At 41.2% G+C, this 72,089-nt stretch overlaps 2 protein-coding genes across 2 annotated transcripts; both read left to right on the forward strand.

The window, feature by feature from the left end:
• Positions 1-10,135: 10,135 nt before the first annotated feature.
• LOC131630667 (uncharacterized) lies at positions 10,136-33,005 on the forward strand. The gene is made up of 4 exons (XM_058901427.1): positions 10,136-10,490; positions 10,524-11,000; positions 11,106-11,778; positions 32,855-33,005. The coding sequence occupies exons 1-4, from the start codon at positions 10,136-10,138 to the stop codon at positions 33,003-33,005; spliced, it is 1,656 nt and encodes a 551-aa protein (XP_058757410.1).
• Positions 33,006-40,409: 7,404 nt separating this feature from the next.
• Positions 40,410-54,456, forward strand: LOC131630668 (uncharacterized). The gene is made up of 4 exons (XM_058901428.1): positions 40,410-40,593; positions 40,738-41,232; positions 41,326-41,754; positions 54,311-54,456. Exons 1-4 carry the CDS (start codon positions 40,410-40,412, stop codon positions 54,454-54,456), a joined length of 1,254 nt encoding a protein of 417 aa, XP_058757411.1.
• The last annotated feature ends 17,633 nt before the right edge of the window (positions 54,457-72,089 follow it).

The following is a 72,089-nucleotide window of genomic DNA, read 5'->3' on the forward strand; positions in this document are numbered from 1 at the left end:
AGCTAAAGTGAGAAGACACCGCGACTAAGGAGAATTGAAGCTTTATGGGGTAGCCTTAAACCTAAACAACATTAACCTCTTTTTTATTTTTGGTGATTATGAGTGTCGCTACCGCGAAAATTAACAGAGTCGCCACTAACATATTTATCCTGAAAAGGAAGGGAATGCTAGCAAACCACAAAACAAAACAACGGTCTCACGACCAGAGAAAAAAGGGTAAGGGAGTCGGTTACGCGAGGGGAAGGTACTAGCACCCCTCACGCCCATCGTACTCGATGGTATCCACGCCTGGGTCTAAAACTATGGGTGTGTAACAAATCTACGCTAATCTGGACTAAAATGAATGCAGATTGTAGGGAAAAGAAAAGATTGTGCTCGCACGGGCCCTACCCCGCTGCCTACGTATCTGTTTTGCAGAATCAGAGCTACCGTAGCTCGGCTAACTAATTTCTGTTTGTTTTGTGTTTTTTAGGTGAACGAGTTACATTCATACTCCGCTGCTCGGCCTTTGGAGACTTATGCTTGGGAATGGAGCGGAAATAACAAGCTCTTAAGAAAAGAAAATCAAAGAGTGTGGTTTGTGTTTTAAAGAATGGATGAGGAAAGCCTAAGCTAAGGGGGAAAGCTCGCTACCTAATGTTATCATACAAAGGGTACAAGTCTAAGCTAAGTTATCAACCTACGAGGGAAAAGGGAAACAAACAATAATATCACACAAACGAGCATCCGCTCGTAAAGCAAACAAACCAACGGTACGGACCGAGTGGTAGAAAGGCGGTCCCGCCATAGCCAAGGGGAGCAACTCAACCCAAGTCAACCAAGCATTAGACCTTGCGAAAATGATCGGGCCATAGACAAGAGGGCGGACCCCTCTCAGCCACCAAGCCGTCACGGATCGTAAAGGAAAACGGTGCGTGCGTACACCGAGCATCAACGTAGAGCGATGTGAGCTATAGGAAAGGCGGGGGTCCGGCTACATGAACCCTTTTCCTGACATACTCGATAACAAGATCTTGTGCAGGTTCAGAAGAGAGCAACGCGTAGCGTGCCCATACTGAACAGACTCGATGAGACTAGGCGGGGGTTGATTGCTAACCCTTTCCGCATGCCTTCCATGAGGACTTAACGGAGTGCCGTATAGGACTTATTACACCATGACTCCCTGCCGCAAAGCACAAATGTAAACACACCAACAAAAACAGAGCCTCTTTCGAGGGCTTGGCCAAATGAATGTCTAAGTCCTACTTCTCATGTTAAAGGATGATGCGAAAAGCGATAAAGTGCGAGAAAAGTAAAACGAAACAAAATCAATACCAAACGGATGATGATCCGTAAACTAAAGCGAAGAGAGCAAGGAAACTAGGATCCCGCGAGCGAGCTAGCAAAGCAAAAGCAAATGGTCAGCACACCGATTAGCCATGAAAGCACACAAAGGTCGACATGCGCGTCAAGCAAAATCACAATACACCTGCAAGAGGAACAAGCAAACCAAACAAGCAGATATAAAGTAATAGAGACGTGTCTCCAGGATGAGAACACGACATGAGTGAATGATGTACAGGTGAAAGATAACTTGACGGTTGAGACTTTACCTGTGAGGATTGAGGATCGAAGGCTGAAGCAATTGCGAGGCAAGGAAATAGCTTTGGTCAGAGTAGCTTGGGGAGGACCTGCTGAGGGAAATGTTACCTGGGAGCTAGAGAGTCAAATGAAGGATTCTTATCCAGAACTTTTTACCTGAGGTATGTTTTCGAGGACGAAAACTCTTTTAGTGGGGGAGAGTTGTAACACCCGTATAATTTTAATTTTTAATTTAATTTGAATATTAGATTAATAATTATTATTATTATGGATTTTATGAAAATAAGAGGAAAATGATGGTTGATGGCATTTGGGCCATGTGTGAGATTAGTAAGAAGAGGGGGTGTGGTGCAATAAAGCCCTTACTAATTTAATAGTATTTTTCATAAAATAATTAGAATTGGAGAATTGGGAAAGAAAGAACGCGAGAGAACAGAAGTTGGAACAAGGAACGTGAAGGAGAACCGTAGAGGGAGAGACCAAGAACCAAGATTCTCTCTGAGGTAAGGGGAGACTCTCCGTTTAATCTCTTTTATCGTATTATAGGTGATAGTATGGATTAGGAGTATGATTTGATCCATTGATTCTATATTCTGAATATTCATCTGTGTTCATCATTAAAATTGGACTGTTAATCCCTAATAACTGATAGATTTAGGGTATGATGAATAGAATTGGTAGGGGATCATATACTATGGTTATGGATGAATTCGTATGTTGTTTAGATGTGCTTTTCTCTGGTTTTTGGACTCAAAATCGTGGACTGGTATGAGTAAAAACGAATGGGTTTTGGACTGTTATGAATTCTGCAGGTTCTGGGCATTTTCTGGTGTTTCGCGTATGAAACAGTGCCATACGCGTATGGGATGAGGTCATACGCGTATGGGGGACACTCCCAATGGGCTATACGCGTATGATACGCAGTTGCCCTGTCCTAAACACCATGTACTGGTGTTTTGCGTATGAGAGCGTATGAGGATGCTCATACGCGTATGGGAATTCGGAAAGAGGAAAATTATTTTGGTGATACGCGTATGGCTATACTGATACGCGTATGAGGTTGATTGTAGGCAGAATTTGGTTCTGTTGAGATGCGTATGATACGCGTATGAGGCAAGGGGATACGCGTATGGACGCGTATGGACCCTATGATACGCGTATGGCTTCCTGTATGTGAAATTTCTGTTTTGTGATTTTTCTGGAAAGTTCGATGATGTGTAACTTTCGATTTGTAGGCCTGTTTGTATGCTGTTTTAGACTGTGTAAACCTTGTGATGAGATTCTGTGGTTTACTGACGATTGATTGTATTGAATGATGTAATGTATATATGAACATGCTTAGTATTGATGATGATGATGAAATGAGTATAGATGATGCTACTCATAGAATGGTGATGATGAAAGTATGTTATATATATGTTGCATGCATTCATAAACATGGGCTGAATCCTATATGATGAGAGGATTCAGCGAGGGGCAGAATTCCCATTGTGTGGAATTTGTGCTGGCAGGGCCGTATCTGGATGATGATAGATCGGTCGGTGGATGATTTCCACTGGTGATGATTGGTACCACATGCATAGTGTCAGTTCATACATGTGCATGATTTGTTTATAGCATGATGATAGATGTTACATGTTGACTGTTTGTCTATCTGTGGATGTATGAATGATTGATTTGTTTGAGTATGAAACAATTGGGTGAATGATATAACTATGATATGTTATTATTTATGATGCAATAACATTGGTTAACTGTGATGAGACTCACCCTTACTTGTTGTCATTTTCAGATTGAGGATAGCGGCGTGACTTGGTGAGGATTAGCTCATAAGTCGGTTTTAGTATTGTGTCGGTGTCATGCTCTGGTAGATGTAACACTGGGAACGCTTTGTTTTGTTTTAGAGTTTTGTTTATAACTCTATTTAATTATGATGTTTGAAGTCTGATACATTGTTGATGAATGTTGACTTGATGAAGTAATTCCGCTGTGCAAAACATGACTTTGGTTAATGAGTTATAATTTCAGACGTTTCAGTGATTGCATGACATGTACCAATGTGATTTTCTTTACTTATGAATTGTGACACCTCTTGCATGCTTACTCTGATTTAATAATTGTTTAATTGCCGCGGGTTATTAGAGGGGTGTTACAATAGTGGTATCAGAGCATAGTCGGTCGTTGTGACCAGAGTCTTAGTGTCAGTCTTCTGTGTATGCGACTAATACGAGTTATTTGTCGATACTTTTGTTCTGACCGGATTGTTTGTGTTAAGCAGAACAATGGCTGGAAGAGGAGGAAGAAACGACGATGCTATCGCTGAGGCTCTGGGCATGATTGCTGGTGTGCTGGGAGGGAATGCCAATGGAGCTGCGATTGGTGCTGACAGACAACTGAACAGTTTCCAGAGGAACAATCCTCCATTGTTCAAGGGCACGCATGATCCTGAAGGTGCTCAGAAATGGCTTAAGGAGATCGAGAGGATTTTCAGAATCATTGACTGTGCTGAGGATCTCAAAGTGAGATATGGCACTCACATGTTGTCAGAGGAAGCTGATGATTGGTGGATGTCAACCAGAACTGAGCTGGATGCTAGTGGTACAACAATTACCAGGACTGTATTCAGGAGGGAATTTCTGAGGAGGTATTTTCCTGAAGATGTCAGGGGAAGAAAGGAAGTTGAATTTCTGGCGCTGGTTCAAGGTAATATGTCAGTACCGGAGTATGCTGCTAAGTTTGTGGAACTGGCAAGGTACTATGTGCATTACAATGATGATGAAGCCAGTGAGTTCTAAAAATGTGTCAAATTTGAGAATGGTCTTCGTGATGAGATCAAGCAGGGTATCAGGTACCAGAGAATCCGGAGGTTTGTTGATCTGGTAGATTGTAGCAGGATTTTTGAGGAAGATAACATCAAGCTGAGGTCATCTCACTCTCGCGAGTTTGTTGACAGAAAAGGCAAGAAACATTGTCATACCCCAAATTTGTCCTACCCCTTTACTTCTAACTGGCTTAGGCTTTGTATTCATGTACATACATCACTTAGGTCATAATCCATACTCATGCATTCATATCATGGGCGCTATTCAAAGGCTAGCAAGAAGAAGCTCTATTGCAAAGAATTCTGATCAGGGAATAAGGAGACTGAGGTATAATCATGTGGTCCTATGTTCAGGGAAATCCTCCTGGATTGGGGTTTCTCTTTGTCTCAAGTCAAGACATTGTTTGAAGGATACTGGCTCGCAAATCATCCGGTTCTTTGAATCAGGGTTTCTTTGACTAAAGTCAACCAGTTGACTTTCTGGTCAACATTTAATCAGGAATGGTTTCTATGTGTGAAAAGCTTCTCACACTGGCTATGTGGATATGTTCGTTTGACTGGATTTGACTGAAAGAGATTTAATCAGGGAATTTCATCAATAGTCGGAAAAATCAGAACAGTTGACTTTTGGGTCAAAATCAGAAGAATTATTCGAATATGGACTTTTGTTGGAAAAATCGGCCAAGAAAAGTCAATGAGGTGAAATAAAGGCAAGAAAACATCAAGATTACCAAAAATGGCAAGGTGGTTGAAATGTGAAAGTTTCCATAAAAGGCAAGTTCTAACACTTAGAAAATTCTTGAAGGGTTGAAAATTTGGTTGACTAGCTTACTTCATGCAAATAGTGCATGCATCTCAAGGCATTTTCGCAAGAAAGTCTCAACATGAAAGTTGCTCAAATCATGCCCCTCTACAATTCTCTAGTTGGAAGTTTTCTCACTTGAGGCCTGGTTAAGTAGATAGAAGACAAGAAAGGTGGAAGAATCACATGGAAACCATATTCCACACTTAGAAAAATTTAGAGGGTTTGAAACTTGCCAAGCAGCTGACTTAGAGCCCATTTTACACGTGTTTCTAAACCTCATTTCAAAACAAGGTCAACACCAAAAATGTTCATCTCATAGCCCTCTACAATGTTGTAGTTGGGAGTTTTTTCATATGACACATGGATTGAGAGTTATTAAAGAGAGAAGTTGGCAAAAATCTCATTGTATACGAGGCAAAGCTGGGCAAGTTTCCTGGGCAGCATGGTCATTTAATCAAGCACGTGGCGTGCCAACTTTGAGGTTGATTATAGAGACACACAAGGGTCTATAAAGTGTAAACTTGGTATCATTCTTCTCTCCTCCATGCCCTCTATCCATTGAAACAAGAATTGAACCGATTGAGTGAATATTGAATCAGTTACTAGTCTTCAAAGTCTGGCCCTCGCGAAGCTCGTATCACGCAACCAGTCAGGCCAAGATTCCAGGTCACGAGCGTCATTGTAACAAACACCTGGCGTGCCATTTTGGACATCAACTTTAAGACTCTACGAACCTTCATTGGGATTCATCTTAGTATCAAATTGCTTCTTCTCATGTGCTCTTTCCAACAAACCATAAATGGGGGCCATTGAACATGTGTAGACCAAGATACGGATCTTCAAAGTCGTGCTCTAGCCAAGTCATATTTTTGCTAAAGCCATGAGGCTGGACTAGGCCACACGCGGGCAGATGTAACATTGGCGCTCCTATAAGTTTCAAGCCACTTTCCTCACACCTCAAGCATCGATCCAAAAACCTTCCAATACCAAAGTCGCTCTATTCCATGTACTCTTTAAGTTGGCCCCAAGAATGAATCGTTTAAAAGCTTGGAGTTAGAGCTATTGGTGCACAAAGTGGATGCCATGGGTGATCTTATAATAGGCAACATGTGAACTATTGCAATACAATTATCCTACATAAAGCCATGTTGAGCTACTGAGGTCGAAAAAGTCAGTGTCATGTTTACTACAATTGCCCAAGACTTGTTCACTAAGCATAGAGAAAAAGATACACTACAAGTTCCACACCATAACCTACCTACACACTCACCATATAAAAACTAAAACTCTTCACAAATCACAACACGTTCATTTTTCACCACACTCTCATTCTTTTTACTCGCTCTCATTCTTCTCCTCACTCTTCCATTCTCTCTTCACACTCTCACTTTCATTTCTCAAAAATTCTCTCCTCTCTCTCTCTTTCAACCTTCAACAAAAGTTTGTTACAATCATAACAAACTCTCCATGAAACCATAACAAACTTCTTCACCTCAAAACCACCACCTCCATCATCTTCATCAAACTTCAACAACCGTAACAACCACCACTGCAACATTAACCTTCATCTTCTCCGCCGATTCTCAACCTCATCGACTGCAGTCATCACTAATTCCCTTCACTCTCGTTCCTCACATCATCATCCTCGCCGTCAACGTCATCATCACTTCTCAGTTTTCGTCCTCATCAAGATCCATCACTGCAAGCATAATCGTCATCATCATCGTCCAAGAATCGAGAGTGGATGCTAGCTTCGTGGATCTTTCTATTGCCTTGACTCAGGAACGCTCCAAGTAAGCCGTTACTATTATCACATGTAGCTCTAATTGTTAACAGCTTGTATGTATTTGTATGAGACTCGTAGTGATTGTTCATCTTAATTCATTTTCTCTTGCTGAATGCTTGTGATTTGGATGATTAAATCGAGAGCTGTATGTCCCTGTGAATGTTTTGACATGCTTAAGTTTAGCTTTAATGAAGAATGCTCATGTGAGGTTATGGCATTTCGCTTCGGTTCGTATGATAGAGTTAGTTTTAGAGGAAAACGAGTCTAGATCTGCGTGCTACGTAGAAAACGATCGAGATGACATGTCTTTTTTTGGAAATTTTCTTGAGATCCGGTGACACTCGCAGCCAGAGAAGACGACCGGAGGTGAACTCCAGCGTCTGAGTTTGTTTGTTTTTTCCTCATGGCCAGCCTACGTGGCGCGCATGTAATGGCCAATTTCCTCATTTGTTTTGTTTTTTTGTCTCTTGTGAAATGATTGGAGACGTGAGGTGGTGATGAATGGCTGGTAGATTTCCTTGCTTTGTCCTATTCATTTAAGCTCTTTGTTGACCTATTGATATGTGGTGCAGAACAAGTGTGTTACGTTCATGTGTGAAAATAGATATTGAATAGTGCCATGCTGATATGGAAAATGAGGGTTGTTAATAAAAACAAATAAGAGTGAAATAACATAAGAAATGGTGAGAAATGTGAGCATTGGGCCGCGAGATCTTGGGCCCTGTAACATGTTCAGAATCATACCCCTGCCCCGCTAATGCACCGTCTACCCATGGATTGGGCCTGAGTGCGCCCATGCTCTTCGCACACCCCTATCTTAGGCCCAGTTTGCTCTATAACATAATTTTAGTTCATTAGAAGACTGCTTCAACACCCCCACCTGTTTAGTTTTTCTTTTTTTAAAAATTTTGTTTTCTTTTAACTCTTGTTAACTCACAATTCCCTTTTTAATTCAAATAAGAAAGGCATAAAAAATGGTTTTAGATATTTTAGGTCGATTAAATAATTGTCATGATTTTTGTTAATTTTTTCTAATTGTTTTTTACCCTTTTAATAAATCTTTTTCTTCACAACATATTTGAATTTTCTTTGTTTTGACACTTCTTTGTAAATAAATGTTGTTAATAGACTTAGAAATAATTTTAGTCTCGATTTTCTTTCATAGATTCAATTGGTATATGTGTGTTTGTGAATAATAGTTTGTTTGATATAGCTCTCGATTTTATTTGTCGCATATTGATTTTCTTTTACCTATTCCATGTATAGTTTTTTTGTTGTTAATAAATTGTGTAGCTTTTATTATTTTGAATCCCTTGTATAGACAACTTAGATTAGAATTTAGGATTAGTTCCCTATTTCATTCTTTTTCTTTTCAACATTTAAAACATTAATAAAAGGAAGATGCGAATCATATTAAGAAAGTGATAGAGAAATGAGTGGGATTCATTCCCTAATCTGTTTCTCAATCACTTAGTGGCATAGAAACGAGTGGGATTTATTCCCTAATCTGTTTCTCGGTCACTACCTAATGGGAGAGAAATGAGTGGGATTCATTCCCTAATCTGTTTCTCAAACATTAATTAATGGGAGAGAAATGAGTGAGATTCATTCTCTAATCTGTTTCTCAAACATTACATAATGGGATGGAAGTGAGTGGGATTCATTCCCTAATCTGCTTCTCGATCATTATACATTTTATGTGATTCGAATCGCAAACAAATTCCCCTTAAAAAATACACAACCAAAAACACTTAAAACATCTAACAATGGTTCAGACTAAAGCAAAGTAGAGTAAGTGGTGAGTGGCCCGGTATTGGGTACTGTTCATCACTCATCTACCCTAAAAGATACAAACCAATTCTCTCTCTCTTCCCTCTTTTCTTAAGGGCAAGTTATCTCCGCTCCATTGCATCCTAGGCGATCCCTTATGCAAGAGCGCGAGCGTTAACGCCGCCCAATTAAAAAACACAAAAACAAACAGAAAATCTTTAGCCGAGCTACGGTAACTCTGATTCCTGAAAAGGATACGTAGGCAGCGGGGTAGGGCCCGTGCGAGTACAATTCTTTATTTTCCCTACATTTTGCATTCATTCGCGTTTAGACATAGGCATAGTTAGACACCCTTTAGATAGAAACAAACATAGGTGGATACCATCGAGTACGATGGGCGCGAGGGGTGCTAATACCTTCCCCTTGCGTAACCGACTCCCGTATCTTGATTCTCTGGTCGCAAGACCTTGTTCCTTCCTTTGTTAGGTTTTCTGATATTCCTTTCCCTTATGGGATAAATATATTGGTGGCGACTCTGTTCATTTTCGCGAGCGTGCGACAGCTGGCGACTCTGCTGGGGATGTTGCTAGACCTGTTGCTGGTCCATCCATAGCGAGTCGATCCTAGCCTGCGTTTGTTTGTTTATTTACTGGGTGTTTATTTGTTTTATGTCTATACCTTGTATATATGTTTGCATGTTTATTTTTCTGCTTGCATATCATGTTTATTTCTGTTTGCACATCATGCATATGGATTATATTCTGTGTTCCTTGGGGTCTTCTGTTCTGTTTTGCAGGTTGGGTGGGATGTTCTATGAGGTAAAAGGCCTAATACCCAGGCTATGAGTGCACTTTAGGTACCCTAGGATAGAGTGGGAGCATGGTTTGTCTCGAGGTGTACGTCTCGGGATGGATCATGTGACTACGAGCAAAGTAGTGGTTTCAAACGGAGGTATTATCGTCACCCGCATCCGCGCTGTGATGATGCTTACCTTCGGGCGGACCGTATACTGCGTTTCATGACCTTACCCTGACCTAGATTCACCTGTGAGTGGGGAGGGATATACATGACAGGTACCGTTGGTGACTATTCTGTTCTGTTGGTGACTATTGTTCTTATGGCTGTGTGGCACCTATGCCGAACCTTTGACCTTATGACTTGTGATGCTGCTCAGAGACGACACAACAACTCTCTCGTATTGGGAGAAACTCCATTGCATCATTCTCATCATGGCATATTTATTTTCAAAAAAAAAGAGAAAGAAAAGATGTAGAAAAAAAAAGAAGAAAGAAAAAAGAAAAGAAAAAATAGTATTATTTCTCATATGCATGCCATTTTTCAGGGTATCTGAGGTTATTACCTTTCATCCAAGATGGCTAACAACGTGACCGCTACAAAAGAGGCTACCAAGCGTACGTTCACCTGCAGTTTCTTTCGTGAGGATATGACACATCTGATTCAGTTGAGCACTTTAGTTACTGGGCATAACTTGGATGAGTTCAGGAAGACATATGGCCATATCTTACACATGTTAACTTCTCGGGTTGATGGATGGGCTCTATACACACTTCTTCAGTTCTACGATCCTGAGTTACGATGTTTCACCTTTCTTGATTACCAACTGGCACCAACCCTTGAAGAATATGCTGACATCCTCAAGATTAAGGTTCAACATAGGATCCCTTTTGTTTGTGTACCTGAGAACCCAAAAATGGACCGAATTGCTGGTGCTCTTTATTTGAGCATGAAAGATGTTACAGATAACTGGAAGCCTAATGGTGGAGCCCACGGATTCCATGTGAAATTTCTGATAAAGAAGGCCGACACCCTTGCTGTTGAGAAGAAATGGAAAGAATTCAACGCTCTCCTAGCCGTTATGATCTATGGTTTGGTGTTGTTCCCGAATATTCCAAATTTCGTCGATCTAACTGCTGTTTGTCTCTTCATGGATCAAAATCCTGTGCCCACTCTTTTAGCAGATACTTATTATACCATCCACTCCAGGTATGGGAAGAAAGGATCAGTTGGGAGTTGTTTACCGTTGCTATATGAGTGGTTCACTTCACATTTACCTAAAAGCGGGCCGTTTGTTACAACAAAAGACTCACAAAAATGGCCTCAAAGGATCATGGGGCTTACTGGAAACGACATTGTCTGGTGTCCTACCGGAATGGACGTTGAGGAAGTTATAACTAGTTGTGGTACTTTTGACAATGTTCCCCTCATAGGAACGAAAGGTGTTATCAATTACAATCCTAAGCTAGCGCTGCGTCAGTTGGGTTTTGCACTTGAAAACAAGCCTTTGGACAAAGAGATATTCGAATCCGTTTGCTTTGAGAAAGGAACCGATCCAAAGGGTCTAGAAAAGGTGAGGAGTGCCTGGAATAGCATCCATACAGATGATCAGACTTCTCTAGGTGAAAAGAATGCCGTTGCCAAACAAGCCTACACGGATTGGGTTGAGGATAGAGTTAAAGATCGTCTGTTGCCTTTCCCGAAGGTTAATCCATTGTACAAGCAACCACCTAAGGTTCCAATTGCCATTATGCCTGCTGAGAATTGCATCCCGATAAATATGGAAAGCACCCAATTGCACGAAAAGAAGTCAGATGCGCGACCAAAACATCATCTTGTGGACCAAATAGGGGTTGAGTTGACACATGAAGCCAAGGTGCTGAAAGAAGGATCTTTGAGAGTTCAAAAGAGGGCTAGAACGGAAAAAGGTGAAAGGGATACTACTGTTGTTGTTGAAGATCACCAGGAGATCATAAAAAGGGCCGTAAAAGAGGCAGAAGAGAGACTCAAACGAGAGTACAGAGAAGACTTGAAGGCTTATAAACTCAAGATAGAAAGGGAGGCCAGAGCTGAAGTGAGGAGTCTGAAAAAGAAACTGGAAGAAGAGACCACCCAAAGGATAGCGGTTGAGACTCAGCTGAAAGGAAGTCACCTCCGCACCGCCCGACTAACAGAAGAAAACGCCAAGCTCAGAGATCGAATGATGGGTATGGAGGACGTGTCTGAGAAGGATTATCTCCCAGAATGCAAAGAATGTGACGAACTCAGGGAGTGCTGCAAGAAGCTAGATGGGCATTTGTTTCGCAAAGATGAGGTGATTCAAAGCCTTCTTAAAGGAAGAGATCGAGAAGCAACCAACAAACTGTTTGATGAAACTAAGAAGTGGAGCGACGAGCACTTCAGACAAGGAGGACCTCTGTTTTATATTCAGATGGATTGATGTTTGAGTCTGTATGTTTCGACCACCACCAGACTTGTTGGATGGGGTCTTTTATTTCCCTTGTTGAACTATCCTGTTGATGTATGGCTTGCCCAAGTTTAAATTTCTGTTATGAATAAAAAAGAACTAGTTTCTCTTGATACTTATCTTTTGTCACATTGTTAGCTATTCTGGATCAATATTAAATCTTGGATACTCTGAAAATGGCACATCACGTCATACGCACACATGCACTCATACATTCACATTATCACATTGCATTTTTCAGGTTATTGTACAAGAAACTAATTGGGGTCCCTTTCAGCAACAGATTTCTCTTCCGACGACGAAGCTGACTTTCTTACATCCTTACCGTACCCGGAGCAACGAGAGACTCATGGATCAATTTGAGCAGAACCAAGCTGCCCTCCGTAGGGATATGGATGTTATGGGGGAGAGAATGACCCAACTTATGGAGACTCTCCATGTCGTTGTCCAAGGACAAGAAGAGCTCAGAAAGAGCGTTGCTGGATTGATCAAGGATACTCCCACCAATTCTGCTGAGGGAGGGGTGAAAACTAAGGAGATTCCTGCTGAGGGGATACCGAAGGTAGTGGATGACCACCACGAGGTTATTGACCTTGAACATGATCTTACTGCTGAGTTGACTGAGACCGCTAAGATGTACCAAGCTCTTGAAGAACGCCTTAAGGCCGTTGAGGTTGCTAAAACTTCGAGTTTTAACACTGCTGCTATGTGCTTGGTACCTGGGATTGTTATTCCCCCGAAGTTCAAGGTGCCAGATTTTGATAAGTACAAGGGAGTTACCTGCCCAGAGACTCACATTCGTTCCTACTGCCGTAAGATGGCCGCTCACGCTGAGAACGAACCTCTGCTTATGCACTTCTTCCAGGATAGTCTCACTGGAGCCCCGTTGGAGTGGTATATGAAACTCGAGAGGTCTAATGTCAGTACTTGGGGAGAACTCGTTGATGCCTTCTTGAAACAATACCACTACAATACTGCTATGGCTCCTAGCCGGGCACAGCTGCAAAATATGTCACAGAAATCTGAAGAGTCTTTTAAGGAATACGCCCAGAGGTGGCGTGAACTTGCTGCTCGAGTCCAACCTCCTTTATTGGACCGAGAGTTGATTGATCTGTTTATGGGGACTCTGAAAGGGCCGTATCTTCAGCACATGGTTAGTAATACTTCTCCTTCCTTTTCGGATGTGGTCATCATTGGTGAGAGGGTTGAGAACTGTGTCAAAGCTGGTACCATTCAAGGTGTTACTAATCCTAGCAATTCAAGTGGTAATGGTAAGAAGCCGTATTCTGGGTTTGTGAAGAAGAAGGAAGGTGAGACTAGCACCGCTTCTGTTGACCAAGGCCGAGCTCCTGCATATTCTGCTGTTCCACCTCCTTATTATCCGATGCCTTATGCTGTTCCTGGTCCGTATGTCCCTCAAGCATATGCTGCTGCTCTTCCACAACCATGGATGGCACCCCAACAGCCTTTCATACCACAACAACAAACTGCTGCTCCTCAGAATCGTCAACAGAACCCTAGGCCTCAAGGTCAAAGGGGCCCGCAAAGAACAAGATTCCAAGACAGGCGTATCGATCCGGTTCCGATGTCATATGCTCAGCTTCTCCCTCAGTTGCTTGCTGGTCAATTGGTACAACTCCGTGAACTTGGACCTCCACCTAGTCCTCTCCCTCCCGGTTATGATGTTAATGCTCGATGTGAATTTCATTCGGGGGCTCCAGGCCATACTATTGAAAAGTGTAGAGCATTCAAATTGAAGGTTCAGGATCTCCTTGACGACAAGCTTATCTCGTTCGCTCCTACTGGCCCTAATGTGCAGAATAATCCTATGCCTCCTCATGCTGGTACGACCAATGCTATTGAGTTATGTGATGATCAGATCCTGGTAAATGATGTTAATGAGGTTAGGATGCCGCTAGCAGTTATCAGAGAGTATCTTATGCAACAAAAGGTTTTGTGTGAACTACATGACTACTGTTTGCAATGTTCTTCTAATCCTGAGGAGTGCACTAGGTTGAGAGAAGAAATCCAGGAATTAATGGATGAAGGTGTTCTTAGAGTGGAAAGGGTCGTTCCTGTCGAAGATGTGGCTACTTTAGAGATCCCTTACTACCCTGCTGAGATATCAAAGACTCAGGACACTTCTTTGGTCATTCGTGCTCCGAGTACTCCTTTGGTCATTCAGGCTCCGAGGACTCCGTTGGTTATTCAGGTTCCAAATGTTCCTTCGACTCCTTCAACCTCGTCTCTTGTTCCCTCTCCTGTGAATGATTCTAAGGCTGTTCCTTGGAGTTATAATGCCGTGTATATTCGAGGGAAGAAGTTTGACTGTCCTCCAGTGGGTACTTCGAGCATCACAAATATTACTGGCACTAGTGGCATTACCCGTAGTGGTCGGATCTTTGCTGCCCCTCCTCCGCCTCCTAAAGAGACCAACAAAGAGACTAGTACACAAGCAAAAGGAAAGCAAGTTGCTGTTGATCCTCCTGTAACACGTAATGCCCAAGATGCCGAGCAACTCTTGAAAATCATTAAGAAAAGTGATTACAAAGTGATTGACCAACTCGATCAGACCCAAGCCAAGATCTCCATCTTGTCTCTCTTGGTACATTCTGAAGCTCATCGTGATGCTCTGATGAAAGTTCTGGCTTCCGCTCACGTGACTCAAGACATTACCGTGCCTCAGTTTGAAGGGGTTGTGACCAACATTGCTGCTGGTAATTGTTTGGGTTTTTCTGATGATGAACTTCCACCTGAGGGTAGAGCACACAACAAAGCATTGCATATCTCCATCAAGTGTCTGGATGCTATGTTGTCTCGAGTTCTGATTGATACAGGTTCTTCTCTTAATGTGATGCCCAAGGCTACTTTGTTTAAGCTGAGTATGGATGGGATTATGATGAGACCATGCACTATGAGTGTTAGAGCATTTGATGGTTCTAGAAGGTCCGTAGAAGGAGAAATTGATCTGCCTGTCTTGATTGGTCCTCACATGTTCTACATTGCCTTCTACGTTATGGATATAAACCCTTCATACACTTGCCTCTTGGGTCGTCCTTGGATTCATGCTGCTGGAGCTGTGACATCTACCCTCCATCAGTGTTTGAAATTTGTTGTGAATGACAAGATTGTTGTGATCACTGGTGAGGAAGATTTGATAGTCAATAATCTGGCATCATACCGTTATGTTGAAGTGGAGGGAGAGATACAAGAGACACCTTTTCAGGCCTTAGAGATTGTGTCAGTTGACAAACTCCCTGTGGTCGAGAATAAGAAGGAACTCGGAGCGCCCCTCTCGTCTTTAAATGATGCTAAGGCTTTCTTAGAAGCTGGTACTCCCCATAGTGCCTGGGGCAAGCTGATTGACGTTCATGAGAAGCGAGACAAGTATGGCCTTGGGTATCAGCCATCTTCCTCTACTCAGCTCAGCATAATTCCCGGAAAGAAGGTGATTCCCCCCATTTCTCAAGTGTTCGTCAGTGCAAGCACCAGTTCTGGAAGTCAAGTTCTCGCCGTGGATGATGATGATGAAGAAGATCTCTCCAGATTCATTTGCCATGCTGCGCCTGGACAGGAACTCAACAATTGGACTATCTTGGACATCCCTAGAGTCACTTTTATGGAGATGTAATTTTCTTGTTTCGATAAGTCATGTGCTTCGCCCTAAGCATTTTGACCACTTGTATAAAGAAGGGCCCCCATGTTGTTTCATTTTGTTTAATAGTTGAATGAAAATCATATCTTCGCATGCAATTACTGTTCCATTTCTTTCATTTTTTGTTTTTACTTTAAAAAAAAAAAACTTTTTCAAAAATGGCAAAGATTTCCTTTTTTTTCCTTTTTATGTGTTGCATTCTAAGGCATAAATCATCCATCATGCAGATCCGGCTCGAACTCCATCAAAAATGATAATGTTACAGTTCCACGTCTTGATATCTTTGAGAATCCAATTGACCAAGCTGATGAGGATAGTGGGGAAGATTGTGAAGTCCCCGAGGAATTGGCAAGACTTTTGAGACAAGAGGAGAAATCTATTCAGCCACATCAAGAAGCCATAGAAATCATCAACCTCGGTACAGAAGAAGCAAAGAGAGAAGTCAAGATAGGGGCTGCTTTGCAAAGTGATGTAAAGAGAAGGTTGATTGAGCTGCTTCGAGAGTATGTTGACATCTTCGCCTGGTCATACGAAGACATGCCTGGTTTAGACACAGATATAGTTATGCACAGGCTACCTCTCAAACCAGAATGTCCGCCTGTAAAGCAAAAACCACGAAGAACACGACCTGATATGGCTTTGAAAATCAAGGAAGAAGTTGAAAAACAGTTGAAGGCTGGTTTCTTATCTGTGTGTGAGTATCCTCCTTGGATTGCAAACATAGTACCTGTTCCTAAGAAGGACGGAAAGGTACGCATGTGTGTTGACTACCGAGATTTGAATAGGGCAAGTCCGAAGGATGATTTCCCTCTGCCTCATATTGATGTGCTAGTCGACAACACTGCTCAGTATTCGGTGTTCTCTTTCATGGATGGTTTTTCTGGCTATAATCAAATAAAGATGGCTCCTGAAGATATGACCAAGACTACCTTTACCACTCCGTGGGGTACATATTGTTATAAGGTGATGCCTTTTGGTCTTAAGAATGCTGGTGCAACATATCAACGAGCAATGGTAACCCTCTTCCATGACATGATCCATAAGGAGATTGAGGTGTACGTCGATGATATGATTGCAAAATCCCAAACTGAGGAGGAACATTTGGTATACCTTGAGAAATTGTTTGCTCGTTTGCGAAAATTCAAGTTGAGGCTTAATCCAAATAAGTGCACTTTTGGAGTGCGATCTGGAAAGTTACTTGGATTCATTGTGAGCCAACGAGGGATTGAGGTCGACCCTGATAAAGTAAGAGCAATACAGAACATGCCAGCACCGAAGAATGAAAAAGAAGTTCGAGGGTTCCTTGGAAGATTGAATTACATAGCCAGGTTCATTTCTCATCTCACTGACACTTGTGAACCCATCTTCAAACTGCTGCGCAAAAATCAAGATATCCGTTGGGATGATCGTTGTCAGGAAGCCTTCGAAAAGATCAAGCAGTATCTCCAAGAGCCGCCAATTCTCATGCCTCCGGTTCCTGGGAGACCGCTTCTTATGTACTTAACTGTGCTTGAAGGATCTATGGGGTGTGTGTTGGGCCAGCATGACGAGTCTGGTCGAAAAGAGTGCGCCATTTATTACCTGAGCAAAAAGTTTACCGATTGTGAATCCCGCTACTCACTACTCGAGAAAACTTGCTGTGCTTTGGTATGGGCTGCTCGCCGACTGAGGCAGTATATGTTGACTCATACCACTCTATTGATCTCCAAAATGGACCCGATAAAGTACATCTTTGAAAAACCGGCCCTTACAGGAAGACTAGCCCGGTGGCAAATGCTTTTATCAGAATATGATATCCAGTATGTCACACAGAAGGCCATCAAAGGAAGTGTCCTTGCAGATCATCTTGCTCATCAGCCATTAGAAGAGTATCAGTCAATGAAGTTTGACTTTCCTGATGAAGATATCATGAAACTGGATGATAATGAAGGACCCGAACCAGGAGAGCGATGGACTCTCACGTTCGATGGTGCATCAAATGCTATGGGCCATGGTATTGGGGCAGTTTTGACTTCTCCTCGTCAAACTCACATCCCTTTCACGGCTAGAATATGCTTTGATTGCACAAACAATGTCGCAGAGTACGAAGCTTGCATAATGGGCCTCGAAGCAGCCATTGATATGAGGATCAAGATCCTTGAGGTTTATGGGGATTCTGCATTGGTCATACATCAAGTAAGAGGTGATTGGGAAACACGACACCCCAATTTAGTTCCTTATAAGGACTATATCTTGGAGTTGTTGCCCGCTTTCGAGGAAATCACTTTCAATCACATCCCCCGAGAGGAAAATCAATTGGCAGATGCTTTGGCTACTTTGGCGGCTATGTTCAGAGTTAGCTCCCCTAAAGAAATGCCAGACATAACGATCCTCCGTTACAAGGAACCTGCACATGTGTTCCCCGCTCATTGTCTCACTACTGAAGATTTGTATGATGAAAAGCCATGGTATTACGACATCAAGAGGTATGTTGAGAAGCAAGAGTATCCCGAAGATGCTACGATTGGTGATAAGCGAACACTTCGAAGGTTAGCATCCAAATTCTTCTTGTCAGGAGACGTCCTGTACAAAAGAAACTATGATTCAGTTTTGCTCAGATGCGTGGATAGACACGAAGCAGAATTGATCATGCGGGAAATTCATGAAGGATCTTTTGGAACTCATTCCAGTGGACATTCCATGGCCAAAAAGATCTTGCGAGCAGGATATTATTGGATGACGATTGAGAGTGATTGTTATGTGTATGTGAAGAAATGTCACAAATGCCAAGTGTATGCTGACAGAATTCATGTTCCTCCAACTCCTCTGAATGTCCTAACGTCACCTTGGCCCTTTGCCATGTGGGGTATCGACATGATTGGACGAATTGAGCCACAAGCTTCAAATGGTCATAGATTTATTCTTGTTGCTATCGACTACTTCACCAAATGGGTTGAAGCTGCTTCTTACAAGAACGTGACCAAGCAAGTCGTTACTCGTTTCATCAAGAAAGAGATCATATGCCGATATGGGGTTCCAAACAAGATCATCACTGATAATGGGTCCAATCTGAATAACAAGATGATGGCAGAGTTGTGTGAAGAGTTCAAGATTGAACACCACAATTCATCACCCTATCGGCCAAGGATGAATGGCGCAGTCGAAGCTGCTAACAAGAATATAAAGAAGATCGTCCAGAAGATGGTCAGAACGTATAAGGACTGGCATGAAATGTTACCGTTTGCTTTGCATGGCTATAGAACTTCGGTTCGTACTTCAACTGGGGCAACTCCCTTCTCTCTCGTCTATGGTATGGAGGCCGTACTACCTGTCGAAGTGGAAATTCCTTCGTTGAGAGTCTTGATGGACGCCAAACTCGATGAAACAGAATGGGTTCAAACGAGGCTTGATCATCTCAATCTAATTGAGGAGAAACGCTTATCTGCTATCTGCCATGGCCAGTTGTACCAAAAGAGGATCAAGAAAGCGTATGACAAGAAGATTCGGCCTCGAGAATTCCACACAGGTGACCTAGTCGTAAGGAAGGTCTTGCCAATTCATACCGATCCAAGGGGCAAATGGACTCCCAACTATGAGGGACCATACATTGTGAAGAAAGCATTTTCAGGGGGTGCTTTAATCCTGACAAAGATGGATGGGGAAGACGTTCCACTTCCAGTCAATTCAGACTCAGTCAAAAAATACTACGCATAAAAGACCCGCTAGGTCGACGTACCTAGGCAAAAATAAGGGCATCCCGGCAAACCAAAAGGGTTTGGGCAAAAATTAGGGATAAAACAAAAAAAAGAGAAGAGTAACCCGCTAAGTTGAAAACCCGAAAGGGCGACTTAGGCAAAAAGGGGCATCCCGCTGGATTGAAAACCCGAAAGGGCGATCCAGGCAAAAGTTAGGGATCAAAAGCGAGAGGCTGCAGTCTGAATATCTTTCACAAAGACCCCTATACGCCCTTGGCAGAACGGACAGATCAATCCAACCATTACCCTTCTGAAGCAAAGCATTGAGAGGATCGAGGATATGGGAATTGTAGCAATGTCAGTTTTAATGGAAATTCGAGCATTTCTCTTTGCCATTTTGCTTTTTGCATTTTATTTCCCTTTCGCAACTACCTCATTTAGGAGTTGCTTCCTTGTACAGAAGCCTATTCATAGGCATTCCATCAATAAAACGATCTTTTGATAAAAAGCTTTCCCTCTTGCTTTTCGTTTTTCGCATGCGAGGTGTGATTTAATTCGTTATTAAACATTGCATTGAAAACATGGGGAATAATAATCACAAAATCAAAACGAAACATGATGTTACATAAACATAAAAGTGCTCTAAGGGGCACCATTTGCATCCAAACGTTGTTTTCTGTGCAGGTTGCAGGTTCTAGTCGTCATCTTGGCTTACGACATGCCACAAAGGTCGTCATCATCCCGCGTGAAAGATTCAAGCGTATAATTCATCAGTACTGGTAAGCATAAGACACCGGAAGAAATCCACGTCTCTCCCCTATACGGCAGACAAAGAAGTGTCCGTCAGAACGCGCGTTCCCCAAGCAGTATAGGATGTAAGGAAAGTCGAGCAAAGTCACTTCCTCCCCAACAGAGTTATGTCCTAATCCTCCACACCGTTGCCAATCATCTTTGGCACTACGAGGTTTCCGACGCCCACCCACAATGGTGTCTCAAGATCACAAGCAACGGACCCCAATGATCCTACTCTTCTGTTCCACCAAGGGCCTTTATTTGGCACTCTCTGCATATAGAATCCATTGCATACAGCATTGCATCCTCGAAAGCGTAGCATATCCATTACAATGGATCATTACGCCATAAAAACTCAAACATGCATACGGAACATAAGCCAGATAATAGGAGCCAATGTTGAATCAGAACAATGACCCATCCTCTCAAAGCTGTCGCCTGTACAAACTTTGCCTGATATCTGCTATCATACTACAAACACTTTTAAGCTGTGGTGCCGATACGAGGTATCCTCAATTCCTGACAAACGTCTGACACGAAGTCTTTCTGTTTCCCTCCTTCTGATGTCGAGGCGATGCTGAGTCGTAGGTCGCGCGAGATCTATCCCCTTGTCGTCCTGAAGGTCGTACGAGATCTTCTCTTGATGTCGAGTCGTAGATCGTACGAGATCTACTCTTCCCCCTGTTTTGAAGGTCGCACGAGGTCTTCTCCCGATGTCGAGTCGTAGATCGTACGAGATCTATATCTTCCTGTTTTCGAAGGTCGCACGAGGTCTTCTCCCAATGTTAGGTCATAAGGTCGCACGAGATCTTTTCCTTATCTCTCCTGTTGTCGAGTCGATGTTGAGTCATAGATCGCACGAGATCTTCTCCCTTCTGCCCTGAAGATCGTACGAGATCCTCTCCTGATGTCGAGTCGATGTTGAGTCATAGATCGCACGAGATCTTCTCCCTTCTGCCTTGAAGATTGTACGAGATCCTCTCCTGATGTCGAGTCGATGTTGAGTCTTAGATCGCACGAGATCCCTTTTGTTTCAGTCCTGAAGATCGTATGAGATCTTTTCTGTCCTCTCCTGTTGTCGAGTCGATGTTGAGTCGTAGGTCGCACGAGATCTATTCCCTTCCAGTCGTTGTTTCATGTAACACCCCTTTTGGGAACCTTGTATTGGCACCTCAAGTTACGTTACAAGCTACCACTATTCAAACCCACTACTCACTGTAAATATATCCGCCAGCAAAACAAATTCCTCTCTTTCCCCAGCAGATATCAAAACAAAAACAAAGAATAAAGATCACTCCATCTTTTCAGGACAAATTTCAGGTCTTTGATATTTAATCTTCTTCTACCTCGAATGTTCGAAAGGCTAACGCCAATCTCACCTTCAGGTTTAAGATGATTAAATAGGGGCAGCTGTCATACCCCAAATTTGTCCTACCCCTTTACTTCTAACTGGCTTAGGCTTTGTATTCATGTACATACATCACTTAGGTTATAATCCATACTCATGCATTCATATCATGGGCGCTATTCAAAGGCTAGCAAGAAGAAGCTCTATTGCAAAGAATTCTGATCAGGGAATAAGGAGACTGAGGTATAATCATGTGGTCCTATGTTCAGGGAAATCCTCCTGGATTGGGGTTTCTCTTTGTCTCAAGTCAAGACATTGTTTGAAGGATACTGGCTCGCAAATCATCCGGTTCTTTGAATCAGGGTTTCTTTGACTAAAGTCAACCAGTTGACTTTCTGGTCAACATTTAATCAGGAATGGTTTCTATGTGTGAAAAGCTTCTCACACTGGCTATGTGGATATGTTCGTTTGACTGGATTTGACTGGAAGAGATTTAATCAGGGAATTTCATCAATAGTCGGAAAAATCAGAACAGTTGACTTTTGGGTCAAAATCAGAAGAATTATTCGAATATGGACTTTTGTTGGAAAAATCGGCCAAGAAAAGTCAATGAGGTGAAATAAAGGCAAGAAAACATCAAGATTACCAAAAATGGCAAGGTGGTTGAAATGTGAAAGTTTCCATAAAAGGCAAGTTCTAACACTTAGAAAATTCTTGAAGGGTTGAAAATTTGGTTGACTAGCTTACTTCATGCAAATAGTGCATGCATCTCAAGGCATTTTCGCAAGAAAGTCTCAACATGAAAGTTGCTCAAATCATGCCCCTCTACAATTCTCTAGTTGGAAGTTTTCTCACTTGAGGCCTGGTTAAGTAGATAGAAGACAAGAAAGGTGGAAGAATCACATGGAAACCATATTCCACACTTAGAAAAATTTAGAGGGTTTGAAACTTGCCAAGCAGCTGACTTAGAGCCCATTTTACACGTGTTTCTAAACCTCATTTCAAAACAAGGTCAACACCAAAAATGTTCATCTCATAGCCCTCTACAATGTTGTAGTTGGGAGTTTTTTCATATGACACATGGATTGAGAGTTATTAAAGAGAGAAGTTGGCAAAAATCTCATTGTATACGAGGCAAAGCTGGGCAAGTTTCCTGGGCAGCATGGTCATTTAATCAAGCACGTGGCGTGCCAACTTTGAGGTTGATTATAGAGACACACAAGGGTCTATAAAGTGTAAACTTGGTATCATTCTTCTCTCCTCCATGCCCTCTATCCATTGAAACAAGAATTGAACCGATTGAGTGAATATTGAATCAGTTACTAGTCTTCAAAGTCTGGCCCTCGCGAAGCTCGTATCACGCAACCAGTCAGGCCAAGATTCCAGGTCACGAGCGTCATTGTAACAAACACCTGGCGTGCCATTTTGGACATCAACTTTAAGACTCTACGAACCTTCATTGGGATTCATCTTGGTATCAAATTGCTTCTTCTCATGTGCTCTTTCCAACAAACCATAAATGGGGGCCATTGAACATGTGTAGACCAAGATACGGATCTTCAAAGTCGTGCTCTAGCCAAGTCATATTTTTGCTAAAGCCATGAGGCTGGACTAGGCCACACGCGGGCAGATGTAACATTGGCGCTCCTATAAGTTTCAAGCCACTTTCCTCACACCTCAAGCATCGATCCAAAAACCTTCCAATACCAAAGTCGCTCTATTCCATGTACTCTTTAAGTTGGCCCCAAGAATGAATCGTTTAAAAGCTTGGAGTTAGAGCTATTGGTGCACAAAGTGGATGCCATGGGTGATCTTATAATAGGCAACATGTGAACTATTGCAATACAATTATCCTACATAAAGCCATGCTGAGCTACTGAGGTCGAAAAAGTCAGTGTCATGTTTACTACAATTGCCCAAGACTTGTTCACTAAGCATAGAGAAAAAGATACACTACAAGTTCCACACCATAACCTACCTACACACTCACCATATAAAAACTAAAACTCTTCACAAATCACAACACGTTCATTTTTCACCACACTCTCATTCTTTTTACTCGCTCTCATTCTTCTCCTCACTCTTCCATTCTCTCTTCACACTCTCACTTTCATTTCTCAAAAATTCTCTCCTCTCTCTCTCTTTCAACCTTCAACAAAAGTTTGTTACAATCATAACAAACTCTCCATGAAACCATAACAAACTTCTTCACCTCAAAACCACCACCTCCATCATCTTCATCAAACTTCAACAACCGTAACAACCACCACTGCAACATTAACCTTCATCTTCTCCGCCGATTCTCAACCTCATCGACTGCAGTCATCACTAATTCCCTTCACTCTCGTTCCTCACATCATCATCCTCGCCGTCAACGTCATCATCACTTCTCAGTTTTCGTCCTCATCAAGATCCATCACTGCAAGCATAATCGTCATCATCATCGTCCAAGAATCGAGAGTGGATGCTAGCTTCGTGGATCTTTCTATTGCCTTGACTCAGGAACGCTCCAAGTAAGCCGTTACTATTATCACATGTAGCTCTAATTGTTAACAGCTTGTATGTATTTGTATGAGACTCGTAGTGATTGTTCATCTTAATTCATTTTCTCTTGCTGAATGCTTGTGATTTGGATGATTAAATCGAGAGCTGTATGTCCCTGTGAATGTTTTGACATGCTTAAGTTTAGCTTTAATGAAGAATGCTCATGTGAGGTTATGGCATTTCGCTTCGGTTCGTATGATAGAGTTAGTTTTAGAGGAAAACGAGTCTAGATCTGCGTGCTACGTAGAAAACGATCGAGATGACATGTCTTTTTTTGGAAATTTTCTTGAGATCCGGTGACACTCGCAGCCGGAGAAGACGACCGGAGGTGAACTCCGGCGTCTGAGTTTGTTTGTTTTTTCCTCATGGCCAGCCTACGTGGCGCGCATGTAATGGCCAATTTCCTCATTTGTTTTGTTTTTTTGTCTCTTGTGAAATGATTGGAGACGTGAGGTGGTGATGAATGGCTGGTAGATTTCCTTGCTTTGTCCTATTCATTTAAGCTCTTTGTTGACCTATTGATATGTGGTGCAGAACAAGTGTGTTACGTTCATGTGTGAAAATAGATATTGAATAGTGCCATGCTGATATGGAAAATGAGGGTTGTTAATAAAAACAAATAAGAGTGAAATAACATAAGAAATGTTGAGAAATGTGAGCATTGGGCCGCGAGATCTTGGGCCCTGTAACATGTTCAGAATCATACCCCTGCCCCGCTAATGCACCGTCTACCCATGGATTGGGCCTGAGTGCGCCCATGCTCTTCGCACACCCCTATCTTAGGCCCAGTTTGCTCTATAACATAATTTTAGTTCATTAGAAGACTGCTTCAACACCCCCACCTGTTTAGTTTTTCTTTTTTTAAAAATTTTGTTTTCTTTTAACTCTTGTTAACTCACAATTCCCTTTTTAATTCAAATAAGAAAGGCATAAAAAATGGTTTTAGATATTTTAGGTCGATTAAATAATTGTCATGATTTTTGTTAATTTTTTCTAATTGTTTTTTACCCTTTTAATAAATCTTTTTCTTCACAACATATTTGAATTTTCTTTGTTTTGACACTTCTTTGTAAATAAATGTTGTTAATAGACTTAGAAATAATTTTAGTCTCGATTTTCTTTCATAGATTCAATTGGTATATGTGTGTTTGTGAATAATAGTTTGTTTGATATAGCTCTCGATTTTATTTGTCGCATATTGATTTTCTTTTACCTATTCCATGTATAGTTTTTTTGTTGTTAATAAATTGTGTAGCTTTTATTATTTTGAATCCCTTGTATAGACAACTTAGATTAGAATTTAGGATTAGTTCCCTATTTTATTCTTTTTCTTTTCAACATTTAAAACATTAATAAAAGGAAGATGCGAATCATATTAAGAAAGTGATAGAGAAATGAGTGGGATTCATTCCCTAATCTGTTTCTCAATCACTTAGTGGCATAGAAACGAGTGGGATTTATTCCCTAATCTGTTTCTCGGTCACTACCTAATGGGAGAGAAATGAGTGGGATTCATTCCCTAATCTGTTTCTCAAACATTAATTAATGGGAGAGAAATGAGTGAGATTCATTCTCTAATCTGTTTCTCAAACATTACATAATGGGATGGAAGTGAGTGGGATTCATTCCCTAATCTGCTTCTCGATCATTATACATTTTATGTGTGATTCGAATCGCAAACAAATTCCCCTTAAAAAATACACAACCAAAAACACTTAAAACATCTAACAATGGTTCAGACTAAAGCAAAGTAGAGTAAGTGGTGAGTGGCCCGGTATTGGGTACTGTTCATCACTCATCTACCCTAAAAGATACAAACCAATTCTCTCTCTTCCCTCTTTTCTTAAGGGCAAGTTATCTCCGCTCCATTGCATCCTAGGCGATCCCTTATGCAAGAGCGCGAGCGTTAACGCCGCCCAATTAAAAAACACAAAAACAAACAGAAAATCTTTAGCCGAGCTACGGTAACTCTGATTCCTGAAAAGGATACGTAGGCAGCGGGGTAGGGCCCGTGCGAGTACAATTCTTTATTTTCCCTACATTTTGCATTCATTCGCGTTTAGACATAGGCATAGTTAGACACCCTTTAGATAGAAACAAACATAGGTGGATACCATCGAGTACGATGGGCGCGAGGGGTGCTAATACCTTCCCCTTGCGTAACCGACTCCCGTATCTTGATTCTCTGGTCGCAAGACCTTGTTCCTTCCTTTGTTAGGTTTTCTGATATTCCTTTCCCTTATGGGATAAATATATTGGTGGCGACTCTGTTCATTTTCGCGAGCGTGCGACAAACATATGGATCGAGGTAAGCCATATGGTAGAGGTAAACCTGTTGATTGGAAGAAACCCAGTGGGGGAGATTCCAGTGCTCGTATCAGATGTTACAATTGTGGTGAGATGGGACATCGTAGGAATGAATGCAAGGTTGATCAGAAGAAGTGTTACAGGTGTGACCAAGTGGGTCATATTGCTGCTGACTGCAAGATGAGGGTTGTGACTTGCTACAACTGTGGTGAAGAGGGTCACATCAGTCCTAATTGTCCTAAGCCAAAGAAGAACCAATCGGGAGGAAAGGTTTTAGCTTTGACTGGGTCTGAGACTACTCCAGAAGACAGGTTGATTAAAGGTACGTGTTTCATTCATGGCACACCTTTAGTTGCAATTATTGATACTGGAGCAACTCACTCTTTTATTTCTTTGGATTGTGCTGAGAGGTTAAATCTTGAGATATCTAATATAAATGGAAGTATGGTTATTGACACTCCTGCGTCGGGTTCAGTAACTACTTCGTCTGCATGCTTAAATTGTCCGGTTGACATTTTTGGTAGAGAATTTGGGATGGACTTAGTGTGCCTTCCGTTGAAACAACTTGATGTAATCCTGGGAATGAACTGGTTGGAATTCAACCGTGTCCATATCAACTGTTTTGCAAAGACGGTGATTTTTCCTGAAGAGGTTAGTTCTGATAGTCTGGAAATGACAGCTAGACAGGTGAATGAAGCTATCGGAGATGGTGCAACAGTGTTTATGTTGTTCGCATTGATGAATATGAAGGAGAAAGTGGCGAGTGGCGAATTGCCTGTGGTGTGTGAATTTTCAGAAGTTTTTCCAGAAGATGTGAATGAATTGCCACCGGAAAGAGAAGTGGAGTTTTCTATTGATTTGGTTCCGGGAATTAGTCCAGTGTCAATGGCGCCGTATCGTATGTCGCCGTCTGAATTGGCTGAACTGAAGAAGCAGTTAGAGGAATTGCTTGAGAAGAAGTTTATTCGTCCTAGTGTTTCACCGTGGGGTGCGCCTGTGTTGCTGGTAAAGAAGAAAGAGGGTTCAATGAGGCTGTGTGTAGATTACAAACAATTGAACAAGGTCACTATCAAGAATCGGTATCCATTGCCGAGGATTGATGATTTGATGGATCAGTTGGTTGGAGCATGTGTGTTTAGTAAAATTGATCTGAGGTCTGGGTATCATCAGATACGTGTGAAGGATGACGATATTCAGAAGACTGCTTTTAGAACGAGGTATGGACATTATGAGTATTCTGTGATGCCGTTTGGAGTTACTAATGCACCTGGTGTTTTTATGGAATATATGAACAGGATTTTTCATCCGTATCTCGACAAGTTTGTGGTGGTATTTATAGATGATATCCTGATATATTCTAAGAATGAAGAAGAACATGCGGAACATCTCAGAACTGTGTTAGAGCTGTTGAAAGAGAAGCAACTTTTTGCCAAACTGTCAAAGTGTGAATTCTGGTTAGAGGAAGTCAGTTTTCTTGGACATGTGATTTCTAAGAATGGTATTGCTGTTGATCCTACAAAGATAGAAGTTGTGTCTCAGTGGGAAGCTCCGAAGTCAGTGTCATAGATTCGTAGTTTTCTTGGTCTTGCAGGTTACTACCGAATGTTCATTGAAGGATTTTCAAAGTTAGCATTGCCGTTAACTAAACTAACCAGGAAGGGACAAACCTTTAGTTGGGATGCAAGGTGTGAAGAAGGATTCCAAGAGCTGAAGAGGAGATTGACTAGTGCTCCTATTTTGATTTTGCCGAATCCGACAGAATCATTTGTGGTTTATTGTGACGCATCACTGATGGGTTTAGGTGGTGTATTCATGCAGAATCAACAAGTGGTCGCTTATGCGTCGAGACAACTCAAAGTGCATGAGAGGAATTATCCGACTCATGATTTGGAATTGGCAGCTGTGGTGTTTGTCTTGAAGTTGTGGCGACACTATTTGTATGGTTCGAGATTTGAGGTATTCAGTGATCATAAAAGCCTGAAGTATCTCTTTGATCAGAAAGAGTTGAACATGAGGCAGAGAAGGTGGTTAGAATTTCTGAAGGATTATGATTTTGGTTTGAATTACCATCCGGGTAAGGCAAACGTTGTTGCTGATGCATTGAGTAGGAAGACCTTGCATATGTCTATGCTAATGGTGAAGGAATTGGATTTGATTGAGCAATTCAGAGACTTGAGTTTAGTGTGTGAAGGTACTCCTATTAGTGTCAAATTGGGTATGCTGAAGCTGACTAGTGGTATTCTTGAAGAGATCAGAGAAGGTCAGAAAGCCGATGTTGAATTGATTGATAAGTTGACTTTGATTAATCAAGGCAAGAGTAGTGAATTCAGAGTCGACGAGAATGGTATACTGAGGTTTGGTGACCGAGTTTGTGTTCCTGATGTTGATGAACTCCGAAAACGTATTTTGGAAGAAGGACACCGTAGTGGGTTAAGTATTCATCCTGGTGCTACCAAGATGTATCATGATTTGAAAAAGTAGTTTTGGTGGCCTGGAATGAAGAAGGAGATTGTTGAGTTTGTGTACTCTTGTTTGACTTGCCAGAAGTCAAAGATTGAGCATCAGAAACCATCTGGGTTTATGCAACCGATGTTTATTCCTGAGTGGAAGTGGGATAGCATATCAATGAATTTTGTTTCGGGTTTGCCGAGAACTGTCAGAAATTGTGAAGCCATCTGGGTCGTGGTAGACAGGTTGACGAAGTCTGCACATTTTATACCGATGAGAATGGATTATCCGATGGAGAAGCTGGCTCAATTGTATATTGAGAAGATAGTGAGTCTGCATGGTATTCCTTCAAGTATCGTGTCAGACAGAGATCCGAGGTTTACGTCTAAGTTCTGGGAAGGTTTGCTGAAAGCTTTAGGTACTAAGCTAAGATTGAGTTCTGCTTATCATCCGCAAACTGATGGACAGACTGAGAGGACGATTCAGTCATTAGAGGATTTGTTGCGGGCTTGTGTGTTGGAAAAAGGAGGTACTTGGGATAGTTATCTGCCTTTGATTGAGTTTACCTACAACAACAGTTATCATTCGAGTATCGGTATGGCTCCGTTTGAGGCTTTGTATGGTAGGAGGTGTAGGACGCCGTTGTGTTGGTACGAATCTGGTGAGAGTGCTGTGATTGGTCCAGAAATTGTACAACAGACTACAGAGAAGATTAAAATGATTCAGGAGAAGATGAAGGCTTCTCAGAGTCGTCAGAAGAGTTATCACGACAAAAGGAGGAAAACACTTGAGTTTCAAGAGGGAGATCATGTGTTTATGAGAGTTACTCCTATGACAGGGATTGGTCGGGCATTGAAGTCGAAGAAGTTGACTCCGCGTTTTATTGGACCATTCCAAATTTCTGAAAGAGTGGGAGAAGTGGCTTATCGTATCGCTCTACCGCCGATGCTTGCAAATTTGCATGATGTGTTTCATGTATCTCAGTTGAGGAAATACATTTCGGATCCGTCCCATGTGATCCAAGTAGATGATGTACAGGTGAAAGATAACTTGACGGTTGAGACTTTACCTGTGAGGATTGAGGATCGAAGGCTGAAGCAATTGCGAGGCAAGGAAATAGCTTTGGTCAGAGTAGCTTGGGGAGGACCTGCTGAGGGAAATGTTACCTGGGAGCTAGAGAGTCAAATGAAGGATTCTTATCCAGAACTTTTTACCTGAGGTATGTTTTCGAGGACGAAAACTCTTTTAGTGGGGGAGAGTTGTAACACCCGTATAATTTTAATTTTTAATTTAATTTGAATATTAGATTAATAATTATTATTATTATGGATTTTATGAAAATAAGAGGAAAATGATGGTTGATGGCATTTGGGCCATGTGTGAGATTAGTAAGAAGAGGGGGTGTGGTGCAATAAAGCCCTTACTAATTTAATAGTATTTTTCATAAAATAATTAGAATTGGAGAATTGGGAAAGAAAGAACGCGAGAGAACAGAAGTTGGAACAAGGAACGTGAAGGAGAACCGTAGAGGGAGAGACCAAGAACCAAGATTCTCTCTGAGGTAAGGGGAGACTCTCCGTTTAATCTCTTTTATCGTATTATAGGTGATAGTATGGATTAGGAGTATGATTTGATCCATTGATTCTATATTCTGAATATTCATCTGTGTTCATCATTAAAATTGGACTGTTAATCCCTAATAACTGATAGATTTAGGGTATGATGAATAGAATTGGTAGGGGATCATATACTATGGTTATGGATGAATTCGTATGTTGTTTAGATGTGTTTTTCTCTGGTTTTTGGACTCAAAATCGTGGACTGGTATGAGTAAAAACGAATGGGTTTTGGACTGTTATGAATTCTGCAGGTTCTGGGCATTTTCTGGTGTTTCGCGTATGAAACAGTGCCATACGCGTATGGGATGAGGTCATACGCGTATGGGGGACACTCCCAATGGGCTATACGCGTATGATACGCAGTTGCCCTGTCCTAAACACCATGTACTGGTGTTTTGCGTATGAGAGCGTATGAGGATGCTCATACGCGTATGGGAATTCGGAAAGAGGAAAATTATTTTGGTGATACGCGTATGGCTATACTGATACGCGTATGAGGTTGATTGTAGGCAGAATTTGGTTCTGTTGAGATGCGTATGATACGCGTATGAGGCAAGGGGATACGCGTATGGACGCGTATGGACCCTATGATACGCGTATGGCTTCCTGTATGTGAAATTTCTGTTTTGTGATTTTTCTGGAAAATTCGATGATGTGTAACTTTCGATTTATAGGCCTGTTTGTATGCTGTTTTAGACTGTGTAAACCTTGTGATGTGATTATGTGGTTTACTGACGATTGATTGTATTGAATGATGTAATGTATATATGAACATGCTTAGTATTGATGATGATGATGATGAAATGAGTATAGATGATGCTACTCATAGAATGGTGATGATGAAAGTATGTTATATATATGTTGCATGCATTCATAAATATGGGCTGAATCCTATATGATGAGAGGATTCAGCGAGGGGCAGAATTCCCATTGTGTGGAATTTGTGCTGGCAGGGCCGTATCTGGATGATGATAGATCGGTCGGTGGATGATTTCCACTGGTGATGATTGGTACCACATGCATAGTGTCAGTTCATACATGTGCATGATTTGTTTATAACATGATGATAGATGTTACATGTTGACTGTTTGTCTATCTGTGGATGTATGAATGATTGATTTGTCTGAGTATGAAACAATTGGGTGAATGATATAACTATGATATGTTATTATTTATGATGCAATAACATTGGTTAACTATGATGAGACTCACCCTTACTTGTTGTCATTTTCAGATTGAGGATAGCGGCGTGACTTGGTGAGGATTAGCTCATAAGTCGGTTTTAGTATTGTGTCGGTGTCATGCTCTGGTAGATGTAACACTGGGAACGCTTTGTTTTGTTTTAGAGTTTTGTTTATAACTCTATTTAATTATGATGTTTGAAGTCTGATACATTGTTGATGAATGTTGACTTGATGAAGTAATTCCGCTGTGTAAAACATGACTTTGGTTAATGAGTTATAATTTCAGACGTTTCAGTGAATGCATGACATGTACCAATGTGATTTTCTTTACTTATGAATTGTGACACCTCTTGGATGCTTACTCTGATTTAATAATTGTTTAATTGCCGCGGGTTATTAGAGGGGTGTTACATGTTCTATTATTTTTTTTATGTTGCTGCTGTTACTTTATATATATATATATATATATATATATATATATATATATATATATATATACTCCCTCCGTTTTTTATTATAAGTCGTTTTGGAAATTTTTTTTGTATTTTAATATAAGTCGTTTTACAATTCCAATGGATAATTAATGTTATTTTTCCTATTATATCCTTAAATATTTATTATTCTCTCTCCTTTCAATTATATAAATTTATCTTCCACATGTCATTAATGAAGGATAATTTTGTAAAAACCTTCATAATTTCTCATTTTCATACAACAATTATTAGTTTTCTTAATCTGTGTGAAAAGTCTAACCCTTCTGTTTGAATGTTACCTTTGTTGGTAACGTGCAGGTTCAGACGCTTAGTAGCTCGTGCGAGGTTTAGCCGGAGAACATCCGCATTTGTTGGGTGATTGGGTAGTGAGTCAATGCTCTGGTCATGTAACACTGGTTTGAGATTAGTAGTATTGAACTCATGTTTTGTTTTGGATATGTATTATGATATTATCTTGTGAACATGTATGTTTTGTTATTTGTTGTTGAGAGGCCATAGTGCCAAATATCTTGGATATGACGTTATATTATCTTGTGGATTATTATTGAAATATGATTATGGTATGGGACATGATCATTTATGAAATACATGAGTATTTATTATTTCCACTGTGAATGCATATTATTGATGAATTATGACAAGTGAAAGGTGTTATCTTGATGACCAGGTGCAATTGTATATTTGATGATGAATGATGTTGATTTTTTGAAAACTTTAAGTTATATGCATACTTATTTACTCTGATTATATGTTTAAATATTTAGGGTATTAGAAAGGGGTGTTACATGGGAACTTACTACACTTCCACGAGGACACAAAGCAATCGGAGTAAGATGGGTGTACAAGTCTAAGAAGAATGCAAAAGGAGACGTGGAGAGATATAAAGCAAGATTGGTGGTGAAAGGATATAGTTAAAGACAAGGAATTGACTATGATGAGGTACTTGCTCTCGTTGCTCATCTTGAAACTATTAGACTGGTCATTTCTTTGGCAACCCAAAATAAATGGAATATCTATCAAATGGATGTGAAGTCGGCATTCTTGAATGGTTTCCTCAAAGAAACTCTTTATATAGAGCAACCATTGGGCTATGAAGTAAAAGGGCAAGAAGAAAAAGTCGTGAAGTTGAAGAAGGCATTGTACGATCTCAAGTAAGCACCAAGAGCTTGGAATGTTCGAATCGATAAGTACTTTCAAGACAAGAACTTCATCAAGTGTCCATATGAGCATGCACTTTATATCAAAGCGCAAAGTGGAGATATTTTGATTGTATGCTTTTATGTAGATGACTTGATTTTCACAGGGAACAATCCAAGCATGTTCGAAGAGTTCAAGAAAGAAATGTCAAATGAATTTGAGATGATAGATATGGGGCTCATGGCATATTATCTCGACATCCAAGTAAAGAAAGGAGACAAAGGAATTTTCATCACCCAAGAAGGCTATGCCAAAGAAGTACTTTTGAAATTCTAGATGGATGACGCAAATCCAGTTGGCACCCCGATGGAATGTGGAAGCAAGTTGAGCAAGCATAAAAATGGAAAGATTGTGGATCCAACTCTTTACAAAAGTTTGGTTGGAAGTTTGTGTTACTTGACATGTACAAGGCCGGATATTCTCTATGTCGTAGGAGTTGTAAGTCGCTACATGGAAGTTCCGAAAACAACTCACTTCAAGGCGGCAAAGAGAATCCTTTGATACATCAAAGGTACAACAATCTTTGGCTTGCACTATTACTCTTCTAACAATTATGATATTGTTGGCTATAGTGATAGCGATTGGAGTGGATACTTGGATGATAGAAAGAGCACTACATGTTTTGTGTTCTTTATGGGAGATACTGCTTTCACTTGGATGTCAAAGAAGAAACCTATAGTCACACTATCAACTTGTGAAGCTGAGTATGTCACCGCCACATCATATGTTTGTCAAGCAGTTTGGCTAAGGAACTTGCTGAAAGAGTTAAAGATGCCACAAAAAGATCTTATGGAAGTATGTGTTGACAATAAATCAGCACTTGCTTTAGCAAAGAATCCCGTCTTTCATGAAAGAAGTAAGCACATCGACACACATTACCACTTCATAAGAGATTGCATAGAGAGAAACGAGGTGAAGTTGAAGTATGTGATGTCTCAAGATCAAGCTGCCGACATTTTCACCAAGCCACTCAATTTGGAAACTTTCGTGAAGCTAAGGAGTGTGCTTGGAGTCACAAATCAAGTTTAAGGGGGATGTTGAAATAATAAACTTGCTTTGGGCCTAATAATTATTGATATTCTTGGGCTTAGTTATTTTGTGATTAGATAATTTTGGGTAGTGTTTCTATAGAATTCTTGTATTATTTGGAGAGTCTAGATATTTCTTAGTATTGTAATATTCTCTTGAATACTCTTTGAATTTCTAGGATGTAGAACTCTCTAGAATTAGTGAGTCTAGAGTTCTCCTTAGAGTACTATAAATAAAAATGTAATCTCACACATTTGCATAAAGAAAAATTACAAAGTTCTCTCTTCCATAAAGAGTTCTCCCACCTATCAAGTTTTTATTCAAGCCTCCAATATTTCTAAACATTTGCCCTACACATAAAAACAATTACAATTCCAACAAAGTGGTACCAGAGTTTCAAGGTCCTCAAAAGATGGTGAATGGAGGTTTTCCTTTTTAAATGCTGATGCTCACAAAGAACAACTATGATAATTGGAGTATCAAGATGAATGCGCTACTAGGATCTCAAGATGTGTGGGATATCGTTGAGAAAGGCTTTAAGGAGCAAGATAAAGCCTCGTTAAGCCAGAGTGCAAAAGATATGTTGAAGGAGTCAAGAAAGAGAGACAAGAAAACTCTCTTCCTCATTTATCAATCGGTGGATGAAGATACTTTGGAGAAGATATCCAACGCAACGACGGCCAAGGAAGCATGGGACATGCTTCTGTCATACCCCAAATTTGTCCTACCCCTTTACTGCTAACTGGCTTAGGCTTTGCATTCATGTACATACATCACTTAGGTCATAATCCATACCCATGCATGCATACCATGGGTACTATTCAAAGGCTAGCAAGAGAAAACTCCATTGCAAAGAAGTTTGATCAGAGAATAAGAAAACAGAGGTAGAATCATGTGGCTCTATGTTCATTAAAGTCCTCCTGGATTGGGGTGTCTCTCTGCTTCAAATCAGGGCATTGATTGAAGAGTGCAAGCTGGCAAACCGTCTGGTTCTTTAAATCAAAGTTTCTTTGACCAAAGTCGACCAGTTGACTTTCTGGGTAATATTTAATCAGGAATGGCTTCTATGTTTGGAAAACTTCTCATGCCGACCTTGTGGAGGTGTTTGTGTGGCTGGAATTGATTGGAGGAGATTTAATCAGGAATTTCATCAATAGTCGGTAAAATCAGAACAGTTGACTTTCGGGTCAGGATCAGAAAATTATTCAAATATTGACTCTCGGAGGAAAATTAATCAAGAAAAGTCGAAGAATGGATAAAATCGGGAGTTCGACAAAAAGTTACAAAAATAGCAAAAAGACAATTTTCAACACTTAGAAAAATTTTTGGCCCTTAAAAGGTCTAACGGACAGCTCATTTCATCACCAATTTACACGTGGCAAATGGCATTTTCTGGAGAAATTTCCAACATCAAAGTTGTTCCTCTCATGGAGGAGAACAACTTTGTAGTTGGACATTTTTTCATATGAAGCATGGTTGAAGAGCTATTAACGTTTGAAGTGGGAGATTTTCATCTGAATCAAGTCATGAAGCTGGGCATATTCCTTGTCATACGGGACGCATTTCATCGAGCACGTTGCGCGCCAAATTTGAAGCTAATTATATTCCAATTCAGGGCCCCTATAAAAGCAAACTGGGTGCTAGTATGTTCTTTGCCATTTCCTCTATCCATTGAAACAAGAACCAAGTCCATTGAGTGGATAATGAATCGGTTATGAGCCTCCAAAGTGGCCTTCTCGCAATGCCAAGATCATGCTTCTGGCCAGACATAAATCCAAGTCACGCGCGCAGCATTTCGTCAAACACTTGGCGCGCCGAATTTGAAACTAATTTTAGGATTCTACGAATTTCCATTGAGACCAACGTTAGTGCCAAATTCATCCTTGCCATGCCCTCTATCCAACAAGCTAATGGCAATTAGTTTTGGTAGCATGATCGGCAAGATACAAAGCTCTAAAGTCGTGCTCTTACAAAAGTTCATTTGGACAAGGATCAAGCCAGGCCTTAGGTCATGCATACAGGCATTCACATAAGTTATGCATCATCATGTTCCAAGGCAATTTTGAAGAGTTTCTGAACAACATCTCAAGCTAACTCCAACATGAAGTATGTTCTACCATATCCCATCTTTCACTTGGCCTCAATTTCACGTAAAATGGTCATGGGATTATTGAGTTGTAAAGTTTCAAAGCCATGCATTTCATCATGAAACCAAAGGAAAACTCTCACACTGGCTTTACACTATTCACCCAAGCTTCATTCCCATACTCAGCCATGCACGTGAAAGGCATGCTGTAACCTACCACAAATAACAAAGCTACTTGCATTACTAAGTTTGGTGGAGAAAATACTACACTGCATCACTCCATACCATAGCTCACATGCACCTTCCACATATATATCCAAATGCTCTTCACAAAAAGGACCACACCTTCATTTTTCTGATTTTTCTACACGCTCTCACTTTCACTCTCTCAAACCTCTCTCCTCCTTCATCTTTCTCCCACTCTCTCTCTACTCTCACTCATCTTCGCCACTCTCTCTCTTCTTCTTCTCACTCTCCAACAAACTCAACAACCTGTAACCGAATCCACCACCACAACAAACCTCCACCATAACCGTTCCTCTAACCACCACCGATCACCGTAACCACCATCGCTCTTCCGCCACCACCACCTTCATCCCCTTCATCATCTATCAACAACAGCATCCCCGTCCTTCAATCATCATCATCACAGCCTTCGTCCAACCTTCATCACCACTCGTTTGAAGCAATTCTCGCGTCACTATTCTACACAAAACTTTGAGTTTATTTCTCAAAGTTTGAATCAAGAATCTGAAGTTCAACGTCAGCTTCATCTTGTACGTGTGGTGGCGAGGCTAGGAATTCTTTTCTCTCTCCCAACTCAAGAACTTGCTCCAAGTAAGTATTCTGAAACTTCTTTGCATCCAAGATTACATGTAGTAGATCCATGATCGATCGTATTCCTCTGCATGTTCTTGAAGTTCGATCCCTGTTTGCATGAGATGACTATTGTTCGGACGTACAAGTTACATGTCTTTAGATTCTATGCAACATGGCGATTGCTCCGATGTAATTTTCTCACGTTTTCATGGAGATGTTGTTAGTTCAGGTTTCACGAATGCTTTCAGTTTGAACAGTAGAAGAAGAATTAGGAAAATCCGAGGCCGGATCCGTGACCAGCGGTGAAAACCGAGGGGAACGGTGGCCTTGATGTTACTTTCTGGAGATTTTGATTCGCCCTCGCCGCTAAACCCACCGGAGAAGATAACCGGAAGCGGTATCTCCGGCGCCTGTGACTTTTACTTCTTCATTTTCCGTTCTCCTACGTGGCAATATGTTGATGGCCCATGCAGTTCAATTAGTTTTTGTCCTATCTGATGCCAATGATTGGCTCACGTCGTGTCATGCTTTGACTGGTGGTTGATTCTATTTTGTCTTTAGTGATTTAAGTGAGAATGGTGACCAATTGATGTATGTGTATTAATGCCATGTTACATTGCAAAAAAAACTGTACGTGAGAATAATAAGTGCTGCTGTTTGAATGAAAAGAAAATGCTGAGTCAACAATAAATGAAATAAAGTGAAACAAAAAGGGAGTAGTGATGTATTGGGCCACGAGATTTTGGGCCTTGTAACATGTTCAGAACCGTACCCCTCTGTTGCTGCCGCACCATGTGCCTGGGCTGGGCCTCACGCGAAACCCTGCTCCTCACACCCCTAATTGCAGGCCCAGATTTGCCTCATAACCTAGTTTTAATTCATTATCTTTCTGCTGATACACCCATGCTGTCTAGACTTTAGAACAATTTTAATTTTGTTCTTTTTTTTCAACTTTTAATTCATAAATCTTTTCCTCTCAAAAATGTATAAAAATGACTTTAGGTATTTTAGAGTTTGTGATTAATTTTCATGATTTTTGTTAATTTTCCTTAATTGTTTAATCCTTTTAATAAATCTTTTTTTCACAATATGTTTGAATTGTTTTGTTTAATACTTCTTTGTAAATAAATCTCTAATAGACTTAGGAATTATTTTTAGTCTCGATTTTTGTATAGAATTATGTGTGCTTGTGAGTATCATTTGTTTGCTATAGTTCTCAATTTTATTTGTCGCATATTGATTTTCCTTTACCTATTCCATGTATAGTTTTTTGTTAATAAATCGTATAGTTTTTTCATTTTAAATCCCTTGTATAGACAACTTAGACTAGAATTTAGATATAGTTCCCTATTGCATTCTTTTCCTTTCCAACTTTTAAAATACTTAATAAATATCGATAAAGATCATACCGTTACTATATTTCATAGTAGGAAAGAAATGATTGGGGTGTAGGCCCCGATGTATGTTCTTTCCTACTTAGCGGAGAAGAAATGATTGAAGTGTGAAGCTTCGATGTATTTCTTAACCGTTGTTTAGAGAAACGATCGTGGTGTAGGCCTCGATGTGCATTCTCTAAATATTCACAAAAAACTCTTTTTGTATCTCCTTTACTTAGCGGAGAAGAAATGATTGAGGTGTGAAACCTCGATGTATTTCTTAACCGTTATTTAGAGAAACGATTGTGGCGTAGGCCTCGATGTGCGTTCTCTAAATATGCAAAACAAAACTCTTTTTGGTATGATCTAGGTCACAAAGTTAAAATCCCCTAAAAAACACCAACCAAAAACACTTCAAAAAAAAAACACTAATAAATGGTCAGATTTAAAACAAGGTAAGGAAGTGATGCGAAGCCTTGTAGTAGGTTCTCGTCATCATGGAATTACCCTTAAAAGATACAAACCAATTCTCTCTCTCTTCCCTCTTTTCTTAAGGGCAAGTTATCTCCGCTCCATTGCATCCTAGGCGATCCCTTATGCATGAGCGTGAGCGTTAACGCCGCCCAACTAAAAAACACAAAACAAACAGAAAATCTTTAGCCGAGCTACGGTAACTCTGATTCCTGAAAAGGATACGTAGGCAGCGGGGTAGGGCCCGTGCGAGTACAATTCTTTATTTTCCCTACATTTTGCATTCATTTTGCATTTAGACATAGACATAGTTATACACCCTTTAGATAGAAACAAACATGGGTGGATACCATCGAGTACGATGGGCGCGAGGGGTGCTAGCACCTTCCCCTTGCGTAACCGACTCCCGTACCTTGATTCTCTGGTCGCAAGACCCTGTTCCTTCCCTTGTTAGGTTTTCTGGTATTCCTTTCCCTTATGGGATAAATATATTGGTGGCGACTCTGTTCATTTTTCGCGAGCGTGCGATAGCTGGCGACTCTGCTGGGGATGTTGCTAGACCTGTTGCTGGTCCATCCTTAGCGAGTCGATCCTAGCCTGCGTTTGTTTGTTTATTTACTGGGTGTTTATTTGTTTTTATGTCTATACCTTGTATATATGTTTGCATGTTTATTTTTCTGCTTGCATATCATGTTTATTTCTGTTTGCACATCATGCATATGGATTATATTCTGTGTTCCTTGGGGTCTTCTGTTCTGTTTTGCAGGTTGGGTGGGATGTTCTATGAGGTAAAAGGCCCAATACACAGGCTATGAGTGCACTTTAGGTACCCTAGGATAGAGTGGGAGCATGGTTTGTCTCGAGGTGTACGTCTCGGGATGGATCATGTGACTACGAGCAGAGTAGTGGTTTCAAACGGAGGTATTATCGTCACCCGCATCCGCGCTGTGATGATGCTTACCTTCGGGCGGACCGTATACTGCGTTTCATGACCTTACCCTGACCTAGATTCACCTGTGAGTGGGGAAGGATATACATGACAGGTACCGTTGGTGACTATTCTGCTCTGTTGGTGACTATTGTTCTTATGGCTGTGTGGCACCTATGCCGAACCTTTGACCTTATGACGTGTGATTCTGCTCAGAGACGACACAACAACTCTCTCATATTGGGAGAATCTCCATTGCATCATTTTCATCATAGCATATTTATTTTCCAAAGAAAAAAGAAGAAAAGATGTAATAAAAAAAAAGAGAAAAAAAAAAGAAAAAAGAAAATAGTATTATTTCTCATATGCATGCCATTTTTCAGGGTATCCGAGGTTATTACTTTTCATCCAGGATGGTTAACAACGTGACCGCTACCAGAGAAGCTACAAGGCGTACTCACACTTACAGTTTCCATCGCGAAGGTTTGGTTCAGTTGGGGCAATTGGGTGGATTGATCACTGGTCATAATAAAACTGTGTTCACTGAGAATTATGGAAACATCTTGACTCTTTTGGACTCACACGTCGACGAATGGGGTTTGTCTACTCTTCTCCAGTTCTATGATCCTGACTTGCGTTGTTTCACCTTCTCAGGCTATCAGTTGGCTCCCACTCTCGAGGAGTACTCTCACTTTCTCAATATCAAGATTCAACACAAGGTTCCTTTCGTGTGTGTCCCAGAGAAACCTGATTTGGACAACATTGCCAACGCTCTTTATTTGAGCATAGAAGACGTTCTTGGGAATTGGAAGAAGAATGGTAACACTCATGGTTTCTATATGAGTTTCTTGGTTGAGAAGGCCCAAGAGTTGGCCAACAAAAAGATGTGGGAGGCTTTCAACGCCCTTCTGGCCGTTTTGATCTATGGGATCGTGATGTTCCCTAACATTCACAAGTTCGTTGATCTGGCCGCTATATGTCTTTTCGTGGATAGGAATCCGATCCCTACTTTGCTAGCCGATACGTACTATTCCATTCACTCTCGATATGGGAAAGGAGGAGCCATAAGAAATTGTTTGCCGTTGTTATACACCTGGTTTAAGTCCCACCTACCTACAAGTGGTCCTTTCATTACTTCTACTCAGAAATGGCCTCAAAGGATCATGGGGCTTACCGGAAATGACATTGTCTGGTGTCCCACTGGAATGGACGTGGAGAAAGTTATAACTAGCTGTGGTACTTTTGACAACGTTCCTCTCATAGGAACAAAAGGTGTTATCAATTATAATCCTAAGCTAGCGTTGCGTCAGTTGGGTTTTGCACTTGAAGACAAGCCTTTGGACAAAGAGATATTCGAATCCGTTTGCTTTGAAAAGGGAACCAATCCAAAGGGGCTAGAAAAAGTGAAGAGTGCCTGGAATAGCATCCATACAGATGATCAGATTTCTCTAGGTGAAAAGAATGCCGTTGCCAAACAAGCCTACACAGATTGGGTTGAAAATAGAGTTAAAGATCGCCTGTTGCCTTTCCTGAAGGTTAACCCATTGTACGAGCAGCCGCCTAAGATTCCAATTGCCACTGTGCCTGATGAGAATCGTATCCAGGTAGATATGGAATGCACCCAATTGCACGAAAAGAAGTCGGATGCGCAACCGAAACATTGTCTTGTGGACCAGAAAAGAGTTGAGTTGACACACGAAGCTAAAATGCTGAAGGGAGGATCGTCCAGAGTTCAAAAGAGGGCTAGAACGGAAAAAGGTGAAAGAGATACTACTGTTATTGTCGAGGATCACCAGAAGATCCTAAAAAGGGCCATGAAAGAGGCAGAAGAGAAACTCAAGCGAGAGTACCGAGAAGACTTGAAAGCTTATAAGCTCAAGATAGAAAGGGATGCTAGAGTTGAAGTGAAGAATCTGAAAAAGAAACTGGAAGAAGAGACCACTAAAAGAATGGCAATTGAGACTCAACTGAAAGGAAGTCACCTCCGTAACGCTCGACTAACAGAAGAAAATGCCAAGCTCAGAGATCGAATGATGGGTATGGAGGACGTATCTGAAAAGGATTATCTCCCAGAATGCAAAGGATGTGACGAACTCAGGGAGTGCTGCAAGAAGCTAGATGGGAATTTGTTTCGCAAAGATGAGGTGATCCAAAGCCTTCTTAAAGGAAGAGATCGAGAAGCAACCAAGAAACTGTTTGATGAAACTAAGAAGTGGAGCGATGAGCACTTCAGACAAGGAGGACCTCTGTTTTATATTCAGATGGATTGATGTTTAAGTCTGTATGTTTCGACCACCACCAGACTTGTTGGATGGGGTCTTTTATTTCCCTTGTTGAACTATCTTGTTGATGTATGGCTTGCCCAAGTTTAAATTTCTGTTATGAATAAAAAAGAACTAGTTTCTCTTGATACTTATCTTTTGTCACATTGTTAGCTATTCTGGATCAATATTGAATCTTGGATACTCTGAAAATGGCACATCACGTCATACGCACACATGCACTCATACATTCACATTATCACATTGCATTTTTCAGGTTATTGTACAAGAAACTAATTGGGGTCCCTTTCAGCAACAGATTTCTGCTTCAACAACAAAGCTGACTTCCTTACATCCTTACCGCACCAGAAACAACGAGAAGAGAATCATGGAACAATTTGAACAGAATCAAGCTGCCCTCCGTAGGGATATGGATGTTATGGGGGAAAGAATGGCCCAACTTATGGAGACTCTCCATGCCGTTGTTCAAGGACAGGATGAACTCAGAAAGAGTGTCGCTAGTTTGGTCAAAGATACTCCTACCAATTCTGCTGACGGAGGGGTGAAAACTAAAGAGACTCCTATTAATGAGACACTTAAAGTGGTGGACGACCACCATGAGGTTATTGATCTTGAACATGATCTCACTGCTGAGTTGACCGAGACTGCTAAGATGTACCAAGCTCTTGAAGAACGTCTTAAGGCTGTCGAGGTTGCTAAAACTTCAAGCTTCGACACCGCTGCTATGTGCCTGGTACCTGGGATTGTTATTCCCCCGAAGTTCAAGGTGCCAGATTTTGATAAGTACAAGGGAGTTACCTGCCCAGAGACTCACATTCGTTCCTACTGCCGTAAGATGGCCGCTCACGCTGAGAACGAACCTCTGCTTATGCACTTCTTCCAGGATAGTCTCACTGGAGCCCCGTTGGAGTGGTACATGAAACTCGAGAGGTCTAATGTCAGTACTTGGGGAGAACTCGTTGATGCCTTCTTGAAACAATACCACTACAATACTGCTATGGCCCCTAGCCGTGCCCAGCTGCAGAATATGTCACAGAAATCCGAAGAGTCCTTTAAGGAATACGCCCAGAGATGGCGCGAACTTGCTGCTCGAGTTCAACCCCCCTTATTGGACCGAGAATTGATTGATCTGTTTATGGGAACTCTGAAAGGGCCGTATCTTCAGCACATGGTTAGTAATACTTCTCCTTCCTTTTCGGATGTGGTCATCATTGGTGAGAGGGTTGAAAACTGTGTCAAAGCTGGTACCATTCAAGGTGTTACTAATCCTGGCAACTCAAGTGGTAATGGTAAGAAGCCGTATTCTGGGTTTGTGAAGAAGAAGGAAGGTGAGACTAGCACCGCTTCTGTTGACCAAGGCCGAGCTCCTGCATATTCTGCTGTTCCACCTCCTTATTATCCGATGCCTTATGCTTGTCCTAGCCCATATGTCCCTCAGGCATATGCTGCTGCTCTTCCACAACCATGGATGGCACCCCAACAGCCTTTCGTACCACAACAACAAGCTGCTGCTCCTCAGAATCGTCAACAGAACCCTAGGCCTCAAGGTCAAAGGGGCCCGCAAAGAACAAGATTCCAAGATAGGCGTATCGATCCGGTTCCGATGTCATATGCTCAGCTTCTCCCTCAGTTGCTTGCTGGTCAATTGGTACAACTCCGTGAACTTGGACCTCCACCTAGTCCTCTCCCTCCCGGTTATGATGTTAATGCTCGATGTGAATTTCATTCAGGGGCTCCAGGCCATACTATTGAAAAGTGTAGAGCATTCAAATTGAAGGTTCAGGACCTCCTTGACGACAAGCTTATCTCGTTCGCTCCTACTGGTCCTAATGTGCAGAATAATCCTATGCCTCCTCATGCTGGTACGACCAATGCTATTGAGTTATGTGATGATCAGATCCTGGTAAATGATGTTAATGAGGTTAGGATGCCGCTAGCAGTTGTCAGAGAGTATCTTATGCAACAAAAGGTTTTGTGTGAACTACATGACTACTGTTTGCAATGTTCTTCTAATCCTGAGGAGTGCACTAGGTTGAGAGAAGAAATCCAGGAATTAATGGATGAAGGTGTTCTTAGAGTGGAAAGGGTCGTTCCTGTCGAAGATGTGGCTACTTTAGAGATCCCTTACTACCCTGCTGAGATATCAAAGACTCAGGACGCTTCTTTGGTCATTCATGCTCCGAGTACTCCTTTGGTCATTCAGGCTCCGAGGACTCCGTTGGTTATTCAGATTCCAAATGTTCCTTCGACTCCTACAACCTCGTCTCTTGTTCCCTCTCCTGTGAATGATTCTAAGGCTGTTCCTTGGAGTTATAATGCCGTGTATATTCGAGGGAAGAAGTTTGACTGTCCTCCAGTGGGTACTTCGAGTATCACAAATATTACTGGCACTAGTGGCATTACCCGTAGTGGTCGGATCTTTGCTGCCCCTCCTCCGCCTCCTAAAGAGACCAACAAAGAGGCTAGTACACAAGCAAAAGGAAAGCAAGTTGCTGTTGATCCTCCTGTAACACGTAATGCCCAAGATGCCGAGCAACTCTTGAAAATCATTAAGAAAAGTGATTACAAAGTGATTGACCAACTTGATCAGACCCAAGCCAAGATCTCCATCTTGTCTCTCTTGGTACATTCTGAAGCTCATCGTGATGCTCTGATGAAAGTTCTGGCTTCCGCTCACGTGACTCAAGACATTACCGTGCCTCAGTTTGAAGGGGTTGTGACCAACATTGCTGCTGGTAATTGTTTGGGTTTTTCTGATGATGAACTTCCACCTGAGGGTAGAGCACACAACAAAGCATTGCATATCTCCGTCAAGTGTCTGGATGCTGTGTTGTCTCGAGTTCTTATTGATACAGGTTCTTCTCTTAATGTGATGCCCAAGGCCACTTTGTTTAAGCTGAGTATGGATGGGATTATGATGAGACCATGCACTATGAGTGTTAGAGCATTTGATGGTTCTAGAAGGTCCGTAGAAGGAGAAATTGATCTGCCTGTCTTGATTGGTCCTCACATGTTCTACATTGCCTTCTACGTTATGGATATAAACCCTTCATACACTTGCCTCTTGGGTCGTCCTTGGATTCATGCTGCTGGAGCTGTGACATCTACTCTCCACCAGTGTTTGAAATTTGTTGTGAATGACAAGATTGTTGTGATCACTGGTGAAGAGGATTTGATAGTCAATAATCTGGCATCATACCGTTATGTTGAAGTGGAGGGAGAGATACAAGAGACACCTTTTCAAGCCTTAGAGATTGTGTCAGTTGACAAACTCCCTGTGGTCGAGAATAAGAAGGAACTCGGAGCGCCCCTCTCGTCTTTAAATGGTGCTAAGGCTTTCTTAGAAGCTGGTACTCCCCGTAGTGCCTGGGGCAAGCTGATTGACGTTCAAGAGAAGCGAGACAAGTATGGCCTTGGGTATCAACCATCTTCTTCCACTCAGCTCAGCATAATTCCTGGAAAGAAGGTGATTCCCCCCATTTCTCAAGTGTTCGTCAGTGCAAGCACCAGTTCTGGAAGTCAAGTTCTCGCCGTGGATGATGATGATGAAGAAAATCTCTCCAGATTCATTTGCCATGCTGCGCCTGGACAGGAACTCAACAATTGGACTATCTTGGACATCCCTAGAGTCACTTTTATGGAGATGTAATTTTCTTGTTTCGATAAGTCATGTGCTTCGCCCTAAGCATTTTGACCACATGTATAAAGAAGGGCCCCCATGTTGTTTCAATTTGTTTAATATTGAATGAAAATCATATCTTCGCATGCAATTACTGTTCCATTTCTTTCATTTTTGTTTTTACTTTAAAAAAAAAACTTTTTCAAAAATGGCAAAGATTTCCTTTTTTTTCCTTTTTATGTGTTGCATTCTAAGGCATAAATCATCCATCGTGCAGATCCGGCTCGAACTCCATCAAAAATGATAATGTTACAGTTCCACGTCTTGATATCTTTGAGAATCCAATTGACCAAGCTGATGAGGATAGTGAGGAAGATTGTGAAGTCCCCGAGGAATTGGCAAGACTTTTGAGACAAGAGGAGAAATCTATTCAGCCACATCAAGAAGCCATAGAAATCATCAACCTCGGTACAGAAGAAGCAAAGAGAGAAGTCAAGATAGGGGCTGCTTTGCAAAGTGATGTAAAGAGAAGGTTGATTGAGCTGCTTCGAGAGTATGTCGACATCTTCGCCTGGTCATACGAGGACATGCCTGGTTTAGACACGGATATAGTTATGCACAGGTTACCGCTCAAACCAGAATGTCCGCCTGTAAAGCAAAAACCACGAAGAACACGACCTGATATGGCTTCGAAAATCAAGGAAGAAGTTGAAAAACAGTTGAAGGCTGGTTTCTTATCTGTGTGTGAGTATCCTCCTTGGATTGCAAACATAGTACCTGTTCCTAAGAAGGACGGAAAGGTACGCATGTGTGTTGACTACCGAGATTTGAATAGGGCAAGTCCGAAGGATGATTTCCCTCTGCCTCATATTGATGTGCTAGTCGACAACACTGCTCAGTATTCGGTGTTCTCTTTCATGGATGGTTTTTCTGGCTATAATCAAATAAAGATGGCTCCTGAAGATATGACCAAGACTACCTTTACCACTCCGTGGGGTACATATTGTTATAAGGTGATGCCTTTTGGTCTTAAGAATGTTGGTGCAACATATCAACGAGCAATGGTGACCCTCTTCCATGACATGATCCATAAAGAGATTGAGGTGTACGTCGATGATATGATTGCAAAATCCCAAACTGAGGAGGAACACTTGGTATATCTTGAGAAACTGTTTGCTCGTTTGCGTAAATTCAAGTTGAGGCTTAATCCAAACAAGTGCACTTTTGGAGTGCGATCTGGAAAGTTACTTGGATTCATTGTGAGCCAACGAGGGATTGAGGTCGACCCTGATAAAGTAAGAGCAATACAGAACATGCCAGCACCGAAGAATGAAAAAGAAGTTCGAGGGTTCCTTGGAAGATTGAATTACATAGCCAGGTTCATTTCTCATCTCACTGACACTTGTGAACCCATCTTCAAACTGCTGCGCAAAAATCAAGATATCCGTTGGGATGATCGTTGTCAGGAAGCCTTCTAAAAGATCAAGCAGTATCTCCAAGAGCCACCAATTCTCATGCCTCCGGTTCCTGGGAGGCCGCTTCTTATGTACTTAACTGTGCTTGAAGGATCTATGGGGTGTGTGCTGGGCCAACACGACGAGTCCGGTCGAAAAGAGTGCGCCATTTATTACCTGAGCAAAAAGTTCACCGATTGTGAATCCCGCTACTCACTACTCGAGAAAACTTGCTGTGCTTTGGTATGGGCTGCTCTCCGACTGAGACAGTATATGCTGACCCACACCACTCTATTGATCTCCAAAATGGACCCGATAAAGTACATCTTTGAAAAACCGGCCCTTACAGGAAGACTAGCCCGATGGCAAATGCTTTTATCAGAATACGACATCCAGTATGTCACACAGAAGGCCATCAAAGGAAGTGTCCTTGCAGATCATCTGGCTCATCAGCCATTAGAAGAGTATCAGTCAATGAAGTTTGACTTTCCTGATGAAGATATCATGAAACTGGATGATAATGAAGGACCCGAACCAGGAGAGCGATGGACTCTCACGTTCGATGGTGCATCAAATGCTATGGGCCGTGGTATTGGGGCAGTTTTGACTTCCCCTCGTCAAACTCACATCCCTTTCACAGCTAGAATATGCTTTGATTGCACAAACAATGTCGCAGAGTACGAAGCTTGCATAATGGGCATCGAAGCAGCCATTGATATGGGGATCAAGATCCTTGAGGTTTACGGGGATTCTGCCTTGGTCATACATCAAGTAAGAGGTGATTGGGAGACACGACACCCCAACTTAGTTCCTTACAAGGACTATATTTTGGAGTTGTTGCCCGCTTTCGAGGAAATCACTTTCGATCATATCCCACGAGAGGAGAATCAATTGGCAGACGCTCTGGCTACTTTGGCAGCTATGTTCAGAGTTAGCTCCCCTAAAGAAGTGCCAGACATAAGGATCCTCCGTTACAAAGAACCTGCCCATGTGTTCCCCGCTCATTGCCTCACTACTGAAGATGTGTATGATGAAAAGCCATGGTATTATGACATCAAAAGGTATGTTGAGAAACAAGAGTACCCCGAAGATGCTACGATTGGTGATAAGCGAACGCTTCGAAGGTTAGCATCCAAATTCTTCTTGTCAGGAGACGTCCTGTACAAAAGAAACTATGATTCAGTTTTGCTCAGATGCGTGGATAGACACGAAGCAGAATTGATCATGCGGGAAATTCATGAAGGATCTTTTGGAACTCATTCCAGTGGACATTCTATGGCAAAAAAGATCTTGCGAGCAGGGTATTATTGGATGACAATTGAAAGTGATTGTTATGTGTATGTGAAGAAATGTCACAAATGTCAGGTGTATGTTGACAGAATTCATGTTCCTCCAACTCCTCTGAATGTCCTGACGTCGCCTTGGCCCTTTGCTATGTGGGGCATAGACATGATTGGACGGATAGAGCCACAAGCTTCAAATGGACATAGATTTATTCTTGTTGCTATCGACTACTTCACCAAATGGGTTGAAGCTGCTTCTTACAAGAACGTAACCAAGCAAGTCGTTACTCGTTTCATCAAGAAAGAAATCATATGCCGATATGGGGTTCCAAACAAGATCATCACTGATAATGGGTCCAATCTTAATAACAAGATGATGGCAGAGTTGTGCGAAGAGTTCAAGATTGAACACCACAATTCATCACCCTATCGGCCAAAGATGAATGGCGCAGTCGAAGCTGCTAACAAGAATATAAAGAAGATCGTCCAGAAGATGGTCAGAACGTATAAGGACTGGCATGAAATGTTACCGTTTGCTTTGCATGGCTATAGAACTTCGGTTCGTACTTCAACTGGGGCAACTCCCTTCTCTCTTGTCTACGGTATGGAGGCCGTACTACCTGTCGAAGTGGAAATTCCTTCGTTGAGAGTCTTGATGGACGCCAAACTCGATGAAACAGAATGGGTTCAAACGAGGCTTGATCATCTCAATCTAATTGAGGAGAAACGCTTATCTGCTATCTGCCATGGCCAGTTGTACCAAAAGAGGATCAAGAAAGCGTATGACAAGAAGATTCGGCCTCGAGAATTCCACACAGGTGACCTAGTCGTAAGGAAGATCTTGCCAATTCATACCGATCCAAGGGGCAAATGGACTCCCAACTATGAGGGACCATACATTGTGAAGAAAGCATTTTCAGGTGGTGCTTTAATCCTGACAAAGATGGATGGGGAAGACGTTCCACTTCCAGTCAATTCAGACTCAGTCAAAAAATACTACGCATAAAAGACCCGCTAGGTCGACGTACCTAGGCAAAAATAAGGGCATCCCGGCAAACCAAAAGGGTTTGGGCAAAAATTAGGGATAAAACAAAAAAAAAAAAAGAATAACCCGCTAAGTTGAAAACCCGAAAGGGCGACTTAGGCAAAAAGGGGCATCCCGCTGGATTGAAAACCCGAAAGGGCGATCCAGGCAAAAGTTAGGGATCAAAAGCGAGAGGCTGCATTCTGAATATCTTTCACAAAGACCCCTATACGCCCTTGGCAGAACGGACAGATCAATCCAACCATTACCCTTCTGAAGCAAAGCATTGGGAGGATCGAGGATATGGGAATTGTAGCAATATCAGTTTTAATGGAAATTCGAGCATTCCTCTTTGCCATTTTGCTTTTTGCATTTTATTTTCCTTTCGCAACTACCTCATTTAGGAGTTGCTTCCTTGTACAGAAGCCTATTCATAGGCATTCCATCAATAAAATGATCTTTTGATAAGAGGTGTTCTTTCCTGCTTTTCATTTTTTGTCGCATGCGAGGTGTGATTTAATTCGTTATTAAACATTGCATTGAAAACATGGGGAATAATAATCACAAAGCCAAAACGAAACATGATGTTACATAAACATAAAAGTGCTCTAAGGGGCACCATTTGCATCCAAACGTTGTTTTTCTGTGCAGGTTGCAGGTTCTAGTCGTCATCTTGGCTTACGACATGCCACAAAGGTCGTCATCATCCCGCGTGAGAGTTCAAACGTATAATTCATCAGTACTGGTAAGCACAAGACGCCGGAAGAAATCCATGTCTCTCCCCTACACGGCGGACAAAGAAGTGTCCATCAGAACCCACGTTTCCCCAAGCAGTATAGGATGTAAGGAAAGTCGAGCAAAGTCACTTCCTCCCCAACAGAGTTATGTTCTAATCCTCCACACAGTTGCCAATCATCTTTGGCACTATGAGGTTTTCAACGCCCACCCATAATGGCGTCTCAAGATCACAAGCAACGGACCCCAATGATCCTACTCTTCTGTCCCACCAAGGGCCTTTATTTGGCACTCTCTGCATATAGAATCCATTGCATATAGCATTGCATCCTCGAAAGCGTAGCATATCCATTACAGTGGATCATTACGCCATAAAAACTCAAACATGCATACGGAACATAAGCCAGATAATAGGAGCCAATGTTGAATCAGAATAATGACCCACCCTCTCAAAATTGTTACCTGTACAAACTTTGCCTGATATCTGTTATCATACTACAAACACTTTTAAGTTGTGGTGCCGATACGAGGTGTCCTCAATTCCTGACAAATCTCTGACACGAAGTCTTTCTGTTTTCCTCCTTCTGATGTCGAGGCGAGGTCGAGTCGTAGGTCGCACGAGATCTATCCCCTTTTCGTCCTGAAGGTCGTACGAGATCTTCTCTTGATGTTGAGTCATGGATCGCACGAGATCTTCTCCCTTCTGCCCTGAAGGTCGTACGAGATCTTCTCTTGATGTTGAGTCGTAGGTCGAACGAGATCTATCTCCTTTGGTCCTGTAGGTCGCACGAGACCTACTCTTCCCCCTGTTTTGAAGGTCGCACGAGGTCTTCTCCCAATGATAGGTCATAAGGTCGCACGAGATCTTTTCCTTACCTCTCCTGTTGTCGAGTCGATGTTGAGTCATAGATCGCACGAGATCTTCTCCCTTCTGTCCTGAAGATCGTACGAGATCCTCTCCTGATGTCGAGTCGATGTTGAGTCTTAGATCGCACGAGATCCCTTTTGTTTCAGTCCTGAAGATCGTACGAGATATTTTCTTTCCTCTCCTGTTGTCGATTCGATGTTGAGTCATAGATCGCACGAGATCTTCTCCCTTCTGTCCTGAAGATCGTACGAGATCCTCTCCTGATGTCGAGTCGATGTTGAGTCTTAGATCGCACGAGATCCCTTTTGTTTCAGTCCTGAAGATCGTACGAGATCTTTTCTTTCCTCTCCTGTTGTCGAGTCGATGTTGAGTCGTAGATCGCACGAGATCTATTCCCTTCCAGTCGTTGTTTCATGTAACACCCCTTTTGGGAACCTTGTATTGGCACCGCAAGTTACGTTACAAGCTACCACTATTCAAACCCATTACTCACCATAAATATATCCGCCAGCAAAACAAATTCCTCTCTTTCCCCAGCAGATATCAAAACAAAAACAAAGAATGAAGATCACTCCATCTTTTCAGAACAAATTTCAGGTCTTTGATATTTAATCTTCTTCTACCTCGAATGTTCGAAAGGCTAACGCCAATCTCACCTTCAGGTTTAAGATGATTAAATAGGGGCAGCTGTCATACCCCAAATTTGTCCTACCCCTTTACTGCTAACTGGCTTAGGCTTTGCATTCATGTACATACATCACTTAGGTCATAATCCATACCCATGCATGCATACCATGGGTACTATTCAAAGGCTAGCAAGAGAAAACTCCATTGCAAAGAAGTTTGATCAGAGAATAAGAAAACAGAGGTAGAATCATGTGGCTCTATGTTCATTAAAGTCCTCCTGGATTGGGGTGTCTCTCTGCTTCAAATCAGGGCATTGATTGAAGAGTGCAAGCTGGCAAACCGTCTGGTTCTTTAAATCAAAGTTTCTTTGACCAAAGTCGACCAGTTGACTTTCTGGTCAATATTTAATCAGGAATGGCTTCTATGTTTGGAAAACTTCTCATGCCGACCTTGTGGAGGTGTTTGTGTGGCTGGAATTGATTGGAGGAGATTTAATCAGGAATTTCATCAATAGTCGGTAAAATCAGAACAGTTGACTTTCGGGTCAGGATCAGAAAATTATTCAAATATTGACTCTCGGAGGAAAATTAATCAAGAAAAGTCGAAGAATGGATAAAATCGGGAGTTCGACAAAAAGTTACAAAAATAGCAAAAAGACAATTTTCAACACTTAGAAAAATTTTTGGCCCTTAAAAGGTCTAACGGACAGCTCATTTCATCACCAATTTACACGTGGCAAATGGCATTTTCTGGAGAAATTTCCAACATCAAAGTTGTTCCTCTCATGGAGGAGAACAACTTTGTAGTTGGACATTTTTTCATATGAAGCATGGTTGAAGAGCTATTAACGTTTGAAGTGGGAGATTTTCATCTGAATCAAGTCATGAAGCTGGGCATATTCCTTGTCATACGGGACGCATTTCATCGAGCACGTTGCGCGCCAAATTTGAAGCTAATTATATTCCAATTCAGGGCCCCTATAAAAGCAAACTGGGTGCTAGTATGTTCTTTGCCATTTCCTCTATCCATTGAAACAAGAACCAAGTCCATTGAGTGGATAATGAATCGGTTATGAGCCTCCAAAGTGGCCTTCTCGCAATGCCAAGATCATGCTTCTGGCCAGACATAAATCCAAGTCACGCGCGCAGCATTTCGTCAAACACTTGGCGCGCCGAATTTGAAACTAATTTTAGGATTCTACGAATTTCCATTGAGACCAACGTTAGTGCCAAATTCATCCTTGCCATGCCCTCTATCCAACAAGCTAATGGCAATTAGTTTTGGTAGCATGATCGGCAAGATACAAAGCTCTAAAGTCGTGCTCTTACAAAAGTTCATTTGGACAAGGATCAAGCCAGGCCTTAGGTCATGCATACAGGCATTCACATAAGTTATGCATCATCATGTTCCAAGGCAATTTTGAAGAGTTTCTGAACAACATCTCAAGCTAACTCCAACATGAAGTATGTTCTACCATATCCCATCTTTCACTTGGCCTCAATTTCACGTAAAATGGTCATGGGATTATTGAGTTGTAAAGTTTCAAAGCCATGCATTTCATCATGAAACCAAAGGAAAACTCTCACACTGGCTTTACACTATTCACCCAAGCTTCATTCCCATACTCAGCCATGCACGTGAAAGGCATGCTGTAACCTACCACAAATAACAAAGCTACTTGCATTACTAAGTTTGGTGGAGAAAATACTACACTGCATCACTCCATACCATAGCTCACATGCACCTTCCACATATATATCCAAATGCTCTTCACAAAAAGGACCACACCTTCATTTTTCTGATTTTTCTACACGCTCTCACTTTCACTCTCTCAAACCTCTCTCCTCCTTCATCTTTCTCCCACTCTCTCTCTACTCTCACTCATCTTCGCCACTCTCTCTCTTCTTCTTCTCACTCTCCAACAAACTCAACAACCTGTAACCGAATCCACCACCACAACAAACCTCCACCATAACCGTTCCTCTAACCACCACCGATCACCGTAACCACCATCGCTCTTCCGCCACCACCACCTTCATCCCCTTCATCATCTATCAACAACAGCATCCCCGTCCTTCAATCATCATCATCACAGCCTTCGTCCAACCTTCATCACCACTCGTTTGAAGCAATTCTCGCGTCACTATTCTACACAAAACTTTGAGTTTATTTCTCAAAGTTTGAATCAAGAATCTGAAGTTCAACGTCAGCTTCATCTTGTACGTGTGGTGGCGAGGCTAGGAATTCTTTTCTCTCTCCCAACTCAAGAACTTGCTCCAAGTAAGTATTCTGAAACTTCTTTGCATCCAAGATTACATGTAGTAGATCCATGATCGATCGTATTCCTCTGCATGTTCTTGAAGTTCGATCCCTGTTTGCATGAGATGACTATTGTTCGGACGTACAAGTTACATGTCTTTAGATTCTATGCAACATGGCGATTGCTCCGATGTAATTTTCTCACGTTTTCATGGAGATGTTGTTAGTTCAGGTTTCACGAATGCTTTCAGTTTGAACAGTAGAAGAAGAATTAGGAAAATCCGAGGCCGGATCCGTGACCAGCGGTGAAAACCGAGGGGAACGGTGGCCTTGATGTTACTTTCTGGAGATTTTGATTCGCCCTCGCCGCTAAACCCACCGGAGAAGATAACCGGAAGCGGTATCTCCGGCGCCTGTGACTTTTACTTCTTCATTTTCCGTTCTCCTACGTGGCAATATGTTGATGGCCCATGCAGTTCAATTAGTTTTTGTCCTATCTGATGCCAATGATTGGCTCACGTCGTGTCATGCTTTGACTGGTGGTTGATTCTATTTTGTCTTTAGTGATTTAAGTGAGAATGGTGACCAATTGATGTATGTGTATTAATGCCATGTTACATTGCAAAAAAAACTGTACGTGAGAATAATAAGTGCTGCTGTTTGAATGAAAAGAAAATGCTGAGTCAACAATAAATGAAATAAAGTGAAACAAAAAGGGAGTAGTGATGTATTGGGCCACGAGATTTTGGGCCTTGTAACATGTTCAGAACCGTACCCCTCTGTTGCTGCCGCACCATGTGCCTGGGCTGGGCCTCACGCGAAACCCTGCTCCTCACACCCCTAATTGCAGGCCCAGATTTGCCTCATAACCTAGTTTTAATTCATTATCTTTCTGCTGATACACCCATGCTGTCTAGACTTTAGAACAATTTTAATTTTGTTCTTTTTTTTCAACTTTTAATTCATAAATCTTTTCCTCTCAAAAATGTATAAAAATGACTTTAGGTATTTTAGAGTTTATGATTAATTTTCATGATTTTTGTTAATTTTCCTTAATTGTTTAATCCTTTTAATAAATCTTTTTTTCACAATATGTTTGAATTGTTTTGTTTAATACTTCTTTGTAAATAAATCTCTAATAGACTTAGGAATTATTTTTAGTCTCGATTTTTGTATAGAATTATGTGTGCTTGTGAGTATCATTTGTTTGCTATAGTTCTCAATTTTATTTGTCGCATATTGATTTTCCTTTACCTATTCCATGTATAGTTTTTTGTTAATAAATCGTATAGTTTTTTCATTTTAAATCCCTTGTATAGACAACTTAGACTAGAATTTAGATATAGTTCCCTATTGCATTCTTTTCCTTTCCAACTTTTAAAATACTTAATAAATATCGATAAAGATCATACCGTTACTATATTTCATAGTAGGAAAGAAATGATTGGGGTGTAGGCCCCGATGTATGTTCTTTCCTACTTAGCGGAGAAGAAATGATTGAAGTGTGAAGCTTCGATGTATTTCTTAACCGTTGTTTAGAGAAACGATCGTGGTGTAGGCCTCGATGTGCATTCTCTAAATATTCACAAAAAACTCTTTTTGTATCTCCTTTACTTAGCGGAGAAGAAATGATTGAGGTGTGAAACCTCGATGTATTTCTTAACCGTTATTTAGAGAAACGATTGTGGCGTAGGCCTCGATGTGCGTTCTCTAAATATGCAAAACAAAACTCTTTTTGGTATGATCTAGGTCACAAAGTTAAAATCCCCTAAAAAACACCAACCAAAAACACTTCAAAAAAAAACACTAATAAATGGTCAGATTTAAAACAAGGTAAGGAAGTGATGCGAAGCCTTGTAGTAGGTTCTCGTCATCATGGAATTACCCTTAAAAGATACAAACCAATTCTCTCTCTCTTCCCTCTTTTCTTAAGGGCAAGTTATCTCCGCTCCATTGCATCCTAGGCGATCCCTTATGCATGAGCGTGAGCGTTAACGCCGCCCAACTAAAAAACACAAAACAAACAGAAAATCTTTAGCCGAGCTACGGTAACTCTGATTCCTGAAAAGGATACGTAGGCAGCGGGGTAGGGCCCGTGCGAGTACAATTCTTTATTTTCCCTACATTTTGCATTCATTTTGCATTTAGACATAGACATAGTTATACACCCTTTAGATAGAAACAAACATGGGTGGATACCATCGAGTACGATGGGCGCGAGGGGTGCTAGCACCTTCCCCTTGCGTAACCGACTCCCGTACCTTGATTCTCTGGTCGCAAGACCCTGTTCCTTCCCTTGTTAGGTTTTCTGGTATTCCTTTCCCTTATGGGATAAATATATTGGTGGCGACTCTGTTCATTTTTCGCGAGCGTGCGACAGCTTCAAACTTACAACAAAAGAGTTCAGCGGGTAAAAAAGATTCGTCTTCAAACTCTTAGAGGTGACTTTGAATGTTTGTTTATGGAGGAGTCTGAGTCAATTTATGATTACTTTTCTCGAGTATTAGCCGTAGTCAATAAAATTAAAAGAAATGGTGAAGATGTTGATGATGTGAAAGTCATGGAGAAAATACTTCGCACTTCAAATCCAAGTTTTGACTTCATTGTTACCAACATTGAATAAAACAAGGATTTAAAGACCATGACCATAGAGCAACTCATGGGTTCCTTACAAGCATATGAAGAAAAACTAAAGAGAAAAACAAAACAAAAGGAGGCTATAGAGAAACTACTACAACTTAACATAAAGGAAGCAAACTATGTAAACTACAAGAGCCAAAGAGGACGAGGTCGTGGCCAAGATCGTGGGCGTGGGCGTGGAAGAGGACATGGAGGAGAAGGAAGAGGATGTTACAACAACTACTCTAGCAACTTCAATAATGGAGAAAGAAGTTCGAATCCACAAGCGACAAGAGGTCGTGTGATCGGAAAAATAGCAAGTGTACTATTTTCACCGGTGTAGTTATAATGGGTTTTACCCCAAGTATCGATCACGAGGATTGCGTAGGAAACACAAGTTATTTAAGTCAATTAAACAAAAGAGCAAATAGGTGTTTTGTTATAATGCAATAAGTAAATTTAAATAAAAGAAATAATAAAAATAAGCTGAAATTAAAGTTTGACTTTTTAGATGTAATTTGAGGTAATGCCAGGGTAGGTGTTTGATCTTCCTTATAATGACTCTGTAAAAAGATCTCTTCAACAAGTTCATAGAATGCAACTATTTGTTCTTAAGGGTGTTTCCCTAAGTCCTTAGTGGAAAACCTTTTGGTTTGCAATCCTATTGCCTAAGTCCTTAGAAACAAAGGTTTGCAAACCAAAGATGTAAATAATCAAGAATGTTCAAATAACCTTTCGGTATCCCTAGTCCTAGGTGATAACTACTAGATCAAATTGTTTAAAAACCTTAACAACCGTAGTCCTACAAATTGTTAACCGTAGATCAATCTTTGTTTTTCCGACAAAGAAGGCATAAAAACATTAAACAATCAAATTGCATAAAACTAATACTTGATTAAAGAAATACGGAATTCAAAAGTCATTACAATTCAAATCAGGGACACCCCCTGGCATTGGGGGGTTTAGCCTCTCATAATATTCAAGAAACCAAAATCAGAAAGTTTAGACATTTACAAAAGAGTAGGAGAACTCTGATCTTCAATGGTTTCCACCGTTGAATCTCCTCGTCTTCCACAACCTTGATGAAGCTATCTTTCTCTGCTCTGGAATTCTATCGTACGATCAAAAGTGTCTTCTCATTGTCTCTCAATCCTCTTTTAATCCCTCTAGGTTTTTTGATCTCCGCCGCAATACCCAAACTGCCCCTGAACTTTAAAAAAAATTGGAAAAACCAAAATTCAGAAAGTCTGTCCGCACAGCTGACACGGCCGTGTCACTTGACACGGGAAGACCGTGTCAGCTTCTGGTCTTAGGGCTGAGTTTCTTCAGGGGGTCTGACACGGCCGTGTCAGGTGACACGGTCAGACCGTGTCCGCCTCTGCCTATATGCTCTTTTTTTGCTTTTTGCTCCCTTTTCTCACACCTCTTGGCTATGCGATCTTCCATAAATCCGAAGCTAACCTGAAACCATTACCAAACAAGATCAAAAGCATCTAATTTACAATGAGAATGACACAAAAACAAACTTCACACAAATAAACTTGAAACTAGATAAATTAAAGAAAACATTTGGAAATAACCATAAAGTGTTACCAAACATGATGATCGTGTGTCGAATTTATGATGAAACTGAGTGTAAAATGGTGACCGATCACAACCCCAAACTTATCTCATTGCTTGTCCTCAAGCGATGCAAGCGAACAAACAAAGGTCACGTTGAATTTTCCTTTTTGTACCACAATATAGCCGATATCATTCGCAACTTGAATTTCTTCCTTGAGTCAGCTTTTGAAACTCATCGCCCCTTGTTGTCCGTCACACTTTAAATCAAAATGTGTTTCACCAGCAAACTTGTCACTCTTCTCACAATTTCTCTCTTGGTTAAATTATTTTTCGCTTAGATCATAGTATGCGATATCAACCCTTGACTTTGCGAGTATCCTACTTTCACTACACAAAAAAGGAATCACATAATTTGAGGTCTTTATGGGTTGTAATGGGGCTGAGGTGAAGGTTGGATAAACAGTGAACGGGTACACAAATGGTTTTTCCGCACTTATGTTACTCTTATCATTTTTCTTGTACGTATGGGGTGTTCTTCTTATATTCCCCGTTTTCACGAGTCTTTCACTTTTCTTTGGGCAAGTGTGTTCAATCTTTTTTTTTCTTTTGTTGTTTTTTTTTTCTTTTTCTTTCTTTTTCTTTTCTTTGCCCCTTTACTTTCATACACACATATCGGCCACCCCAAACTTACAATTTTCACACAGTTGTACATAAGAGAAAAACGATAAGTGCTACCCGGAAGTGGTAATAATAAAAGATGGAGAAATGACAGAACAAAACAAGGAAGAATGGCTCAACGGGTTACACGAGGGATATGACCATACAAAACAAAACAACAATGGTGGAAAACAATGACTGGGAGATGAAACAAATAAACAACAAGCAACTGCCTCTTGTGTGATTTCTCAATTGTGTTATGTTGATAGAATAAACGCAAAATTAGGGAGATAAAGACATACCTGATTTTACTCTCATGGTGATCTCTTTAAGTGTTTGGCTTTTTATAATCCTCACCAGGTAGGTTAAGTTTGCAGCTTCCGCACACCCTCAATGTCGTGTGACTTCTCTTTCCAGCTTGATTTCGTCCCTTAACTGCTCAATTCCGTTCACCACATTGCGTCCGACATTTTCTTTTTGGCTACATCTACTTTCAAAGTGCCTTGAGATATTAGCTTTTGGTTGTGTCGTCCTTCCATTTGTCACTCATCACTTCATGCCTTCGACACCAATCTTCATCCTGTTTCACTTTTGATACAACTAGAAAGAAAACTTCAGACAAAACAAATTAAAATGAAATACTAAAATACGAAAACAATACTGATAAAAGAAAACAATAATGATAAAATCCCTCCCCCACTTGCACTAAACATTGTCCTCAATGTTTTCGTACTCGCCGGAGAGGACTTACCGAACATCCTACTGAGGAGGAGGAGGGAAATGCAACATCAATTGTTGCATCATGCTGTGCATCTCCGTCATCATCACGCCTTGACGGGTTTGTTCCTCTCCTTGACGGTGTAGCTCTAGACCTTGGCGCGCTTGCTCACCTCTTAGATCGGCGAATTCGCCATGTATCCAATTCCATTCTTCACTTGTGAAAGAGGTAGATTGGGTACCACCATGTGATGATTGACCCGTCTCTCCTTGTAGGTGTGCACTCTCTTCATTCCGCTGAAACTGATAACTGCTCCTAAAGATTTCCCGATAGCGCCAATTCTCCTCGTTGAGGGTGGACGTCCGTTCAAGATTTGGGAGATTCATGACCACCGTTTTCCCAACTTTGTACTCATAAGAAGTACCATTCATCTGTATCACAAGTTGGTTAATCAAAGCAAGCATATCAAGTTTAGTCATACCTGCGACGGGCTCATGATGATGTGCCACCGGGTCATAGCCGAGAAATCTAGCTATTTGAGTGATGATACCCCCAACACAAATGTCACCAGAAACTGCTTTTCCCACTTTGCTTAGATGTGCAGCCACAAAGGCCGCCACATTAACCGGAGTCTCCGAAATCATAGAAAACATCAGAAAAAGTTCAGTTTGTGAGATAACGCCCTGACTATCACCCCTGCCAAACATAGAATAAGCCAGACATTTTTGCACATAACGAAAACATGGATTATGAATCCGGGAGGCCTTCGCGTCTTTTGCGATATATTCAGTTCCTGTGATCTTACCCCAAAACCTTCCGGGTTCAAAATCACTAGGCAATTTTCCCGGTCCATCAGTGGGTATACCAAGAATAGCACCTAATTCCTCTAGAGTTAACCGGTGCTCAGTCTGAAACAATTGAAAAGTGATTGCACCGGTACACATAGGGAGTCTCCTTTCCCATTCCGTATGGACCTCGTACTCCACCGTACTTAAGAACTCCAATGTTATCCGTTCATAAGTAGGTGTTGTACGCAGCATAAAATCTAGCAGCCCTATTTTATTCAACAGTCTATGAACATCCTCAGACAAACCCAATTCAGCAAGAGTAGCGGGACACATGTACCTGTTTGGAATTAACCTCCGGTCCTTAAGTTTGGAATACCGGACTTCATGAGCAGGATTGATAAAAGTGAATCCATGAGGATTTTCGTTGGCCGGCTCAGCCGCCGGTTTGACATTCCTCCGTGCTCGAGTGGGAGGTCTCGAAGAGCCATCCTCGGTTTGTCTTCTTCTGAAACCACTCTTTGGGGGCATTTTGGGAACCTGAAAAGTTACAAAAACTGAAAATTCGAATTAGTGAAAAACGGCTACCGTAGGTGGATGGAGGGTGATGAGAGGAACACTTTTTGTGAAGTGGGTGTGGGGAAAATCTGAATATTTGAAGGGGTAAGTAGAGGTTTGTGTGTGGGTTTTAATGGAGGAGGCAAAGTTGTGTTTGAAATTATGGGGGAGGAAGAAGAAAGAAGGAGGAAGAAAGATAAAAAGTGAAGTGAGAGAAGGCACAAATAGGGTTTTGGAGTGTGGGGCACGCGGGACCCACAGGAAAAAGAAAAAAAAATTTCAAAATCTGACTCGTTGACACGGCCGTGTCAGGCGACACGGTCAGACCGTGTTCGAGTCTGGAAATTCATTCTTGTCCTGAAAAAAATACCAACAGTACGACACGGCCGTGTCCAGTGACACGGTCAGACCGTGTCCGGGTCTGGAGAACCAATTTTTCTTTCTCAATTTTTTGTTCAAGGTAACACGCCCGTGTCAGCCAACACGGCCAGACCGTGTCAGACACTGTGCTCCCAAAATTTTGTCTGTTTTGTAGTTCCTGCTCTCTTCATCCCTTGATAGCTGTGTTTCAAAACAACCTACAAAATAAAAGCAATAAACAAAGAAAACTGTTAAAAACAAAACAGTGGGTTGCCTCCCACTAAGCGCTTCGTTTAACGTCGCCTGGCTCGACGGACGCCCACCTCACTGGGTGAGACGCACATGATCAATTGTTCCAGCTTCCTGCCCAGCATAGTAGGGCTTCAACCTCTGTCCATTTACTTTGAATATATCCCCAGTGGCTTGGTTTTTAATTTCAATCGCACCATGTGGGAAAACTTTGTGTACAACAAACGGCCCTGACCATCTGGACTTCAATTTGCCAGGAAACAGCTTCAGCCTCGAGTTAAACAATAACACGAGTTGTCCTTCCCAAAAATCCTTCTTGATGATCCTCTGATCGTGCCACTTCTTTGTTTGTTCTTTGTACATCTTCGCATTTTCATAAGCTTGATCTCGAAATTCCTCTAATTCGTGTAGTTGAAGGATACGGGATTCACCCGCTTTTACCATATCATAGTTGAGGAATTTAGAAGCCCAAAATGCCTTGTGTTCAAGCTCGAGTGGCAAATGGCAAGCTTTACCATAGACCAACTGATAGGGTGACATGCCTATGGGTGTTTTGAAAGCCGTCCTGTAGGCCCATAATGCATCGTCAAGCTTCACCGCCCAATCTTTTCTTGAGGTGCTGACAGTCTTTTCGAGGATCTGCTTGATTTGCCTGTTCGATACCTCTACTTGACCACTAGTCTGGGGGTGGTAAGCTGTTGCAATCTTGTGCTTCACATTATACTTCTTCAGCAGATTCTCCATTAACTTATTCAAGAAATGAGTACCTTCATCGCTTATGAGTGTTCGGGGAACACCGGATCTGGAAAATAAGTTGTTCTTGAGGAAATTCACCACCACTTTGGCATCATTTGTAGGAAGAGCAACTGCTTCAACCCATTTAGAGACGTAGTCCACCGCTACAAGGATGTAGTTCTTCCCATATGATGGTGGAAAGGGTCCCATGAAATCAATACCCCACACATCAAACAACTCCACTTCAAGAATACCCTTCTGAGGCATCTGATTTCTTTTTGAGATATTCCCTGTTCTCTGACACCTGTCGCATTCTTTCACAATGCTTTGAGCGTCTTTGAATAATGTGGGCCAATATAGACCAGATTGTAGGACTTTCGCAGCTGTTCTATCACCACTGAAATGTCCTCCGTATTCTGAGTCATGGCATGCTTTCAGCACGTCTCGTTGTTCCTCTTCAGGTACACATCTTCTAATCAACCCATCAAGACCTTTCTTGTATAAGTAGGGATCATCCCACAAGTAGAACCTGCAATCATGTAAAAACTTTTTTTTACGGTTATAGTCAAAATCATCAGGGATAATACCACCTACCAAATAATTCGCATAGTCGGCGAACCAAGGTACACCAATAACAGCGAAGATATGTTCATCTGCGAACTCATCCTTTATTGGGCGTGTGGTTTCTGTCTCTTCAATTGGTGTCATTCGAGACAAGTGATCTGCCACAGTGTTCTCAGATCCTTTCTTGTCACGAATTTCTACATCAAACTCTTGAAGGAGTAGGATCCATCTTAGCAGTCTTGGCTTAGAGTCCTGTTTAGCAAAAAGATACTTCAAGGCAGCATGGTCAGTATAAACAATGACTCTAGAACCCAACAGATATTGCCTGAATTTATCAAAGGCATAAACAACCGCTAACAACTCCTTTTCAGTAGTTGCATAGTTCATCTGTGCAGGGTTCAACACATGACTAGCGTAGTAAATAACATGTAACAATTTTTCTCTACGTTGTCCCAACACCGCCCCTACTGCAATATCACTTGCATCACACATGATCTCAAAAGGTAGAGACCAATCTGGTGCTACAACAATTGGTGCCAACACTAATTTTTGCTTTAGTGTATCAAATGCTGCGGCACATGCTCTGTCAAAATCAAAAGCTTTGTCCTTAACTAAAAGTGTAGTTAAAGGTTTTGCTATTTTTGAGAAATCTCTTATGAACCTACGGTAAAAACCCGCATGCCCTAAGAAACTTCGGATACCTTTTTCATTCAGGGGAGGAGGCAATTTTGCAATGACTTCTATCTTGGCTTGATCAACTTCTATTCCCTTATGAGAAATTTTGTGGCCCAAGACTATACCTTCACGCACCATGAAGTGGCACTTCTCCCAATTTAGGATTAAGTTGGTTTGTTGGCATCTTTCTAAAACAATAGCAAGGTTAGTTAAGCAGTTATCAAAAGACTTACCAAAAACCGAGAAGTCATCCATGAACACTTCCATATGCTTCTCAAGCATATCGGAAAAAATGGATTGCATGCATCGTTGAAATGTGGCCGGTGCATTACATAACCCGAATGGCATTCTTCTGTAGGCAAAAATACCAAAAGGGCATGTAAAAGCGGTCTTCTCTTGATCCTCTGGTGCAACAGCTATCTGATTATACCCCGAGTAACCATCGAGGAAACAATAGTAGTCATGACCCGCCAACCTTTCTAACATCTGGTCGATGAAAGGCAACGGGAAGTGATCTTTTCTTGTTGCCTGATTTAGTCTTCGGTAGTCAATACAGACTCTCCACCCTGTAACTGTCCTTGTGGGAATCAACTCATTCTTTTCGTTCTTAACAACGGTAGTTCCACCTTTCTTTGGCACCACATGAACTGGACTCACCCATGAACTGTCGGATATTGGGTAGATCATCCCGGCGTCCAAAAGTTTTACCACCTCCTTTCTAACCACCTCCTTCATTGCTGGATTCAGTCGTCGTTGAGGTTGGACAACCGGTTTGTGATCATCTTCCATTAAGATTTTGTGCATGCAAAGTGTTGGACTTATTCCTTTCAAGTCTTCAATTGACCATCCAAGGGCACTTTTATGCTTTTTAAGGACTTTGACAAGCTTATCTTCTTGAAGGAATTCAAGGTGAGAACTTATTATAGCCGGGCACTTACTTTCAGTGTCTAAAAAGACGTATTTGAGGTTCTCCGGTAATCGTTTTAGTTCAGCCCCCTTCTTTGGTTCATCTTTACTTTCTTCCGCTAACGGTTGCCTTAGATCTTCCCATCTGTTGTGGCGAGAATCTTTGGCAAATGATATTTCCATCATGGCTAAAACTTCACTATCTTTTTCATCAATTACCTCCTCTTCTTCGAAGATTGATAGACTCAAAACTCTCTCCAAGGGTAACTTCTTTTTTGTCAAAGAGTTTTCTTCATCACAAATTTTCTCAATTACCTCAATGTGTTCACTTGTGGCAACATCATCCTTGTACTTCATAGTGTTTCGCACATCAATCTTCAATTCTTCATCATAGACTTTCAAGGTCATTGTACCTTCCTCTATGTCGATCAAACACCTCCCGGTCTCTAGAAATGGTCTCCCCAAAATGATTGGTATCTCTTCATCTTCGGGCATCTCTAAAATAACAAAGTCTACCGGAAATACGAACTTGTCGATTTTCACCAACACGTCTTCTACCACTCCGTAAGGTCTTTTAATTGATTGGTCAGCAAACTGGAGTGTCATTCGTGTGTCCTGTACTTTACCTATTCCCAATCTCTTGTAGATGGATAATGGCATAAGACTCACACTTGCTCCCAAATCTATCAGTGCTTTCTTGAAAGACCTATCACCAATTGTGCATGGTATAGTTACTGAACCTCTGTCTTTCTTTTTAACCGGAATCTTCATTCCCTGCAAAATAGCACTACAAGTTTCAGTTAGAATAATCGGATCACTCTCGATGGTCCGCTTCTTTGAAATGATATCCTTCATAAATTTCGCATAAGTGGGCATTTGCTCAAGTGCCTCTAAGAAAGGAATGTTCAGCTCAAGTTTCTTGAACATCTCTAAGAACTTCTCGAAATTCTTCTCATGTTGTTCTTTCTTCCTATTTCTCGTGGGAAAAGGGAGTTTAACTGCCGATTTTGGTGTAACTATCATTTCTTTTACTACCCTTTCGTCCCTCTTGACTTCTTGACTTATACCCTCATTCTCTTTAATCTCGACATCCACTTCAATCAACATATCCTCATCCTCGAAATTCCTCTCCGGTTTGTCATTGGATTTATTGCTTCTGGTAATTACAGCGTTCACATGATTGTTGTCTCTGGGATTTGTAACCGTGGCACTTGGGAGAGCGCCTTGTGGTTGAGTGTTGGTCATTTGTTGGGCAATCTGACTCATTTGAATCTCTAAGTTTTTGATTGATGCCCCTGTGTTTCTCAAGTTGCTCCTAGTTTCTTCCTGAAATTGAGAGTTTTGAGCTGCCATCTTTTCAATAGCTATCTCCCATTCAGCCTTCTTCGGTACTTGTTGCTGCAATTGTTGAGGCGCTTGAGATTGGAACTGTTGCGGGTGATGTTGAAATTGTTGCTGATAGGGAACTTGTTGTTGAGGAGGTCTGTATTGTTGTGACTGAGCTGGAGACTGATATTGGGTTGGTCCTTGCTTTTGAAAGTTTCCTTGTTGGTCCTTCCATGCAAAATTGGGATGATTTTTCCAACCCGGATTATATGTATTGGCGTAAGGATTGTTTTGCCTCAACATATGAATCTGTTCCACCTGTTCCTGCGTTGCCACACAATGCATGGCAAAATGCGGTCCACTACATATTTCACATATAACTGAGGTGGTTGGCTCAACCTGTGCTACCTTCTGTTCACCAAGATTCATTTTCTTCAATCTTCTTTCTACTTCAGCTGCAATCTGTTCTTCCATTTTAACCACCTGATCAGCAAGCTTCAAATCAATTTTTCCTTCTGGTTGGCTCATAGCGCGGTCATATAACTCAATGTGCTCATTGGCGGCAATCGCTTCTATGATTCTCTTGATACCAGTGGCTGTTGCAAAGTTAGTTGAGCCACCGGCAGCAGTGTCGATAAGCTGTTTTGTCTTAAGTCGGAGACCATTAACAAAAGTCTGCATTTGCTCGGTTGGATCCATGTTATGAGTAGGACAAGCAACCAAACACCTCTTGAACCTTTTATATGCATCTCCCAACGATTCCCCTTCTTTCTGCTTAAAATTCACTATATCATATCTTTTTCGAATGAAGACTGAAGCTGGGAAATACTCATTCAAGAAAGCGGTTTCCATCTGTTGCCATGTTGTGATGCTTCCAGCTGGAAGTGAGTAAAACCATTCTTGTGCCTCTTCGGATAAAGTAAATGGGAACATCACAAGTCTCTTGGCTTCTTCAGAATGGCCTTCTATTTTCAATGATGTTGTTGTGGTGAGGAATCTTTGTAGATGCTTATTTGCATCTTCATTGATTCTTCCCGCAAACGGCTTGCTTTCCAACTGTCGGATAGTTGAAGGATGGAGTTGGAAGTGTGCTACATTGACCGGTTGGTTAACGATGGTCATTCTTCTAAGCGGGGCGTTAGCCCTTCCATAGTCTCCTAAAAGCCTCTCTGGGGGAGGCGGATCAGCTGCCATAGTTTCAGGTTCAGATTCTGACTGTTCGGATGAAATAGATATTCTTTCTTCGTCTTCTGATTCTGAAACTACAGGGGAGTCTTCTTTCGATGCCAGTCTTTTTCGCTTGACTTCTCGGAGTCGTGCTCTCAATAGTCTTTCTGGTTCTGCGTTAAAAAGAAGTTCAGCTGAGGCCTTACCTCGCATACAAGATTAGAAATCGATTAATAGATAAGTTAAAAAAAAAATAAAATTAAAATAAGCAAATAAAAATTTCAGCAAAAAGAATTTTAATTGCAGAGCAATAAAATTTTAATTGACTAAAATAAAACTTATATTTTGGCAATCCCCGGCAACGGCGCCAAAAACTTGATCGGAAAAATAGCAAGTGTACTATTTTCACCGGTGTAGTTATAATGGGTTTTACCCCAAGTATCGATCACGAGGATTGCGTAGGAAACACAAGTTATTTAAGTCAATTAAACAAAAGAGCAAATAGGTGTTTTGTTATAATGCAATAAGTAAATTTAAATAAAAGAAATAATAAAAATAAGCTGAAATTAAAGTTTGACTTTTTAGATGTAATTTGAGGTAATGCCAGGGTAGGTGTTTGATCTTCCTTATAATGACTCTGTAAAAAGATCTCTTCAACAAGTTCATAGAATGCAACTATTTGTTCTTAAGGGTGTTTCCCTAAGTCCTTAGTGGAAAACCTTTTGGTTTGCAATCCTATTGCCTAAGTCCTTAGAAACAAAGGTTTGCAAACCAAAGATGTAAATAATCAAGAATGTTCAAATAACCTTTCGGTATCCCTAGTCCTAGGTGATAACTACTAGATCAAATTGTTTAAAAACCTTAACAACCGTAGTCCTACAAATTGTTAACCGTAGATCAATCTTTGTTTTTCCGACAAAGAAGGCATAAAAACATTAAACAATCAAATTGCATAAAACTAATACTTGATTAAAGAAATACGGAATTCAAAAGTCATTACAATTCAAATCAGGGACACCCCCCTGGCATTGGGGGGTTTAGCCTCTCATAATATTCAAGAAACCAAAATCAGAAAGTTTAGACATTTACAAAAGAGTAGGAGAACTCTGATCTTCAATGGTTTCCACCGTTGAATCTCTTCGTCTTCCACCACCTTGATGAAGCTATCTTTCTCTGCTCTGGAATTCTATCGTACGATCAAAAGTGTCTTCTCATTGTCTCTCAATCCTCTTTTAATCCCTCTAGGTTTTCAGATCTCCGCCGCAATACCCAAACTGCCCCTGAACTTTAAAAAAAATTGGAAAAACCAAAATTCAGAAAGTCTGTCCGCACAGCTGACACGGCCGTGTCACTTGACACGGGCAGACCGTGTCAGCTTCTGGTCTTAGGGCTGAGTTTCTTCAGGGGGTCTGACATGGCCGTGTCAGGTGACACGGTCATACCGTGTCCGCCTCTGCCCATATGCTCTTTTTTTGCTTTTTGCTCCCTTTTCTCACACCTCTTGGCTATGCGATCTTCCATAAATCCGAAGCTAACCTGAAACCATTACCAAACAAGATCAAAAGCATCTAATTTACAATGAGAATGACACAAAAACAAACTTCACACAAATAAACTTGAAACTAGATAAATTAAAGAAAACATTTGGAAATAACCATAAAGTGTTACCAAACATGATGATCGTGTGTCGAATTTATGATGAAATTGAGTGTAAAATGGTGACCGATCATCGTGGAAGAGGAAATTCATGGTTGAGGTACGAAAAATCAGAAATCAAGTGCTTCAACTGCAACAAGATTGGTCACTATGCATCCGAGTGTAGATTCTCGAAGAAGGTTGAAGAGAAAGCTAACTTTGTAGAAGAAAAAGGTGGAGAAGAAGAAACTTTGCTACTAGCATGTCAAAACCATGTTGAAGAGAAAAGAAACAAGTGGTACCTCGACACTGGCGCAAGCAACCACATGTGCGGCGAATGAAGCATGTTCGTAGAGATCAATGAAGCTGCAACTGGCGATGTCTCATTTGGAGAAAACTGAAATATACCGGTCAAAGGCAAAGGTAAAATTCTTATACGCTTTAAGAATGGTAGTCATCAATTCATATCCAATGTTTACTATGTGCCTAACATGAAGAATAATATTTTGAGTTTGGGACAATTATTATAGAAAGGCTATGATATCCACTTGAAAGAACATAGTCTTTTCTTAAGAGATTGTAGACATAACTTGATTGTTAAGGTGCATATGTCAAAGAATAGAATGTTCTTTTTGAACAATCAAAATGATGTGGCAAAGTGTCTCAAGGCTTTCTATACCGATTCTTCATGGCTATGGCATCTCAACTTCGATGGTCTAGAACTTTTGGCAAAGAAGGAGATGGTGAGAGGCTTGCCTAGCATTAACCACCCAGACTAACTCTGCGAAAGATCTCTAATTGGGAAGCAATTCTGAAAAAGACTTCCAAAGGAATCAACATCAAGAGCCACAAAGCCGCTAGAGCTCATACATACAGATGTTTGTGGACCAATCAAACCCAACTCTTTTGGCAAGAGTAAGTACTTTCTCCTATTTATTGATGATTAATCCAGAAAAACATGGGTTTATTTCTTGAAGGAGAAGTCATAAGTGTTTGATAACTTTAAGAAGTTCAAATTCCTTGTGGAGAAATAAAGTGGTCTTTCTATTAAGGCCATGAGATCTGATCGAGGAGGAGAGTTCACTTTAAATGAGTTCAACAAATATTGTGTAGACCATGGAATCTGTCGTCCATTAACTGTGCCAAGATTGCCACAACAAAATGGAGTAGCAGAGAGAAAGAGCGAACCATACTTAACATGGCACAAAGCATGCTCAGGAGCAAGAAGATGTCGAAGGAGTTTTGGGCCGAAGTAGTTGCATGTGTGGTTTACTTGACAAATCACTCCCCAACAAGAAGTGTGCACGAGAAGACACCACAAGAAGCATAGAGTGGAAGGAAGCCCGGAATCTATCACCTCAAAGAGTTTGGAAGTATTGCCTATACCCGTGTTCCAGACGAAAGAAGAATAAAGCTCGATGATAAAAGTGAGAAATATGTGTTTGTAGGTTACGACTCAAGCTCAAAAGGATACAAGCTTTATAATTGAAATAGTGTAAAGATCCTCATAAGCCGTGACGTAGAGTTTGATGAAGAAGATTGTTGGGATTTGAGTGTTCAAGAAGAAAGGTATGATTTTCTTTCTTACTTTGAAGAAGAAGAAGAAAAAGAAGAAGATGAACAACCAATGATAGAGGAACATCTTACACCACCGACCTCACTGACACCAAGGTTGGAAGAAACAAGCTCAAGTGAGAATTCACCGTGACTAAGGAGAATTGAAGAGCTTTATGAGGTAATCGAAAACCTAAACGAAATTAACCTCTTTTGTCTTTTTGGTGATTGTGAGCCTCTAAGCTACCCAGAATCAGCGGAAAACATATAGTGGAGAGACGCCATGGACGAAGAAATCAAGTCAATCACGAAGAATGATACGTGGGAACTTACTACACTTCCACGAGGACACAAAGCAATCAGAGTAAGATGGGTGTATAAGTCAAAGAAGAATGCAAAAGGAGACGTGGAGAGATATAAAGCAAGATTGGTGGCGAAAGGATATAGTCAAAGACAAGGAATTGACTATGATGAGGTATTTGCTCCCGTTGCTCATCTTGAAACTATTAGACTGATCATTTCTTTGGCAACCCCAAATAAATGGAAGATCTATCAAATGGATGTGAAGATGGCCTTCTTGAATGGTTTCCTCGAAGAAGAAGTTTATATAGAGAAACCATTGGGCTATGAAGTAAAAGGGCAAGAAGAAAAAGTCTTGAAGTTGAAGAAAGCGTTGTACGGTCTCAAGCAATCACCAAGAGCTTGGAATGTTCGAATCGACAAGTACTTTCAAGACAAGAACTTCATCAAGTGTCCATATGAGCATGCACTTTATATCAAAGCGCAAAGTGGAGATATTTTGATTGTATGCTTGTAGGTAGATGAATTGATTTTCACAGGGAGCAATCCAAGCATGTTCGAAGAGTTTAAGAAAAACATGTCAAATGAATTTGAGATGACATATATGGGACTCATGGCATATTATCTCGACAACGAAGTATAGCAAGGAGACAAAGGAATTTTCATCACCCAAGAAGGCTATGCCAAAGAAGTACTTAAGAAATTCAAGATGGATGACGCAAATCCAGTTGGCACCCCGGTGGAATGTGGAATGTGGAAGCAAGTTGAGCAAGCATGAAAATGGAGAGTTTGTGGATCCAACTTTTTACAAAAGTTTGGTTGGAAGTTTACGTTACTTGACATGTACAAGGCCGGATATTCTCTATGTCGTAGGAGTGTAAGTCGCTACATGGAAGCTCCAACAACAACTCACTTCAAGGCGGCAAAGAGAATCCTTTGATACATCAAAGGTACAACAAACACTGGCTTGCACCATTAATCTTCTAACAATTATGAGATTGTTGGCTATAGTGATAGCGATTGGAGTGGAGATTTGGATGATAGAAAGAGCACTACTGGTTTTGTGTTCATTATGGGAGTTACTGCTTTCACTTGGATATCAAAGGAGCAACCTATAGTCGCAGTATCAACTTGTGAAGCCGAGTATGTCGCCGCCACATCATGTGTTCGTCATGCAGTTTGGCTAAGGAACTTGCTGAAAGAGTTAAAGATGCCACAAAAAGATCCTATGGAAGTATGTGTTGACAATAAATCAGCACTTACTTTAGCAAAGAATCTCGTCTTTCATGAAAGAAGTAAGCACAACGATACACGTTACCACTTCATAAGAGAATGCATAGAGAGAAACGAGATGAAGTTGAAGTATGCGATGTCTCAAGATCAAGCTGCCGACATTTTCACCAAGCCACTTAAGTTGGAAACTTTCATGAAGCTAAGGAGTATGCTTGGAGTCACAAATCAAGTTTAAGGGGGATGTTGAAATAATAAACTTGATTTGGGCCTCATTATTATTGATACTCTTGGGCTTAGTTATTTTGAGCTTATATAATTTTGGGTAGTGTTTCTATAGA

This window comes from Vicia villosa, unplaced genomic scaffold, assembly GCF_029867415.1.
Source record: "Vicia villosa cultivar HV-30 ecotype Madison, WI unplaced genomic scaffold, Vvil1.0 ctg.000715F_1_1, whole genome shotgun sequence".
NCBI classification, from domain to species: domain Eukaryota; kingdom Viridiplantae; phylum Streptophyta; class Magnoliopsida; order Fabales; family Fabaceae; genus Vicia; species Vicia villosa.

Coding starts and splice junctions, on each gene's coding strand:
- LOC131630667 (XM_058901427.1), top strand. CDS start 10,136: ATGGCTAACAACGTGACCGCTACAAAAGAGGCTACCAAGCGTACGTTC. Junction 10,491..10,523: donor AAAAATGGACCGAATTGCTG/GTGCTCTTTATT, acceptor AAGATGTTACAG/ATAACTGGAAGCCTAATGGT. Junction 11,001..11,105: donor TCCCCTCATAGGAACGAAAG/GTGTTATCAATT, acceptor GCTTTGAGAAAG/GAACCGATCCAAAGGGTCTA.
- LOC131630668 (XM_058901428.1), top strand. CDS start 40,410: ATGGTTAACAACGTGACCGCTACCAGAGAAGCTACAAGGCGTACTCAC. Junction 40,594..40,737: donor CTCACACGTCGACGAATGGG/GTTTGTCTACTC, acceptor TGTGTGTCCCAG/AGAAACCTGATTTGGACAAC. Junction 41,755..54,310: donor GAGGGCTAGAACGGAAAAAG/GTGAAAGAGATA, acceptor ACATGTCTTTAG/ATTCTATGCAACATGGCGAT.